We start from the raw sequence: 72,089 nt of genomic DNA, 5'->3' as shown, positions 1-72,089 counted from the left end.
CATTTAAGCTGAAAATGCTAAGACTATTTGACTACCATTTATTACATTTTATAGACGATGATCTTATTAAATAAATGTATAAAAAGAATCCAACCCAAGCCCACACCATGACTTACCTCAGACCATCAGAAAACATACTTAGTACCTAGAGCCCTCCTCACCTATGGATCCCCAGAAAGTACCCCCCAAATCTTATGCATATGAAGTTTGTTAGCCCCTATCAATGTTCTTACTTCTACTAATGAGAAGTCATTTGATAAAATAGAATAGTAATAAAAATGATCATAGGACACCTCTCAACAAACCTTGAGCTCAATTTCCCACAAATATACTGACACTCAGTGAGAAGAGTAAACATACACAAGTATCACACATGGGGCAGATAGCCAGGGGAAGAAGGATTAGGTACCTGCCTCCTATAACCAAAGAGCTGCCAAATTATCCTTATAATATTCTGTGGGACCTACTCCCTTCTAGGAATCATATCATTGTCCTTTAGACCTAATGTCCACTCTGCTCTCTCCTAGGCATCACATTTCAGCTCCAAATCATCTTTAATTATCCAGTTCTTTTCAATTTGACTTAATACTGACCATCATCCACTAATGATGCTGTGGTTAGTAAGCCTCTCCCCAACAGGAGAGACCTGCGACTCTTCCAGCAAGTATTTTCAAGTCTTCTTTTAACCAATTACTCTGGAGCTCTTCTCTTCAACCAGACTGCCTAATCTAAGATCACATCTGCTCTTTGAATTTCTCTCTCTTCTGTCTTCTCTGAGTCCTTCAGTTCCGCTCTCATTTTGTTTGGAGTTAGAAACTGATTTTATTCATTAGTTCGTATCACACCACCCAGTTTGAGACAATTTTTCCCATTGTTCCATTTCCTCCAAAATCAAGGGAGATGAGTAAAAGCATGGTAAGGAAAGATTCCGCACCCCACCTCCACTATGTTCCTTTCTTCTATGCAAATGACAAGAGCTGGGATAGCTGGAGAAGACTGAAAAGACCAGTGACCTTTGTCTGATGTCCCTCCGGCTACAAATCCAAGCCTGATCCCTCTCCAGTCTCTCTACTCTTAAAAAGGGGTTGAAGCTCTTCTCATCATAGCTTTTCCTTTCTACATACTTTCATCCAGGGCTTCAGTTATCTGTTACTTTGTATTTTCTCCTGTACTCATTCCCATTAAAACCTACTTTTCAGAAAAGACCCATCCTGGTCCTAACTCCTTCATACATTCAGTTGACTATTGGAAAGATTTTTCAATCTTAAGCAAATAGCTATGGAATATACTTTTAGTTTTTCTATACTATTCTCTTCTTTCATATAATTTCATTGAAGAGATTGCTGGTTTTCTTGTTTCCAGTTTCATTGATAAATATGCAATTTTATAAGGTAAATTGATAAAGATTTTAATAAAAATTTAAGCTAGATGGTTCTCCCAAATCATTAAAGTTTTGCAAAGGGTACCCGTTATCCAGTTAGTTTTCACATATTGGAATATTTTGTATATTTTTTCATGCTTGAGCACAAATCAGTTTTACACCCTTAAGATCCTACTCTGATGTTTCATCATGATATCATGGCTCTGACCCTTAAAAATCCTAAGACACTAGAAATACCTGATATACAGTGAAGGAATGTATTTTCCCCGGGACCAGGTTAAGTTCAGAGCAATTCAACACCAAGTTGGCCATAGGTGGATGAATGAACACTTAGGACCCAGAAATTCTTGAAGATCAATTACTAAATTCTATAAAGAAATTTCAGTCTGGATCAAGAGAAAGAGTACCCATCCTAACAAAATTATAAATCCTTCAATGACTAAAATATAAATAAGTCTCAGTCAATGAATCATCTTGCCCAATAGTAGCTGAAGCTTAAGCCTTTGGGAAAATAAAAAGGCTATTTCTCCTTTTAAAGATATTTCAACAATGTCACAAGACTCATGGTGGAAAATTCTCTCCACATTCAGAAAAAGAACTATGGAGTCTGAATACAGATTGAAGCACACTATTTTTACTTTTGTTGTTGCTTTTTTGTTGTTGTTTATTCTTGTGTTTTTTTCCATTTGTTCTGATTCTTGTCTTACAACATGACTAATGTGGAAATATGTTTAACATTAATTATAATGTATAACCTATATCAGGTTGTTTGCTGGCTTCAGGAGGGGGTGGGAAGGGAGAGTGGGAGAAAAATTCAGAACTCAAAAATATCTTTACATGTAATTGGAAAAAAATTTTAATAAAAAAATTTTTAAAGATATTTCAAGCATCAGCTAGAACATTGGAAGAGTAATTGTTGGATAGTAGGCCTACCTCTCCAAAACATTCCACAGGCTTTTTAAGGAAAGAAATTTAGGCACGTGGTTTCCATACACATAATAAGAAAGCAATAATTCAAGTAAACAGAATTGCATGGAGGCAGAAGTAGCCATGATCCCTATCACAATATCCCCACTGTGAACAGAAGAAGTCAATAAACCAATAGGGGGAAACTGCAGGTCAGCAGTCTAGGATCAATTGCCTTCAGTTATAACTTCAGAAAAATGACCAAAGCCAATACATAAAATACAATACCAGAATTTCATCAGTTCTGGCCACTGATTAAACTGTCCAGCTTGTTCCTAAAGATAGAGAACATTGTAGCATCATTATAGTGTATTCAAGAAATGGCATATTGGAGCTAAGTAAAGGACTCATCGTAGCTTCCCCATGTATGGTGGTATTTGGTTTTATTTATTTATTCTTCCATTTCCTCCCATATTAGTTTGTATGGCTTTCAGTAGGTTCTGTAAGATTTGAACTACAGTGGATTGATTCTGTCTGTTAGTGGAGGACTAGACTTTCTAGAGAGTTTTCATTGGCCTCTTTCTGTGTATGTGCAGGTGTGAGATGGAAATATGACCTAAGCTAGTTGAGTCTTTTTGTGGGGCAATGAGGGTTAAGCGACTTGCCCAGAGTAACACAGCTAGTAAGTGTCAAGTGTCTGAGGTCAGATTTGAACTCAGGTCGTCCTGAATCCAGGGCTGGTCCTTTATCCACTGCACCATCTAGCTGCCCCCCTAACTATTCTTTTTTTTTCAGGGCAATGATGGTTAAGTGACTTGTCCAGGGTCACACAGCTAGTAAAGCTAGTTAAGTCTTGATGGGAAACTGCCTGGGATGATAACTGTTTCTCCGTTTTTCTGGCAAGTGCTTGCTTGGGCATGTCTATTTGGGGCATGCTGTCTCCTTAAAGCTAGAACAAAGGAGCAAAAATCAGTATTTGACATATACTTAAATATACTCTAAGTATATAGAATCAGATGCTGGAGATGATATTAGGAGTCACTGCTCTTTTTTTGTACAGTATCAGCTCTCAGAAGTCAAAGTACAGAGAGCTTTTTTCTATGATCTAGGGCTAGTACATTCCACACAAATATGATCCTGATTTTTCTACCATTCACACAGTGATATGATAGGGAAAGAAGCAAGAGATGGGGAGCAGGGAAGGAGTCAACACTGATCATTCTGCTTGTAATTTGGCATGGTCAGCATCCAATTTCTTTCAAGTCAACAAATATTCATAAGTACACATTATATACAAAGCCCTTTGCTAGCCACTGGAGGTGGCAATAGGGGTGGGGATGGAGATTCAAAGACAAAAATGATAATATTCTTGTGCTCTAAGAAGATGGTCCACTGGGTCAAGAATGACCCAGAATAGTGCTGGCTCCTGAGGGAAGCTCAGGAATATGCCGCCTTTCAAGCCACTATATCTTTAGTATGAGCTTTCCACCTCCACCACCTGGGCACTCGACAAATTTAGTTTCAATTTCCATTCCTAACTGGAATTTAAAATCAGTGGGCATTCAACAAATTGGATTCCAATTTCAATTCTGAATTGAAATTTAGAATTGGTTGGTGCAGTTGAGGACAAACGGAAGTCATGGGATTTAGCATTTTAAAAATTAGGTTGAAAAGAACCTTTTCTAAGGTTCTATCATTTTCTATCATTTATCCCAACCAGGGATTTAGATGGGCAAAGCCAAGACTTCCTCTGGCACTACCTAATTCAGATGGGGAGATTGAATCTCAAGAAGGCCGAAGTCCAGGCTCAAAGAGTAAATCCATGGCAGAACCAGTACTTGAACAGAAGTCTCATGACTCCCAAGACCCTTTATGCTCCATCATGCTGCTTCTTGAATTATTTTATACTTTTATTCTAAATCACCCAACAAAGCAGGCACAAGAATAAAGACCATGGTCCAGAGTTGTTGTCAATATTGTCATCATTGCTTTTTCCAGGCATTCCAGTGTGGAATTTTGAGTAACAAGTTCCAGATAAACAATACCATACGGAGATCTTTCATTCAAGAAGGAAGTAGATGGACATATGCCATCCTGTTAAATGTGTATACCCTGACAAAGAACATGAAAGACCAAGAGAAAAGCTGGTGTCTTATCTTTAAATCAATTTTTGATAATGAGTGTCATATATTTAAGTGTTTGCACATAATCATCACATTAGCATTAACTATACCATCAAAGCTTGTCTGATTATATAATAGGCTTCTTCATGTATCACCACAATGAACTTGTTAATACTTGTAATTATGAAGAGAAAAATATATTCATTTTAAATCCCACTGCAGCCATTTGAAATCCATGTCTGGATTTCCTGCTGTTTCCCATTAATTTTAGGAGAATGCAGCAGGGAGGTGGTCACCAAGTCTCATAATGCCAAGGGCATACGGTCCTCAGTCTCCACCATATGTATATAATATGACAAGCTTGGCTTAACATGGTTTCTTTATTGGGCACAGCATCATAAAAGTAAAAATAAAATTCTGAGCTGTGATAGACTGTAGGAATTTTCTGCTCTGGAAGTGTCCAAAACATGGCTGGTAGACTGTATACAGCCCACAATACTCCTGTGGGCTCAAACCAATCAATCAACATTTATTAAGCACCTACTCTGTATTAGTCACTGTGCTAAGTACTTAGGGAGATAAAAAGAGGCAAAAGACAGTCCCTGTCCTCAAGAAGCTTTCAATCTAATATAATTGGAAAATAATAAAATAAATAAAAATACAGAATATAAGTAATATTCACATATGGTTTTCTAAGTCAATATGTAGCTGAAATGATCCTTATATATGATTTAATGGCCTCCATTTCTATTTGAAATATACATATATATATACCACTGCATCTAGTCTAATTCTTTTTTTAACAGATGTAGAAACAAGTTCAGAGGAGCAGAGGCTTGCTTAAAGTTAAATGACCAGTTAGCAGCAGAATCAGATCTACAACCTTGCCTTTAGAATTTAGACCCTCAGTTCAATGCTTTACCCAACCTTCCATACCCTTCTCTATGGGAAGACAAATATGTCCATGTCAATAATAAGAGATAGCAGTTATATAGTACCTTTTATGGGCCAGCACCACTAAGTGCTTTACAAATATTATCTCATTTGATCCTTATAACAACCTGGAAAGTTAGGTGTTATTATTATTCCCACTTTATAGGTGAAAAAAGTGAAGCAAATAGATATTAAGCAACTTGACCAAGTTCACAAATCTATTAAGTGTCTGAGGTTGGATTTGAACTAGTCTCCTTGACTCTAAGCCCAGCACTCTGTCTACTGTGCCACTCTAACTACCTCAAACTAAATAGTATGCCATTCAAACAAGATCCTGAATAGCAAGCCTTATAACTCTAGAGGTAACTATAGGTTCCAGGGTTTTTGTGTTTCTCAGTGAATGGAAATGCTAGAGAAGAGCCTGATTTTCCCCATCCAAGGGAAATCAAGGGACTATCTTGAATACTGAAGGAAGGAACCCAACATCATTTTAATAACCCCATCTAGTTGGCCCCAGAGGGACTTGGTGGGGCTCAAGGGTCTACTGGGAGGACATGGTATATCTTCTAAAACGTTTAGACCTATGCGAAGGGCTGATATGGTAGAAGAATGAAAATGAGAAACACACTGCCTGGGAGCAAGGTAAAGAGGAGATCAGACTAGGAAGTCATCTTGTACCAAACCAGTGTTAACAAAAGACCACAAGAGAGATGACAGGGGAAGATTTTTTCATGAGATCAAAGGTTTGAGGTCAATATAGCACCAGAGAGGAACTTCAGAGTGGCAGCAACCTGGTCTGACACTGCATTTGAGCTTTACGGGGGGAGAGCTGAGTCTCCTTCCACACAACTCTGACAATGATCTCAGTATTACAGAAATGGGATCCAGGGAGCAGAGAGGCCTTTCCCCTTGGAAAATGCCACTTAGTGGGCACTGCTGAGAACTGCAGGCTGAGCAATCCAGGAAACAGAGGGTACCTGCACAATGGCCTTGTAAATAGCCATTAGCCATTAGCCAACAAAGCACTATTTATGGCAGTAAAGTTAAATATTAGATTTAATTTATGGTTTTATCTGTTTTTCTCCTAGAATTTTGATTTTTTTAATGAAAAGAAATTGTAGCCTATTAGATTTTCTACATTTTTTAAAATAATTTTTTTTGGGAGGGAGGCAGAGCAATGAGGGTTAAGTGACTTGCCCAAGGTCACACAGCTAGTAAGTGTCAAATGTTTGAGGCTGGATTTGAACTCAGGTCCTCCTGAATCCAGGGCTGGTGCTTTATCCATTGTGTCAAATTGCTCTCTATTACAATAACCTTTGCTAAGAATAGGTGGGAATGGGAACAAAACCAATTTGTCAACACAGCTCTGGGCAGGGACACCACAGGTCTGTAGGTCTCACTCATGAGGGAAATGAAGGGCTCCCCAACCAACCACCATCCAATAAAAAATATGCTCCTAGTTACAATGGGAAGGTCATCAAAAATAAGTGAATATATAGACCAAAATATAGGTCAACAAAATTCATTTCAATATTCAAAATATCTTCAGTGGTTCTTCTATGCCTACCAAATAAAGACCAGATTCCTTGTCCTGAAATGCAATACTCTCCCTAGACATTTTTTTGTCCAGGTGAAATATGATTAAACTGTTCATTAAGGGTTGTCAGACATGGAGGACACAGAAATATGGACCCCAGCCTCCTCCACCCTTCAGTGTGCTCAACACAGCATCCAAACAGGACAATTCACCATTCTCCAAACATATCCAAGGCTTTCTTACATACAAGTCTTTGCTCACCCTGTACCTTTAGCTTGACATGACTCCCAACTTCCATGCGTTGACAACTTAACATTCCTTCAAGGTCAGGTCAAAGTCACTTCTTCCATGAAGCCATCCCCAATCTCACCAGCTGGAACCAATTTCAATACAAAAAGCACCTAATTAAGTTGTTATGATGTGACAGGCACTGGTCTGCTCACAGGAGATACAAAGACAAAGATGATTCTGCTCTGACCCTCAAGGAGTTTACATTCTCATAGCATTTTGCACTCCTTTTGTGTCATTATCATACTCAAATGTATATTGTGTTCATCTTTGTGTAGAGCATCTCCTGAGGTGAATATGTTTTAAATTCTCTCTCTTCCTAGATTGTAACTTCCTTGGTAGCAGGGGCCATGTTTTACTTAATGTTTAGATTGCTCCCTCTTTGTTTCTTCCCCACTGCCAGCTAATGCATGGGATAGTGTTCTGAAATGTGGCAGATGCTTAATAAATTGTTATAGAGTGAATACATGTATGCATGAGGGAATGAAGCCAGGATAGGAAAACATGATACCTACATGATGAAAACAGAAAGAGAGTATTCAAAGTCAGACCAGGAGGTCAAAATCAAGGCACACAGATGCAAAAGGGAGACTAGTGATGGGGTCATCGGTGGTCCCAGCTCTCAGGTTCACAAAAGGGCATTCCTGATGGAAACCCAGCATCCCCAGTCCATACTACAGTAGTTTTTAAACTACTCCTTGATGAAAACTGTCTGCAGTCTATTTAGGGCAGCATTTGGGCTGTGACTGCCCAGACTCTCTCTCCCCTGGCCCTTACTTGCGGCTGCATATGCACCCAAGGTGTTCCATTAGTCGGTGAGCACAAGTCACTGCTGCTCATGGCCAGTCGAGCAGTCACCATGTGTTTTCGATACAGGGCCAGGAGAAGACATTTGAGCAGCTTTCTGGTTTGAAGGCTTCTTGGAAATGCAGCGTTTTCACTTTATCCTTTCCAAGTGGGAAATCGAAACCGAGTAATGTGAGTTTGATTTTAATTTCAACAATGAAGAAAGCAACGGAAACTCCCCAGTGAGCTAGTGCCATTACTAACCAATCCATCATTGTGATATGGAATGTATCCCTGCAAATACCTTTCAAGGCCACAGACCACTCTTTAATCTCAGTGTGACTAACCCTCCTCACCAAGCCCATGAGAGCCACGTTCCATAGCCAGGTTTCATTTACACGTGTTTGTCACACATGCATGGGTCCAGCTGGGCTCTGCTGTTTCTTTCAACTGAAGAGAATAGTGGAGGAAGGGAGGGGGCATCCTCTCCTGTTTCAATTAGGATTTTGCTCATTCCTCTCATCCTTTGTCATGGAGTGTCCCAAGTGCCACAGCAATGGAGAATCACAGAAAAAGCTATCGATTGGGATTCGGAAAAGCTGGATTTGGATCCTGACACTGCCACTTATGATGACCCAACAGAAGACATTTTTCCTCTCTGTTCCTCTGTTTCCTCAGCTCTCAAAGAGGGATAAAGCTACTTTTACTCTCTGTCTCACGGAATCATGGTAAGGAAAGTGTGCTGTAAACCTTAGAGTTCCATATAAATGAGAGCAATTGTTATTACTTATGCAGGTAAATGAACACATTGGGAAAATTTCCAACAACATATTGCAACAAACACAAAAAAGTTTTCTAGTCAATCCTGAGTTACGAGCTATCCAGTTCTAGTAGGCTCTGAATTCATTGTGTTATAAGAAAGCCCCTTGGCTTTTTGCTATCTCCTTGGGGTTTTTTCTTATGTGAATCTTTCTTTGAGTAAAGGTCTTTACTTGTTTATAGACTTCAAGTTTCAGCGTGTATGCTTAGGATGGATAATTTTGACTCACCCCAAGAAGGTGTCTAGAGGATGCATGCTCCAGATGAAACCAGATTATAGACAGATTGCTTTACAGAGTACCAGGGAAACAACTTCTTGAAGCTACAGCTGCTAAAAGATTGGTATTTACAGACCTAAAAAGATGGTTCATTTCTTTCTGTTTTTTTTTTGTGAGGCAATTGGGGTTAAGTGACTTGCCCAGGGTCACACAGCTAGTAAGTGTTAAGTGTCTGAGGCCAGATTTGAACTCAGGTACTCCTGACTCCAGGGCTGGTGCTCTATCCACTGCACCACCTAGCTGCCCCTTCTTTCTGCTTTTAAAGGGAAGCTAATCACAAGAGAATTTTTGATTGTCCATTGATATGGTACATAATCAGAAAAGGACTGACTTTGCCATCAGAGCACCTGGGTTCAAATCTCTGCCCTATTTCTTCCAACCTGGGTGAAACAGGACAAGTCACCTTACCTGCCTCAGTCCCAGAATCCTCTGTCAAATGGGACAAAAAAAAGCTGTGGTCCTTGTTTTGTTAACATCAATTCTCCCCTGTCCTGAGCAGACACAGCATGCTGCTTTGTGTTGAATCCACTGTTCTTTCTAACTTTTCTCTTCCTAGATTATGGCATTTTATAGGATTATAAGATTTACTATTGGAATTAAGCTTGGAAATCATCTTGTCAAGTCCTTTAATTTTACAGATGAAGAAACTGAGGCCCAAAGAGATCCAACTTCACAAAGGTAGTAAATAGAGCTGAGACTCAAAAGCAGGCCCTGTGACTCAAAACTGGGTGTTCTCTGTACTACACCATGTTCTCTGCGGTTTGAAAAGAACCTTAGAAATCATGTCATCCAACCCTTACTTTCCTCCTTTCACTTTCCCTCCTCTTTTTCCCCTCTTTTCCCCCCTCAGTACCTTCTCATTACTTTTCTCCAAAGCCTCAAATGTTGACTGGGCTTGGAGGAGAAGAAATGAGCACTTTAGTCAGGTTGAGGCGTGTGGCCAGTGTTACCTCCCGGGATATTAATCTTAGAAAAGTCATAGTATGGGGGCAGCTAGGTGGCGAAGTGGATAAAGCACCGGCCCTGGATTCAGGAGGACCTGAGTTCAAATCTGACCTCAGACACTTGACACTTACTAGCTATGTGACCCTGGGCAAGTCACTTAGCCCTCATTGCCCTGCCAAAAAAAAAGAAAAAGAAAAGAAAAGAAAAGTCATAGTGTATGGGCTGTCCAGACGGTGTTCCAGAGAGAATGAGGTGAACTTTGGAAAGAAAAGCTGAGAGGAGAACTTTAGAACTAGGGCATGTTCTTCAGAGTATGAAGTTCTTCAAGTAGAAACACATCTAAATGTTCAAAAATCTTTAACTTTTGCTTAATGACTAATCATTTTCCTGAACCTGCTTGCAGTTATTTTGATCCTCTTTCCCCTCAAAACAAACCATCTACCCAAGTCAGATTCACCTTGCCACTATTTCCTGCATGTCCTATTTATTCCTGCCAATGGGCCGTTGTCAATCCTGGAATGCTCCCTCTCCTTCTTGCCTCCAATCTCAAGCCTAGCTATCCTTTGAGGGCCAGCTCATATTCCTCCTGTATACAATTCAGGTATCCCTCATATCTGCAGCCCATATTGTCTGTTTGCCAGAGTGGCCACAGGGGTCAGATCTTAGGCAAAACTGTAAAGTCTACAAAATGTGTCATCCATCCAAGACCATCTACCCTTCTCATTCTCCTCAGATATCTATTATTCTCATGTTCACATCTTCCTTCTCCCCACTCACTAAATAGTACTTCTGGATAAGGATTGGAAATTCCCTTATAATAAGGATAATATAATGATAATAATATATGCATATAATAAGGCTAGCTTAAAGAATCTCTCTTACACACACACACACACATACAATAAATAGGAGGAAGATTTATAAGTTTTTAGGGAATACAGCCTTATATTAATTGAGTAAAACTCTAACAATAGAATATTAAGTATGAAGGAAGGTAGAGAAGTCAGATTTGGGGCGGGGGATGGAGAGAAGATAGAAGCAACAGTTTACCGTAAGTAATCACCAAGATACAAATAACAATAAGGAAGGAAAAAGGATAGCAATGGAGTAAAAAGGAAACAGGTCCAATTGATTAGGTTGCGCACTCCTTGAAGGCAGGGACTATCTTCGGCTCCTTTTTTATTCCCAGCACTTAGCACAATGCCTGGCACATAATAGGTGTTTGATCTGTGTTTATAAACTGACTGTAATAAATCTCTGAACAGGGGGAAACAAGAAGACAAAGACTAAGATCAGGGATTCAGTGCCTTGAAACTTGAAGCTAGGGCTAGAGATCCATGAAATCTTAGCAAGGAGAAAGCACTGGACTATAGACAAGATGCACTGGATGGGTTCCAAGCAGGAGTTAGAATACCTGGGAAACTCATCTTCTGAAGTCCGGGCTCTGAACACAATACTGCTCTACTACAAACTTCAATGGCTCCCTATTGCTTCTGAATAAGATGTAATATCCCCAGCCTGGCATTTAAAGCTTTCACTAATCTACCTTCAGCCTGCCTTTCCAGACCTACACCTGCCCTTCACACATGATGTGGTCCAGCCAAACTGATCTCACAGATGTTCCTTGAAGTCACCGTTCTGTCTCCTGCACCCATAACTTAGAACAGACTTATCCACCCTGCATGGAATATACCTTTCCTCCTTCCCAGTCCCCTACACTCTACATCATAGGAGCCTCCATTTCCTTAACTTAGGTCACACCTCCCAGGGGAAGCTTTTTCTGCTATTCTTCCTTTCTTCAAATAGCTTGACTTGACTTATCTGTGCTCATCATATATTCCTACAGTAGAATACAGGCTCTCTTAGGAAAAGGGCTATTTTTTTCTTTTGTCTTTATATCCCTGTAGTACATGTACTGAATTGAATTGGATTGATCCAGAGGCCTATTGCTTAGAGTCAAATCCTTTCACCAAAGTACAAATAGTATGATTATTGGATTGAAAACAGGGAGATCTAGGTTCTAGTCCCAGCTCTGCCACTAACTAATGATGTGACCTTGGGCAAGTCATTTCCCCTCCAGAAGCCACTATTTCTTCAACTGGAATATTAGGGTCACATTAAATTATCTCTAAGGCCTAGCTCTAACTTGCTATGATCCTATGAGTCTCAAATATTAAAAAATGTTAGACCTACTGAGCCAAAAAGGTAAAAGAAGGTGGACTGTTATATTTGTATGCAATTAAAATTAATCTCTTACCTGGTGATCATCACATGAAATCACCTCTCACTATCTCCCTTGGGAATAAGAAGTGGGGTACATTGGAATAGCTTCCAAATCCTTAGAGACTCTTAGTGTCTCAGCTCAGCAATGGGCCTGGTTTTCAACACATCTACTTTTCTGGATGTATAAATGTACAAACTGAAGGGAGATCAGGGAAAGCTTTGCCAATGTGTGGTGGTGATCCTGTTAACAAAACATTATGGAGGGGCAGCTAGGTGGCACAGTAGATAAAGCACCAGCTCTGGATTCAGGAGGACCTGAGTTCAAATCTAGCCTCAGACACTTGACACTTACTAGCTGTGTGACCCTGGGCAAATCACTTACCCCTCATTGCCCAGCAAAAAACCCCAACAACAACATTATGGCAAATGTCTTATTCCCAGAGTGAAAAAAAACATGTCTTCTTTGAACTGAAACGTAAATGGTGAAGAAGGGCTGGAGAAATGTCTTTGTAAAACCCTTCTTAGTTTTTCACACACCCATTCACTTTGGGCAAAGTATCCCCCAGGTCCAACTCTGGCTCTTCCCAAAACTAGACATGAGAATTTGTGAGGTGAGGTTGATGCTGTGCCCATTCATGTCTATCATGAATTAACTCACTTGACCACAGATTGTTAGAACTAGAAGGTGCCTTACACATCATCTCATTCAACCCTCTATTTTTATAGATGAGGAAAATGAGACCCAGAGGAAGGAAGTGACTTCCTCAGAGTTATAGAGCAAAGCAGATACAGAGCACCAGAGCTGGATCTCCTGGGTCCCCAGGCCAAGGCTTCATTTCCCTAGGGGTCCTTCAAATACATTTGAACATTCATAAAGGCCAAGTTCTCCATGATTTGCTTTAATGGTAAAAAGTAGTCAGAGATAGACCAAAACAAAGGAGAATTCCAAACAGTCTTTCTCTTTGGAAGCAATCCATCTATACCCATTTATTGAGTACTAACTATACATTCAACATCATGATCCATACTGTGAAGAAGGTAGTAGATATAGTTCTTCACCACAAGGAGTCCATGGTCTACTTGGGAAGGCAAAAATACTCAGAGCAACAATAAACAGTACACACACATAAATATAAATATATCCTCTTCTGCCATATAAAAACACATACATATTACTATGTATTTTTCTGTCTGAACTTGTGAGTACTTCTAGGGCGATAAATCCCTCCATCTGTACAAATCACAACTCCTCTGTATCATCAAAATGTTTAAAGTAAAGTTTAAATGCGCTACCCATAGTCACACAGCCAGTATGTGCCAGACTCAACCCTTACCCTTTTTTCCATTATGCATTTAAATTATGAACTTTTGTTCATTACATTCACAAGGGCTGGAGTCATCAGGGAAGGCATCACGGAAGAAGTTTGATTTCATTTGGGCCTTGAAAGATGTCGGGATAAAGCTAATGATTACAAGTTATGGCAGAATAACATTGAAGCAATCATAGGAGGCAGACCAATCTCACTTAAAATACATCAGGATTACTAAAAGTCTTGACAACCAGATAGGGGATTCAGATTTTATGGCATCGCAATGTAGGGTCCTAGATTTCAAGCTTGAAAGTACAGCAGAAGTCAAGTCCACCTCCCCTCATTGGGAGAAACTGAGGTCCAAAGAGGTTTAGGTGACTTGCCCAGGATGACACAGCCTTACATGTCTGAGTTAAGATTTGAAGCTGTCTTCCTGCCCTCCAAGGCCAGTAATTGATCTTTTAACAGTTTTCATATTAAAGTATGTGCATGAATGACAGGATGAGAATGTTGCTTTTAGAATATTGGAATACATTAATGTAGAGGAAATCCAGAATTGGGAAATATAGCTGACATTCAGTGAGTAGAAATACCACTGTACTGGGAGTTAGCACACCTGTTTTCTAGTCCCAACTCTTTCACTAACTAGCTATATAACCTAAGGAAATTTCATCCACTACATGTGTCTCAATTTCTCCACTTCTTAAATGAGAAGTTAAAACTTAATCCCCAAGGCCCTTCCATATGTGTATGATCCTGAATAGTTTTCTCTCACTAATGTCTCTTAGGTTCCTGGCACAATGCAATAAGCCTAAAATGGAAAACCAAAAAAAGGTATGAATTTTCCCTTCCCTGGAAGCCTTTTAAAAAATGCTACTACTTTTTAAAAATTAAATTAAAAAATAATAATACTTTATATTTATGGAGTGCTTTCTAGTTACAAACCATGAATACATCTATCATCTTGCTTGAGGCCAACCCAAAGAGGTGAGTAATGCAAGTATCACCTTATCCCCATTTTGCAGACAAGGAAGTGGCAAGTGATGGGAATGGCATTTCAACTGAGCTTTCATCTCTAAAATCATGGGTTTAGAACAGAAACATGGTTCAGTGGAAAAGTCCCTGAGATTGAATGCAGAGAATGAAGAATCTGAGTGCTACCATTTACATATCCCTGTAACTCTGAGCAAATGACCACTCTGGGCCTCTGTTTCCACATAGATGACCCCTGAGGTCCATCCTGGTTCTGAATCTGTGATCATATGAATCCATATGATGTGATCATATGAACCCATGACACCAAGTCTGCTTTTTGTTTTGTTTTGGTTTGGTTTGGTTTTTGCAAGGCTAGGGAACTGTTCTTCTATTTTGATGGATTAAATAAGTAGGGCTCTGTCAAAGGTAAAGGGATGGGTGGATGAGATGTTATTTTAAATTCCTTCCAATTCTTATTCTAGACCTTCATAAGAAAAGTAGGAGCAATAAAACTAAGGAAACAAAGTCAGCCTCTCCCCGCCCACACTCCCCTTTCTTAAAAGAAAGGGGTGGGGGGGAACTGGACTCCAGAACAGTTCCCTGAAGGCAGGGGCAGCTTGCTGGCATTACATTCACATCCCCTTCCCTGCTGCAGGCCATTAGCTCCTGGATTCCCACAGTCAGGAACCCTGCCTCATTACCCCTGGCCCTTTCCCTCTGTGCTGGAGAAAGCTGCAGGAGCCTGGTGCTGGCAGGAGTTAATCCCTGGCCTGCCCACTCTCCCTAGGATTTGGAAACCGGAGGATTAGCATTCCCCAGCTGCATATTTCTACCGGGGAGGTGCCCAAGCCCCCAGCAGCGGCTATCCGAGACTATCGATCTACAGCTTTGGACTGACACCTTGTGGAGAGAGCCCAGCTTCCATCAGACACACACACTCGCATGCACACACATATTCATGCCTATATACATACACACAATCCTTCTCCTAAGAATTGAAGGACACTCTCCCCCGAAAAGCAACTTCCCAAAGCCTTGATCCACAAATGAGTCACTTTTCTTTGGAGCTCAAGTCAAGGTCTCCTTTTGGTGAGAAGGCTTTCAAGAATCTCTGCATTCTCAGGGGTAGGGAGTGAGCCTTGTGTCTCTGTCTGAGAAGCATGCTGGAACATAGAACGAGATTCTATTATTGTTGTTCTGTTTCGTTTTGTTTTGAAGTATCTTGTACCCTGAAACAGAGATAAGGAAAGGTATTTCCCTCCATTCCTTGGAGAAATAAGGGACAACAGGTGTGTAATGCTGCATACCCTGTCAGATATGGTAGCTATGTTGATTAGTTTTCCTTAGTTGTATTTCTTGTTATTATAAGGGAAAGGTCACTAGGTTTGGGGATGGGATGTATAACCTGAGACGACTGTACTGCAAAAATGAGTAAATGAATGAATAAGTAAAGAAAGAAATAAATGAATGACCATAACAAGGACAAAACAAAAGGCATTAATAATAAAACAAACTTTTAAAGTGGCCAAATTTTGCTGCAGGTTTAAAAGAATGCAGTCATATGAGGGAAGGTGCAAGAACAATTTGTTATGCACAAGTGAAAATGCTTTGTGGGTCTAACCTTTTGTGTTTCTATAGCTGTACTTGAGAGGCAACATGAAAGGAACACTACTAGTCTTAGAGCCAGAAGCCCAAGGGTTGAGTGCCTGTGATTTGGGGCAGGTAAACATTTAACTGTGTGAGGTTCCATTTCTCCATTTTTAAAATGAGGATAAACACTACCTCTCTTCTAGGGTTGTGGTGAAATGATGCAGGTAATATCAGATTCCCTGCCGCCTTCAGGAGCGGGGAAGGAAGAAAAAGAGGGATAAAAATTTGGAACTGAAAATCTTTCCAAAAATGAAGGTGGAAAATAGTCTTCACATGTAATTGGAAAAAATAAAATACTATTAATTTTTTTAATGATGCAGTTAAGAAAGAACAAGATGATACACGTAAAATACTTCGTAATGGTAAATTGTGACACAAACATGAGTTTGTCTTCAGTCATCATACAACAAAGCACTTTTTATGTTAGGTGTTCACTGGGTGCCTGGCATGTACACTGGCTACTGCTAAGTCTCCCTAGAACTAGAAGGGCCCTTTAAAAAAGCATTTGGTCTAGCCTCTTTGGTTGAAAGATAAGGAAACAAGCCCAGAGAGATAAAGAGATTTGTCCAAGGTCACAGAGCCAATAAGAAGACAGAACTAGAACTAGACCTCAGGTTTCCTGAATTCCAGCCCATGATTGTTTTTTCCCACTAAAGCATGTGGTCTCCATGTTTATAAATTAAAAACAAAACAAAACCAAGATTGATCCCAGCAATGTTCACATATTTAGAAGGGGGTTATTCTGGGCAATCATTCGATGGTTCTGACTTTCCATGTGACTGCCTATTTGTTTTGACGACAGCCCAATTCTTTCCTGCCACATGCCCCACAAATTACCTGCCAGTCAAATGGGCAAAGTTTTCCCTGAAGAAGAAAACAGAAAACTTGGGGGAAGGAAAAGAAAGGGAAGATAAGAGGTGGACAGGACAGAAAGGCAGCCAGCCTTACACCAGAGTTAGATAAGGTCAAATGTCAGGGCGCTCTCTTCATTTGAGACAGAAGTTGAGTCAGTCATAGAAACCTGGGAAGGATTTTAGCTATCATCTGATCTTCCTCCTCCATAGTTTAAATAAAGTAATTAAGGGCCAAGGAGCTAAAATAAGTTGCTCAAGGTTGAACAACTAATGACAAATCCAAATCCCAAACCCTCTCTCTCAGTTAAGAAGGGGAAAGATTCAAGGATGGATGAGATTAGGTTCCATGCTTGTGATGGTCAGATCAGAAAATTAAAGCTGGAAGGGTCCTTAAGAAGTCTCTTCATTTTACAGTAGAGGAAACTGAGGCTCAAGGGATTTAAGTGCCTCCAGATCCAGATCCTCTGTCTCCAGACAGAACTCTTTCCACTGTGCCACAGAGCCATCACAAATGGGAGCATTTTCCTTCTTTAATCTAATGTCTTGCCCATGGGAGTCTGTGTTATGATAATGACAGTTTTACTAACTGGACTAAATGACTTGAAATGGAAACGGAATTTGATCATTAGCATCTAATGTAGATACCACAGATCTTTCCTCTTCTCTCTTTGGGGAGCCATTAAATTGATGGCATGAATGAATGATAAATTTCCAGGAAAAACATTCTGATTCTAGGGCAAAAAAAAACCACCTTGTTACTCTGATTAGAGATGCCCATATTCTGCCCTTTATTGTTTTTCCTCTGTTATGAAAGCTGGTCCTTCAGATCTCTTCTGGTTGATGAGTCCCTAGTGCAGACCACCATTTGATTAGGGGGCCCAGGCATGCTCACTTCACTCCCAACTCCACTCCTCACTCTTTCATCTTTTCCACCTTGTCAGCAGCCTTGCCCCAGCAGATACCTTCTCTCTTCCCTTTCCAATTTCCCTCAATACATTGTTTTCCCCATTAAATAAACTCCTTGAAGATAGAGACTATCTTGAGGGTTCGGGGGTTGTATTAAATCCCCAGAATTTAGGCTGGTGTCTGGCACATAGTAAGTACTTAATACCTACTCTATCTGCCTGTCTCTCTCTACCTATTGATCTACCTATCACTATATTTTATCTATTTATCTATGTCTTTGTATCTCTCCATCTGTCTATCTATTGATCTATCAATCTACCTGTCTCTGCATATTATTATCTATTTGTCTGTCTGTCTATCTATCTATCTATCTATCTGATCCTATATAAATCACCAAGTCTTTACTGAGACTGTATAGTAGAGTCCATGAAAAGAAAGCATGACTGTACTAGATAACTTCTGATGTCTCTTCTGACTCTTCAAATCATAAAATTTCAGGATCTAAGTAAAAGTGTTCAGGTCTAGAGAATTAATGAGAGGCAGCCCTGCCATACCAAAGTCCTTATTTAGAGGGAAAGGAAAGGAAAAGCCAAGAACTATGAAAAAGATCACATCCCCTGTCCTGCTTCCTAACTGGGAAAGTGGGTTTTTGCCTTTCTTTGTATCCCCAGCTCTCAGCATGGTACCTGACTTGGCTGAATAAATGTTTGTTGACTTGACTTGGTGATACATTCAACTAACAGCATCTATAAACTAAAGTAGTGGGGCTTGACAATCTCTAAGGTCCTTTTGTGTTCTCAGAGGCTGTGTTTCTATGAGCACAGCTCTGTACCTGGTAGCAGTACACCTCTTAGCTTTCCTTTTTCTAAGCAGTAACAAAGCAGTTGCACTACATATGCATGTGTGTGTGTATGTACACACACATACATACACATGTATGCATAAATGCAGTAAATACATACACGATACAGCATTCATACACATGTGTGTGCATATATACACACATGTATGAGCATATTTACACATATACGACATCCACAAGCTATTATGATGAGGTCAAACTAAATAAGTGCCAGAAGAAGAAATTAGTGAAGAAACTCCTTGGCTGGCCTGTCCTAGCTGGTGAATGGGGTTGGGAATTGGAATAGGCAACTTTAAATTACTTGATGAGTTAGTATATGGGTAACTGGGTGCTTCTCCCTTTGTCCTTTGATGCCAATGTATATATGTATACATAACTATACACATATGTGACATATACATATATGTATGGGAGCATTGTATATTGGCTATGTGTATATAAATATGTGTGCACATGTATGCATGTACATTGTGTATATCTATATACTATAAGCATACATTGCATGTTTTATGTGTGTGTATGGATAGATAGATAGATAGATAGATAGATAGATAGATAGATAGATAGATAGAAAATTCATTCTCATAACAACCCTATGAGGAAAGTAGTAGAAACTTTATTTCTCTTTTGCTGATGAAGAAACAGAGGTTTGGAGAATTCCCCAAAGTCATATTTAATGGGCCTCAACAAATTTAACAAATTGAAATTTAATAGGTACTTGGTGCATGGATCTAAATACTGCTGTGGGAGTGAGGTGGTAAAAAAAATGAAATTAAAACCAAGTCTTTCCTCTCATGACGTTACAAGCCAGTTGAAGGAATATAAGCTCAGATATCCAGGACTCAATGCCAAGTCTAGCATTTTTTCCATTGCCCTTGCACTCTTTCCTTCCCCTGGGATCTGCTGAAAGGTCAGTGATGACCACAAAGCTAAATCCCACTGTTGTTGTTGGGGCTTTTTTCTCTTTGAGATGTTAGGTAATTTAACTAAGTATATGTGTGCTATTTGTTCTCTCAACCTGTGTAACTACAGATAGAGAGATGACTCACTAGGGATGACTTCAGTGCTGAAAATACAATTGTGGGGGAAATGAAATCCTACGTCAATCTGTCTGCTCTTTGATTTATAGCACTGTGCACAGTGGTGTGTGTTAGACCTTTGATTTATGTGGAAGGGCTTATCGCAGAATCCTGGACAAGATGACAAATTAGAAGTCAATGAAGAGATGCTGAAGAAAAAGAAGGAAAAAAGGTTTAGAGTGAGAGTCCTACAGGCCTTCTGGACCTGAATTATAATCCCGATTTTGCTGCTTGTTACCTATGTGGCATTGGTCAAATCGAGTCATGGATTATCTCTGTTCTTCAGTTTCCTCATCTGGAAAATGGGACAGATGGACTAAATTAGCTCTAGGGTCCTTTCTAATTCTAAATCTATGCCCGTGTACAAAATATCTTTTTTAATATGGCGACACTTCAAGGGATTCTTGGTTCCATCATGCTGGTTACTCTCTCCTCTGATTCAGACTGCACCCATCTATGCTTCCACAAAAAATTTGAATGTTGAGGGAGAGAGGAGGGAATCACAGCTAGGTACGCCAACCGAGGATAGGAGATAAAAGATATACATTGGAAGTTGAACATAGATTGTTCAACAAACATGTCCTTCTTGGCACAGAATAAAAGAGGTTATACAATTACCTTTAGTGAAAGGACCGCTATATATGTAGCGTTGCCTTGCTGCTGCTACACAGGTCCCCTTCCTTTCTTCTTTTCCAGTAAGGATGCTAATGGTTTCGAGAAAATATTTGTAATAGTCACAAGGTGGCGCTCAATGCTCATGTAGTATTGGATTGAAGCCCAAGTGTTTTAAAATCTAAGAATGTAAAGGCATTTATTAGACACCATGTGCCGGACAGTGTGTTAAATGATGGAGATACAAATAAACAATTAGACAGTCCCTGCCATCAACAAGAAGATTATATTCTAATAGAATGTTAGAATTATAAGGGATTTTACAGATAATCCTGTCCAATCCCTTTATGAAATGAATATTTTTATTTCTTAGTGAGACAATAATTACTATCAACCCTGCTCCCTTACACCCAACCAGCACTCAGACACAGAATTTAGTCTGTAATGGTAATACCTGTGCCCATTTGATTTATGGGGAAGGTTTTATTGCAAAATCTTGGACAAGATGGCAAATTATAAACCAATGAAGAGACACTGAAGAAAAATGGAAAAAAATTGTTTAGAGTGAGAGTTCTAGGGGACTATTGCACTTGAATTATAATCCCTACTTTGCTGCTTGCTACCTACATGGTCTTGGTCAAGTCAAGTCATTAATTGTTAGGACTTTTCTAAGAGAATCTGGTTCTTTTAACCAAGATTTCAATCTTGGTTATTTTATTTGAGAGTACTACAAAATTGGGGGCAATCACAGAATCACAGAATGTATAGAATTGGAATGGATCTCAGTGTCCACTCTCCAATTTGTATACCAAACTAAATATGACATACCTAGAAAGTAGTCAGCCAGCCTTCACTTGAAGACCTATAGTTGGGGAAGGACCCACTATCTTCTGAACCTATTTTACTTTTGGACAGATTTAATTTTTAGGAAACTTTTCTTGAAATCAAATCCAAAGTTGCCACAATCTAATTCCTACCCATTTCTACTGGGATCTAAACAGAACAAGTCCAGTTTACACATAGCACATAGCAGTCTTTGAAATACTTGAAGATAGCTATCATAGTCCCTCGAGTCTTCTCTTCTCTGGGATAAAGACCTATTTCCTTCAAACTATATCCATATGGCATGGGTTCAAGGACCTTCACCATCCTGATTGTCCTACTCTGGACACCTTTCAGATTATCAATATTCTTGGAAATCAAAGGAATGTCCATAAATTGGGGAATGGCTAAACAAGCTGAATATTAGAATATTATTGTGGCATAAGAAATGACAAGCAAGATGATTTCAGAAAGGCCTGGAAAGACTTGTATGAATTGATGTACAGTGAAGAGAGCAGATTATCAATATTCTACTTAACCTGTGGTGCCCAATATTGAGCACCAGATTTTAAACATCATGTGACCACGGAAGAAAATAAATGGACAATGACTAGAAACTATCCCTCTCTCAATGTTGTCCAAAAATGCATTAGTGTTGTAACTTCTTGTTGTTGTTGTTATTGTTGTTTGTCTTTTCTTCTCAGAGGACCATGACATTGGGGAGGTGATGTCATGACTCCAAGAGAATTGGATTTAAGTGAGGCAAGGCTATGCAAAATCACCAGTCTCCCTGTCTCCTCTGGAGCCATCTGGGTCCACTGACAAGATATAGATCAGGATGACTGTAGCTACTACATTACACTTCTAACTAACTCTAAGTTTAAAGTCTTCTAAAACACCCAGATCCTCTTTAGACAAATTGTGTCTAACCACACTTCTCCTATATCATACTCTTATAAGTTGTTTTTTCAAAACTAAGTATGACTTTACATTTTTGAGCTTCATTTTATTAGATTAATCCACCACTCTAGTCTGGGGTTCTCTGTTATTCATGGTGTTATTTATTCTCAGCTTTGTATTTCTATACAATAAATGCTGAAAATTACAGGTTTTAATCAACTTCTACCTTGATAATCATTAGTGTGTATCTAAGCCAGAGATGAGATAGATGTAAGTCTTAATAATACTAATTATTATTGTTCTTGCCTCTGTTAAAATTACATTGAGGATAAAATTATTTGTTCTTAGTTCAGAGTTGTAACTCTTCCAATACCTATGTTGCTGGTATGGGAGCTGCTTTGAATAATTTTCAATAAACAGCTTCGAATAATTTGCATATCCCAATCCAAGTTACCCAAAGGAAGATGAGACAAAATGACAAATTTCATATCCAGAAATTCAGTAGCAGGTGTTAATGCAGCTATGTCCCAATTAGTGGAAATAATGAATTCCTCCTTGAGTGGTCAAATGTATTTGCACCATTTAGAATTATAATTATGTAAAACAAGGCAATTGGTTCCAGCCCAATGGAAATATGGGGTATACATTGGTGGACATATGAACTAATTCAACTATTCTAGAAAGCAACTTGGAACTATGCCCCAAAAGCTATTAAACTGGGCATATTTCTGGGTGACCTAGAAATACTACTACTAAGTTTATACTCCAAAGATATCAAAGAAAAAGGAAAGAGACATATATGTACAAAATATTTATAGCATTTTTTTGTCATGGCAAAGAACTTAAAACTGAGGGGTACAGGGCAGCTAAGTGGTGCAGTGGATAGAGCACCAGTCCTGGATTCAGGAGGACCTGAGTTCAAATCCGGCCTCAGACCCTTGACACTTCCTAGCTGTGTGACCTTGGGCAAGTCACTTAACCCCAATTTCCTCACTAAAAAATTTTTTAAAACTGAGGGGTGCACATCAATTGGGTAATGGCTGAATGTAATGGATGGTATTGTGATATAAGCAATGATAAAATGTATGGTTTCAGAAAAACCTGGGGAAAACTTGTATGAAATGATAGAGTAAAGTAAGCGGAACCAGAAGAACAATTTATGCAATAACAACAATTGCAAAGATAATAAAATTTGAAAGACTTAGTGACTCTCATCAACATAGTAGCCAACTACAACTCCAAAGAACTCATGAAGAAACATTATCCACTTCAAGATAGTGAGTTGATGGATTCGGATATACATTTTATTTTCTTTCTGTCTTTAAGTTCTGGACATGATTAATGCAGGAATTTGTTTTGCATGACTATAAAATTTTAATTTAATTTTAAAAGGAAATATACAGAGGCAGCTGGGTGGCACAGTAGATAGAGCACAGGCCCTGGAGTCAGCAGGAACTAAGTTCAAATCCACACTCAGACACTTACTAGTTGTGTGACCCTGGGCAAGTCACTTAACTCCAATTGCCCCCCTAAATAAATAAAGAAATAAGCAGACATATAAATAAATAAATAGGTGAAAGAGTAAGTAAATAAATAAATAGATAGATGAATGACTAAATAAATAAATGAACAAATAAATAAATAGATGGACAAGTAAATAAATGAATAAATAGATGGATAAACAAATAAATGAATGAATAGATAGATAAATTTAATAAATGGATGAATGGATGGATAAATGAATGAATGAATAGATGGATTGGTAAATAAATAAGCAAGTAAATAAATGGCTGAATATGCAGTGCAAATTCAAATAATGCAACTTCAACAGGATTCATTATTCTTATTTATGGGAATATGGTCTAACTATATGTTCTTAAGGAACACTGTCCAAGTGCTGAAGGAAGAAGAAAGCAAACAAAGCAGATTCTATTAGCCAACCCAGAGTACAAAAAAAAAGACTCATATGGGGGGGGGGCCAAGAAAGAACACTTTCCACAACTATCCAAAGAGATATTTTTATGTGAATGGTGAGACTATAGGACCTAGGTCTTTTTTTTTTTCTTCCAAAAGGCCAAAGGCAATCAGGCTTAGAGATTTCTAAAGATCTGTAACTGTGTCAGGCTCTCTCCACAGGCTGGCTATTTGAAAGCTAGTTCCCTAGAGAGAAGCAAAAAACAACATCAATGGAGAGAAACCTGAACTCTGGAGAACATTGGAGCTGAGTGACAGCATGAGTTGGGAGGATGGATGACACCCCTCTGGAGAGGTCAGTGACAGTGGTGGGGCAGGAAGGGAGGGGAGGAGAATTCTAGAGAAAGACTAACACAGCACAGACAAAGGAGCCTTCAGAGGAAAGCACTGACCATTCTGGAATGCAATTTGTAACTATGCCCCCCCCAAAACTATTAAACTGCATACCCTTTAACCCAGCAACAGGTCTATACCTGAAAGATATCAAAGAAAAAGGGAAAGGACCTATGTGCACAAGGGGCAAACAGTTTGTCTTCCATCTTGGGGCCTCAGTAATGAGAGAAGGGAATAAAAATGTATTATGTGCATACTATGTGTCAGGTACTCTACTAAGTGCTTTATGAATATTCTCTTTCAATCATCACAACCCTAGGAGGTAGGTGTTATTTTTATCCCCATTTTACAGATGAGAAAACTGAGGCAGACAGAGGTTAAATGACTTGCTCCAAATTACACAACTACTAAGTGTCTATGATGTATCTACCTATTTCATCTTTAACTTATATTTAAACTTGGTTCTTCCTGACTCAACTGTGCCACCTATCTGCTACGAAGTAATAATGCAAGGCAAAAGACTACTGATGGGGGAAGAGTTACTCTACAGGCACAGGTAGGAGTGCTTTCTCTATTCTTTACTGTGTAACTAAAACTGTTTTATGGTTTGAAGGCTTGTGATTTGAAGCACTTATAAGGTGAATTGATGGCTGTCTTTGAAAGTGCCAGATATGGAAGTTCCAAGATTCTACCTTAAAAAGGGGAAATAATCCAGAAAAGTAGGAATTTTTTTGAGCCAGAAGGCATCTTCAATGCAATAATTGCATGATGATCATAGACTGTGTTAATATAGAACCTTAAGATTTACAAATCATTTTTTATGACGGGGTAAAAAATTCTGAGAAGAGAATTCCCACCCTTAACCATGATGAGCCTGCTTTAGATAATCAAAGGTTTGCTAAGCCCTTATTTTACATGAGAAACAGCTGTAGCATAATGATTAAACAAGCAACTTCAGAATCAGAAAAGCCTGGGTTTCAGTCCTGCCTCTCATACCTGCTCTATGACCCTGGGTAAGTCATTTAATCTCTAAGAGTTTCACAAAGATCTATAAGTTGCAGAGCTAGTGCCAATATACATTAGTGGAGGTTGTTTTTTCATGGGGAATTCCCTATAAACCTGAAATAACAGATCTGGTTTAAAAGTTCATATGCTATCTAGAAATCCCTAAACTCCCATGAATTTCCATTAAGAGCTGCAGATCTTCCTGGAATAATTTTCAGCTATTATAGTTTTTGTTAAACCCTACTATCCCTATCTTCCCTAATAACCCATTTTATATCTCCCCAAACTGATTTAAACTCTCTTTGACTTTTTCCATCTGTATACCACATCTTTCTTTTCTGACTATAGAAAATCAGGAGACTCAGCAGAGAAAAATACAGCTATAAAGGCAACAAGATGCCCTCTATACAAAATAAGCTCTTAGAAGGGTCCTTGATAGATGTAAGCCTACAGATAACTTTGCTTGACAGTACTCTGATCATTGATATCAAGGAAAGCATAAAGTGAGGAGACAAATGCCTGCCAAAAGTGGAGTATCAGTGGGAGTGGGTTTCTCCATAGATTATGTAGTCCTTCAATATATTTTTGTTTTTGGACTATGCTATGCTGATTACATTAAGCCCCAGAAATTATAAGACCTCTTTAATTAGTTTGAAGCCATTTAAAAGAAAAAAATAAGGAAATGAAGAATATATCTTGCCAGGATTATGATATGCAACTGAATAGAAAGTCTATTGAGTTAATCTGTCTATCATCTATCTACCTATCTAATCCATACCTTGGATAGATACTACAGATGGAAAATGAGCTGGACCCCCGGTTAAAAGAGGAAGATAGCCGATTTCATTGCATTTGGGAATTTTCAGTGCAGCCAGTCATCACAAACTGTTTCCTGACACGAAAGACTTCTTTTTAATACCAATGTTCTCCTAGTAATATTTCAAGCTTATGAGTCATGGAACACAACAATTTCTACAAAAAAAGAAAAGAAAAGAAAGAAAAAACTGTAGTTGACCTAAAAAGAAATGAAAAGGTACAAGGTGGGTGTAAATAGGCTTCAGCATATCACTGGTAATGATTTTCATGAAAAAAGCGGCACAAAAGACATCAAGGCCAAGAAGGATTAGAAAGGATGGTGAGCTATTCATGAAGCAGCAGCAAAAGATCAGCACAGGACAACACATGCCGCTTTGGTTCCCAGAAAATGTTAAAGGAACACCTCCAGTGAAGTAGGAGAACCTTTTAGAGAGGATGGAGGTGGGGGAGGAGGGGAGATATGGACAAGAATCTCAGAATTAAAAGGAATGAATGAGTTGCCATCTGTGCCAGTGGAGCCAATATTCATATCAATGAAATCATTGATCCACTAAATTATCAAAGTAACTGATCGTAAGTCATCTTAAGGTGCTGAATTCCCACAAACATTCTCTACTGTTTCAAGTTGCTTTGCTTGGCACCCCGCCAACCCTTTAATTCTTGTATTCTGGATTCTGGTGAACAAGTCCATGTTCACTCATCTGTTCTATTGAACAATTTTATGCATGATTTGGATGACAGCTTAGCAAATTTGCAGACAGCATGAAATTGGGAAGAACATCGAATACATTGGATGACAGACTCAAAATCCAAAAAGATCTTAACAAGCTTGGAGGATGAGCAAAATCTAATCAGGTATTAGTTATCATGGCCAAAAAATTTGTCACTTAGTGGCTAGTGACAAACCTCCTCATGTCTAAGTAGGCTTGTCATCAGATAACATATAATCTGTTATCAAGACCACCCTCAAAGCCCTTGTAGTCTATTTTAAAATATTAATTTGCACCCTGTTTGAAGTCAACAAAGCCCAGTCACCTCCATAATAGAGTGGCTTAGGACTTTTGTAGAGGAACAGATAAACATAAAATGACATGACTTGTTGACACCATGATATACATAGGGTGCTAGACCTGGAGTCAAGAAGACCTGAGTTCAAGTGCATTCTCACACAATGGCAGTGTAACCCTGAGCAATTCACTTAACCTCTATCAGCCTCAGTTTCTTCATTCTGTAAAAAGGGAATAATAAGAGAACCTAGCTTGCAAGGTTATTATTATCTCATTTGATTGCATTTTGTAAGAAGCACTTGGCCCAGTGCCTGGAATGATGCTATATATAGGTGCTGTATAAATGCTAGCTCTTGATCACTGTTGATCAGAGAAATTCAAATTAAAACAACTCTGAGGTATCACCTCACACCTGTCAGAGAGGCAAATATACCGGAAAAAAAAAAGAAAGAAAATGCTGGATGTTGGAGGGGATGTGGGAAAACTGGGACACTAATCCATTGTTGGTAGAGTTGTGAATGGATCCAACCATTCTGGAGAGCAATTTGTAACTATGCCCAAAGGACTATAAAACTGTGCAGACCCTTTGATTCAGCAATACCACTGCTAGGTTTATATCCCAAAGACATCCCCAAAAAGAGAAAAAGACCTATTTGTACAAAAATATCTATAGCAGTTCTTTTTTGTAGTGGCTAAGAATTGGAAATCAAAGGAATACCCATCAACTGGGGAATGGCTAAACAAGCTGTGACATATGATGGTAAAGGAATATTATTGTGCTGTAAGAAAAGACAATCAGGACCAAGATAGATACATAATTGCACATGTATAACCTATGTCTGATTGCCCACCACCTCAGGGATGGGGGAGGGTGGGGAGGGAGGGTATGAGAAAGGGATAGAATTTGGAATTCAAAACTTTAACTAAAAAGACAAGCAGGATGATTTCAGAAAGACCTGGACAGACTTGTATGAACTGATATATAGGGAAATGAGCAGAACCAAGAGAACATTGTACACAGAGACAGCAATATTGTTTGATGAAGAACTGTGAATGACTTGAGTATTCTCAGCAATACAGTCATCCAAGATAATCCCAAAGGACTGATGATGAAGCATACTATCCACCTCCAAAGAATGAACTGATTTTGATTGAAAACAGTCTGAAACATGCTATTTTTCACTTTCATTTTTTTCCTTTTATTCAAGTTCTCTTATACAAAATGACTAATATGTAATGTTTTATATAATTGCACATGTAAAACCTATATCTGATTGCTTACTGCCTCAGGGAGAGGAGGGATAAAATTTGGAACTCAAAAGTTTAAATTGAAATGTTCATTATTTAAAATATATATAAATACTAGCTAATAAGCTATTATTAGATCCTCACTTGAGAGGGTGAGGGCAGGCTTTCTATGAGAATTTTAAGGAGTGACAAGAAGCTTTGAAACAGCCACTGTGTTAAATGGGCCAGAGAAATGATTAGGGAGTAGAAGAATTTCCTTGCTATAGTGAGGACCAAGTTGAAAGCATACGCTATGGTGCATTTGTAAATAATAGTCACCAGCATCTGAATTGGGTGATAATTTTGAACAGCATTGGCCTGAAAGGAGAAGAGGAAGCTATGGGGGGGGGGGGTCTAGAAGAACAATTGAAAAGAAAGATGTAGTCTGAGTCCTCACCTATAAGTAGGGAATCAGAGTATGGAAGACAAAATGAAGACAAGCACTGGAAAGGGTGGCCAAGGAAGTCAAGACCAGGCATTCCCCAACACTCCCACATTTGGCCCCATCCCAATGCTGTGCAAGCCCCCTGCTTCTCCCTTTTGAGGGGATGTAGCCCCTCAGGACAGTTAGGCCCCAGTCCTCCCTCTGACGCCCACAGGAGTCGTGGCAAAGATGCCATTGGAAAAATTCATCCTGCCCCAGCATACCCACCGATGTCCACCAAAGACAGAACTATCTGAGAGGAAATGGAAAAGAGGGCAAGCACTAGAAAAAGAAGCAGAAAATTAAATTTCAGAGTGGAGAACTTGCTGGATGCAGGAGCCTGCCAGGTGTAATTTCATACACTATTTTCAAGGAAATAATTTGCTCAAGGAAAAGCATTGAAGATTTTTAGAGCTGACCCATTCAGGACATCCAGGTCCCCCTAATCCTCACGCACAAATATTTTATGAAATCAGTTCCCTCAAAACCCAAAGGTACCCTAGAGATAGATACCTTATTCAACCTGCATTGGGACAGGCTCCTTATTTCTATCAGCTCACATCTAAATTCCTTGTACTTACTTTTTTGAGGCTCTCCAGAATTTGACCCTATCCTACTTAAGCAAACGTATTTTTCCCTTTGTTCTATTTGGTTCAATCTCTTTACTTCTACCACCACCACCATCATGATAATAATATCTAGAGAGGCAACATCACTTAGTGTGTAAAGTTGGCCTGGAAGCCAAGAAGACCTGGGTTTAAATCAAAACAATCTGTCTGAATAACCTTGAGCAAGTTACTTCACCACTGAGTGTTCTGGGCAACTCTCTAAGACTATATTTTACAAAGAAAGTATAGACTTACATTTGTTTTGTAAATTGTATTTTCTCATGGGGAGTTCCCTTTAAGAACACAACCACAATCATTATCCCTAATAATAGCTAACACTAAAATTTACAAACCTCTTTACATATATTATTTCCTCCAAACCTCATACTTCTGTGAGGTAGGGAGGAAAGTAGTAGTAATGGTGATGGTAGTGGTGGCGATGACAGTGGTAGCAGTAGCAGTAGTAGTACTGGTGGTGGTGGTAATGACAGTAGTAATAGTAGTGCCAGCAGTAGTAGCAGTAGTGGTGATGATGGTGGTACTGATGAAAGGAGTAGCAGTAGTAGTAGTGGTGATGGTGGTGGTAATGATGGCAGTAGTAGTGATATTGGTGGTAGTGGTGGTAGCAATAGCAATGACAAAAGCATTCTCATTTTACAAATGAATGAAGCTCATTCTGTTCATTATCATCTCCATGCTTTTACTTGCTTTATCTGTAATACTCTCTAGCTCTAAACTATCCTTTAAATAGTGGAATGAATCTGGTGGTCAAGAAGAGAAGTGATGGGAAAAGACCAAGTGTTTAATTAAGCAAAAGGCTGCTGGGTGGAGCCCTCTCTCCTTTCCTACTCTCTCTATAAAAGGCTATCTCAATAAGGAAAACAGAGAATTCCAGTTCTTACCCAGACAGTAGATATTTACATAAGATCTGGACGGGGCTGTTTCCAGCCTTGATATAGCAATTAGTGGCTTCTTCTCCTGACTTCTGTGACAAGGGGAGAAGAAGATGAAGGGAATACTGTATTAGATTAAATAATGAGAAGATGTTATGCCAACAAAATTAACTTGCCCCATCCTGTTCCTTAGCAACTGGATTATTGCAAGATTCCTGCAAGGGCCTCTAGTTAGCTTGCCCTGCTCCTTTTTATTAAAATGCTAGGCACAGTTATGAGAAACTTTAATGAAAAGAACAGAAAGCAAGGAATGAGAAAGAAGAAAGTTATAAAAGCCCTCTAAATTGCATCAAGTTTACTGTGGGCTTATAAGAACAAACAGCCAGCTTGTAAATCTCTGCAATTATTCATTTCCCCCCTTACCACCCCATTCCACATACATGGCATTTTGTATTTTCAAAGTACTTAGCAATGAAAACTTTCCTTTTATGAAAATGCGGTACATTTACACAAAGTCATCTGGTGCCACGTTGACATCCATTTTGGAGCCGTCAGGGTATTGAATGCCAGAATTTCGAACACAATGTACTTTTAGCAAAAATTGCTTTTGTGCTGGCAACAGACAAAGCTTGGGGATAAGAATGTGGGTGCTATGGGGGAGCTGCCTGCCTTTCCTCCTTACCTCTTCCCAATGAGTACCAGGCCCCAGCCTTTAAAAGATACTTCTTCTGTGTAATTGTAAAATGCACTGGGACTTTGGCAAGGTTTCCCATCTGCCTAATAGAATATCCATAGATTTAGCACTTCCATCATCCCTAAGGCACGGAGACCATGCAAGAAACTCCAGGGACTTTTACTTAATCTTGTTGCTTAATGGGGTATGTGCCTGGTTGTACCACTAATCAATTTATTCATCCACCAGCATGGGTTTTCTGAGGGTAAAGTGATTAGGTTGTTCCCTCTCTGCCAGAGTTCTCTGTCTTCACCTTTCTTGCCCTTAGCTTAAAATGCCAAGGATGCTACTTACTTCAACATTACAAAGATCCATTATCACCCAACTGAAGGTTCCACCCTTATGATTCTGAGCTCTGATTGTTGGGTATCCACCAAGTTGTAGCCCCAACATGCCCCTTTACAATCATCATCATTCCTAGTCCTGTGTGCGTACTCCCATTCATTCACTTTCCAAGTCCAGCTCTGAGAACAGTAATTAAATCAAGTTCTGGTTCCTGGTAAGAGCCTGTCAATCAATTGTTCTATGCCTCTAATCACCATTCTCTAAAACTTCCCTTTTCAAAAGGACTCTTGGCTGACCACCCCCCCCCCATAAGTGTTGTCTTCTACTATAATGTAAGTTCTTTGAGAGCAGGAACTGGGTTTTGTTGATTTTATTTATATTCACAAAACTTAGCTCAATGCTGGACACACAGTAAGCTGGTAATGTGCTCTTTCATTTATTCGTTCTACAGATGTGCAACCAGAGGCAAAGAGAAAAGTGATTTATTTACCCAAGCTCACACAGCAACTTAGTGCCTCTGCTTGATTTCCATTCTATCAACATCATGCTTCTCCCCCCTCCTGATGTATAAATTTATCACCTGAAATCTCATCATCTTGAAGACTGATTGAACCTTGATAACTCAGCATCCTCAGTTTTTTTTCCTCTGTGACTAGAGGACTGGAAGGACAGTGACCAATAAACTCCTCTCCAAACCTCCCTTTATAGAGGGCACAGAATTTTCCAGCTGACTACATTTTTGGCAGCCATTCTGCTTATTAATGTTTGTTAGCTATTATTGACTAATGGCAGAGCTGGGACTAGGTTGCAAACTCTTCCTTTAAATTTTATGTTCTCTGTGGATAGAAACTGTTTTATTTAATTGTTGTGTCACTACAATACCACAAGCCCAGAACAGTGCCTTGTACAAGAGAAGCACTTAATAAATGTTATCTTTTTACAAACTGTGTCTCCTGACCCTAAGTCCAAGACAGTTCAATCAAACAATGCTGCTCGGCAAACTCTGATATGTGCCAAAGATAACTGCATTGCTTACTAATTCAGAATTTTCAGCCAGATTTGTTCCCATTGATCTATGATATGGTGAAGAAGGTATTAGGAAACAAAATTACTGACCTGTGACTTTTCATTCAATTACTTGCCAGTGGTTCTTTTTCTATTGGCAGTTTAACAACAAACGTCTTGGGGCAGCTAGGTGGTACAGTGGATGGAGCACTGGCCCTGGAGCCCAGAGGACCTGAGTTCAAACTTGGACTCAGACACTTAACACTTACTAGCTGTGTGACCCTGGGCAAGTCACTTAACCCCATTGCCTCACAAAAAAAAAAAAACCAAAACAACAAATGTCTTCCATTTTTAATAGTGTCTGAAATGAGACTGGGGTGTTAAAAAAGTAAAATAAGATAGCTTGACCTCTGGAGAGGAGGAAGAGAGGAGGGAGGAGGAAGAGGAGGAAGGGAAAGGAGGTAGGGAGAGAGAAAGGAGAAAAGGGAGAGAGGAGAGACAGACAGGAAAGAGACACAGAGAGGAGAGACACAGACAGTGGTGGTGGGAGAGAGATGCACTTAATTCACACCAGTTGTCTACTAAACCCTAGCTTCTTAAACTGGGTCTTGAGGGGTTTCTGTAATAATGTGGGAGTCACAAAGAATAAAAGGTTATGCATAATCTATTTTATATACCTATATACCAAGGGTCACACAAAAATTTCTTGGGCAAAAAGGGGTCATGAATGGAAAATGTTTAAGAAGTCCTGTACTAAACTACCTATGTGACCTCAGACAAGTCATTTTTCCCTGGACCTCAGTCTCCTTACTTCTAAAACAAAAGGGTTGGACTAGATGGGCATTCAGTTCTATTAGAGTAATAATGTTTTATGAAGTTTTAGTGGAATAGTGCCAGATTTGGAGTCTACAGATCTTAGTTGGAATTCCAGCCTTCTTACTTACTTAGGACATATTTTAAAATAAGTCATTTAACTTCCCTAGCTTCCACTTTTTTAATCTGTAGAAGGACAAAGGTTGGACTAGACAGTCTATTAGTTCCGTCATCGTTTTAAATGGTAGAATCTTTGATCCAAAATACCTTAATGGGCAGATTCCCAGAAACAGACACTTTTTCTTTATGAATTTTTAAAATTTCAAATTGCTTTCTTTTACCAACATAAAAAGCCCCTTTACAAAGCATCTATTAATGGATACGGAACACTGTGCTGGAAGAGATACAAAGATAAAAAAAGGCACCAATTCTTCCCTTTGGAAATTCACAAACTAGAACAGGATAAATGGCATGATGTACATGTGGTACCTAGGACAACCCTCTCTCACTCATGGATCCCCTAGAAGTTTTCCCAGGTTCAATGTACTCCAGGTTCTGCATCTGTTAAAACAACAATGACCAAAACCACCGAGCTTTTGAGTCCCCACAATAGGGAAGGACCTTTCCAGCTAGGTGGTCCTTATCTGTGGTCCAAATGAAGCCCTTCTGACCACCATGACGAGCATCCCAATTAGTATTCTATTGTTAAATTGCTCACACATCTATGGTTTCTAAAAGCTCTCCATTCAAGAAACTGAAGCATCTGTCACCTTCCCAGTGGCATACAGTCATATATATTCTGGGGAGGGTCTGTACAAGATAGGTGTGGGCCAGACATACCATTTCCTGGTGAAGATGACTTTTTTGTGGCTGACTAGCTCAATGAGATCAATGCTACAGGTCTAATTTCCTAGAAAGGAAATTTGTTCACAGGTTTCATAGATGTTCCACTATACCCCCCCCATTTCCCCCTTCCCCCCACCAATACTGGCCAGCTTTTCTACCTATGAAGCCTTAGAATCACAGACTGTTAGTCAGCTGGTGAATGCATGCATTGGTCAAAAGGAAAAAAGATCCAGAGAGTGAGGATAGTTCAGCACAACTCATTACAAGGATAGTTCAGCACAACTCATTACAATGTCTGGAAAAAATAACTCAAACTCCATGCATTGTCAGTCCAGTAGTGTGTTCTCTCTCTCTCTCTCTCTCTCTCTCTCTCTCTCTCTCTCTCTCTCTCTCTGTCTCTCTCTCTCTCTCTTTTAATTTGTCATTTATTTGTTTGGGTTTTGTTTGTTTGTTTGTTTTGTGGGGCAATGAGGGTTAAGTGATTTGCCCAGGGTCACACAGCTAGTCAAGCATCTGAGGTCAGATTTGAACTCAGGTCCTTCTGAATCCTGGGCCAGTGCTTTCTCCACTGCACCACCTAGCTGCCCCCTAGTGTTATCTCTTTATACCCAAGACAGTAGTACTAGATGTGGAGTCTTATGTAAGGTGGTTCCAAACTACCATTAACCATAGAAAGAGAGGGCTAGAGACTAGGGCATGAGTATACCAGGGGCTGGTGGTATTCTGTTCACAAGGCATTCTTGAGTTATTCCATTCCTATTGAAGTTCTTAAAGCCTGATGGTGGAGAAGAGTGGCATTTTGAAGATCCTGTGACAGTGCCTTACATTTATTTGTATGGTTATTTCCAGTTGAACAGACAATTTCATAACCATTGTCTTGTTGGAGCCTCACAATAACTCTGGGATGAGATAATTGCCATCATTCCCACTTTTACGAATACAAAAACAGAGATTCAGGAAAGTTAAGTCACTAGACTGTCAGAACATCCACTTGAGAGGCTGCTACTCTTTCCACCTTACCACCCTGCTTCTCCTATATTTTGAGGTAGCCACGTGGCACAGTGGATAGACTGCTGGGCCTGGAGTAAAGACCTGGATTTAAATCCAGCCTTAGAAACTAAATAGCTATGTGAATCTGGGAAAGTCATGTAACCCCTGTCTGGCTTAGTTTTCTCATCTATAAATTGGAGATGATAATAGCACCTATCTCCCAGGATTGTTGTGAGGATAAAAATAATCTCTGCAAACCTTTGAAGCACTACATAAGTGCTAGATAATATATATTAGAAGTCCAAATACATTAATAGCTAGCATTTATATAGACTCAAAGGTTTGGGAAACACTTTGCAAATATTATCTCATCTAAACTTCACAATAACCCTAGGAAGTAGGTGATATTATTGTCTCCATTTTATGGATAAGGAAGTTGAGGCTAAGAAAGGTTATGTCACTTAACCAGGGAAACATAGCTAGTAAATGAGGCAGGATTTGAACTAAGTCTTCTTGATTCCAAGCCTAGAATGCTATCCTTTGCACTATCCAATGAGGGATTGCCAAATTCCTATAAATGGGTATGATATCTCACAAGTTCAAAAGACTTAAGGTAGTCCAGTCTAATTCCTTCATTTTATAGATGAGGAAACTGATACCCAGAAAAGTAAAAAATATTTGTATTTTTTTTAAATGAAATCACATTTGTTAAGTTCTTACTTTGGGCTAAGATGTTCTAAATATTGGAGATACAAATTCAAAAAGAAAAACAGTTCCTGTCTTTGAGTAGCTTACATTCTATTTTTTAAATTATTTTTTTTCCAATTAACAAATGTTCATTTGTTTCTTTCCTGTCTCCCTGACCCCCACTAGAAAGGAAAAAATGGAGAGAAATAAACTCTTGCAACAGTCAGGCATAGTCAAGCAAAATGAATTTCCACATTTAACATGTTCAAAAATGTTTGTCTCATTCTACACATTAGTCTATCTCTGTCAGGATGTGGGTAGCAGCCTTCATCATTGGCCCTCTGGGCTCATGGTCAGTCATTGCATTGATCAGAGTTCTTAAGTCTTTCAGAGCTGTTGATTTTTGCAAAGTTGTTGTTATGTATAAGTTTTCTCCTGGTTCTGCATTCTTCACTCTACATCTGTTCATGAAAGTTTTTCCAGTTTCTTTAAAACCATTATTTCTTTTTTCAAAAATATTATTTTGGGAGCAGTTAAGTGGTGAAGTGGATAAAGCACTGGCCCTGGAATCAGGAGGACCTGAGTTCAAATTTGGCCTCAGACACTTGACGCTTACTAGCTATATGACCCTGGGAAAATCACTTAACCCTCATTGACCCAAATAATAATAATAATGAATTATTTGTTCTTCCCCAATTACATGTAAAAACAATTTTTTTTAACAATTGTTGTTGCTTTTAAGTTTTGAGTTCCAAATTCTATCCCTCCCCTCTCTTTCCCCCTCCCTGAAATGGCAAGCAAACTGGTATAGGTTTAGTCATTACTTAAATATTAGTCATTACTTAAAACACAATAATACTCCATGAGATTATTATACCATGCTTGGTTCAACTATTTCCCAACTGATAGTTACCCCCTTGGTTTCCAGGTCTTTAGCACCACAAAAAGAGGAGCTCTAAATACTTTTGTACCCATGGATCCTGATAACGTGAATTATACAAAGCCAAGCTTGCAACCTAGATCCTCTGACTCCTAATTCAAAACTGTTTCTACTATTCCATTTTTTCCAGGTTTAGAAATGAATATTCCAATACAATATATAAGCAGAACTCATTCGCATATGAAAGTTGACCATGAAGGTCCCTTCCAGCTCTAAATACTTCCTTTCCCTTGAATACCTCCCTCCTTTCCCCTCCCCTCCAAGTGAGTCCTTCTGAGAGTTTTGGCTGAAACTGTTAGCTCAACAGTTGAATGCTGCATTCTGAACCAGCTTGTTCTTTCATCCAAACCCCATAGGATCTGGCTGTCTATCCCAACATACTTCCTGTTTAGTATCATTTTGTTCCAACCTATAGTTGGAAGCATTCTACTCCTTTCCAACTTGGCTAACTTGAGTATTCACCCTTAATCTTTTGAACCATTAAACTTTATTTTAAACATCTATTCTCATTCCTCCATATTCATTCTCCACCTCCTGCTCAGGCAATATACTTATAGGTTACCAAAAAAAAATCCATTCTAGCTTTTCTAAAGAAGCTAATGGGGTTCACCTGGCATATCAGAGGTTTATTTAGTGCCACTGATGATTCCAAACACCATTTAGTAGTGATAACCATAGATTTCCAGAAAAAGTCATCGGTGAGAGTGTATTGTTAACTACACAATTAAGCTGCTGGGAGCTTCAGTGCCGACTAAGTGGCAAAGTCAATGGAGTGCAGGAGTCAGGAAGACCTGAGTTCAAATCCAACCTTAGACACTTACTAGCTATGTGACCTTAGGCAAGTCACTTAACCACTGCCTGCCTCTTTCTTACCTCAATGGTAAAATGAAGATGATAATAGCACCTACTTTACATATACCTTACAGTCTAGTCATGAAAATTAAATGAGATAATCTTTGTAAAGCATTGAGTACAATGCCTGGCACATAACAGGGACTTAATAAATGCTTGTTTCACTCTTCCTTTCCTCCCTCCCTCTCTCCTTTCTTTCTTCTTTTCTCTTTCCCTCTCTCCTGCTCCTTCCATCTCTTCCTCCCTTTTTCCATCCTTCCTTTCTTCCTTCTTCCTTTCCTTCCTTCCAAAATTCCTCAAGCTGTTATTTGTGGCTTTTTACTATACTCAAATGATTAGTTTGCCTATTCTTTTCTTTTCCCTTGGATCTGGAAGAACATTCAGACAAAGAGCAGTGCAGGACTTTGTGATCTTGGCTTTAATTTGTGGGGAAATTATAAAACAGATTATTAAAGAGGTTTTTAGTAAAGATCTAGAAAAAGAACCAGTGATTGTGAAGGGGCAGCATAGCTTCATTAAGGATAAATAAAGTCTAACATTATATCTTTTTTTTACATTTACCAAATTAGTGCTGTAGATAAGGGAAATGCTATGACATAGTTTGCCTAGTTTTAGCAAAGCAATTAATAATAAAGCAACTCATACTATTCTTGTGGAAAATATAAAGGGGTCTCTAGGCAATAAAGCAATTAGATGTCTCCAGGATTGTTTGAATGGCAGACTCAAAGAATTCAGTTTCCACTTGGAAACAATGGTACTCCAATGGATGCTATATAAGATTTTATCAATAACTTGGGAAAAAAACATTAAAATCATGCTCATCAGAACTGATGATGAGGCAAAGTTAGAAGGGGTAGCTAATTAACTGGATGACAGAGTCAAAATCTAAACAGATCCTGAAAAGCAAAGTACTGGGCTGAATCTTATGAGATGAAATTCAATAGAGATAAATGTAAAGTTTACACCTGGGTTCAAAGAATGATCTTCATAAGAACAGGAAAAAGGAGGCATGATTGCTCAGCAGTTTGTCTGAAAAATAATAAGTATTTTAGTAGAACATCAATATAGGGGCAGCTAGGTGGTACAGTGGATAAAGCACTGGCCCTGGATTCAGGAGGACCTAAGTTCAGATCTAGCCTCAGATACTTGATACCAAATAACTGTGTGACCCTGGGCAAGTCACCTAACCCTCATTGCTCCCCCTCCAAAAAAAAGAATATCAATATAAATCAGCATTGTGTTAGAACAGCTAAAAATAAATAATGAAATCTTGGGCTGTATTAAAAGAAGTGTGGGGGCAGCTAGTTGGTGCAGTGAATAGAGCACTGACCCTGGAGGCAGGAGGACTTGAGTTCAAATCCAGCCTCAGACGCTTGACACTTACTAACTGTATGACCCTGGGCAAGTCACTTAACCCCAATTGCCTCATCAAAAAAATAATTAATTAATTTTTTTAAATTAAATAAAAGAAGTGTGGCTTCTACTCTTCCCTGGTCAGGTCACAGCTGGAATGCCACTTAGTTCTGGGTACCATGAGAAGTTGGAGACTGTACATTGGAGGGCAAGATCTGGAATGCACAACCTAGTAATACAGGTGGAAAGAACTGAGTGTATTTCACCTGAAGAAGAAAACACTATGTGAGCTATCTTCAAGTCTCTGAAGAGATGACATATGGAGGAAGGACTCAATTTCTTCTGTTTTGCCTCCAAGGACAAATGCAGGATGAATAGTTGAAGAGGAAAATTTGAACTTGACACTGAAGCAGAGTATGGTTTTGGGGAAGGTGGAGGTGGGGGGAATCCTAACAGTTAGAGCTGTTAAAAAATGGAATGGGCTGCTTTGGATGATGTTGGGTTCCCCTTCACTAGAATCTTGCTGCAGAGCCTGGATGACTATATGCCATATGTTATAGTAAAATCCTTTGGGGTATGGATTAGGTTTATCAGTTACTAATAAGGAATTCTCTGGATTACCTTCTTTTTCTAAGGAACATGCTTCTTGTTGTTGTTTGGTCATTTCAGTTATGTCCAACTCTCTGTGACCCAATTAGGGTTTTCTTGGTAAAGATGCTTCTCCAGCTCATTTTACAGATGAGGAACTGAGGCAAAAAGGATCAAGTGACTTGCCCAGGGTCAAACAGCTCATAAGTATCTGAGGCCAGATTTGAACTCAAGATGAGTCTTACTGACTCCAAGCTTAGCACTGTATCCACTGTGCTAACTAACTTCCCAAGGAACATGCTACTGTTTCTCTTCCCCATCTCTAAAAAGTCCCATCCCCAAACTCTAGAATTGGGAATTACCCTGGAGAATCTGCCTGGTAAACTTCCCCCTCTCTAAATAGGAGGCTAACTTTGAATTCCCTGAAAACTAGTGGATTCAAAGTCTACCTCCTCCACCCAAAAGTAGATGCTCACAGACATTAGCCATCAAATGATGGATTGCACCACAATGGGAACACACACATCTGCTTTTGTTCAGGGCTTCTGCAGGAAGTGTAACAGTGTCCTATCTTCTATCATCTGTTGAGCTAGGATCACCAGTTGATGACACAGGACTAAATAAAGTCCAACAAAGAGATTGGAGCTGGAGATATATATCTGACAGTTACCTGACAAAAGAATATAACAGAAAATTTGTGATCACCAGGTAAGAAGATGCAGAAAAAGAAGAGAAGATGGCCTAGGACAGACCCTCAGTATATACTTCTGAACAGACATGGACATCTAAAGGACAACTCATGACAGATGATACAGCAAAGTAGCTTAAAAGGAAGTAGCTGGGCATGTAGGAGGAGAATCAGAATATAACAGGATCTAGAAGGTAGAGGGCAGAGAGAATCCACAGGAGGAAGGGACAGTCAATCCAATTTAATCAAATGTCAAAAGGTGTACGGAAGAAAAAGGACTTAGAAAAAGTCATCCTATCTTGCAATTAAGAGTTCATTGGCAGCCTTAGAGAGAATCATTTCACTTGCAAGGTCAAAGCCAGATTGCACAAGATTAAAATGTGATTGGGAGGAGAGGACGGGGAAATGAAGCATTTATGTGGTTTTTTTCTAGAAATGTGTCTATTAAAAGGGGGAGAGAGAGAAGATTGTGGCTTCTTCTTACGTTTGCTAAATAGGCCCTAGTTAAGGCCAATCCAGAGGGTTCCAGGATATTAGAAGCAAGGGGTTAGGAGTAAAGAGCTGTTTCTCTTTCCTCAGTCACAACCAGTCCTGTCCATGGGTACAACATTGGACTTCCCCCCCTCACTTCTAATGGGTAAAGCCCAGGCATAATGAACAAGTACTTATTAAATATTTACTACACACTAGGCTTGGTGCTAAGCACTGGGAACACAAAGACAAAAATGAAACAGTTCATGCTCTCAATGAAGTTATATTCTATCAGAAGAGTTTGATGGTGATGATGATAGCTAGCATTTATATAGTGCCTACTATGTGCCAGGTACTATGCTAAGCACTTACAATTATTATTTCATTTGATCTTCATAGCAAGCCTGGGAAGTAGGTGCTATTATTATCCCCATTTTGCAGTTGAAGAATCTGAGTCTAAAAGAGGTTGTGACTTGCCCAGGGTGACACATCTAGTAAGTGTCTGAGGCTAAATTTGAACTCTGGTTTTCCAGACCCAATGCCCTATTCATTGTGCCATTTAGCTGTCCCAACATGGAGTGGGAGGGACAAAGGGAGAGAGAGAGGAAGAGAGAGAGAGAGAGAGAGAGAGAGAGAGAGAGAGAGAGAGAATCAGAAAGCAGAAACTACCTCAAGTTAATGGGTTTTTGAGAACATTCAGAGGTCTCCTATCACACAATCCTAGTCTATTAGGAACCCTATTGCCTCCTTTTTCTGTTTTGCAATCTTGTGGGTTGGCATGAATCCTTTATTTCAGCATTCTCTTTTAGTTATACACAAAATCTAACCCATAATACATATATATGCATACATGTATACACATATATAATATATAACATGAATAAATGCATGCATATCATATGCAAAATAAAACCAAAGCTGGTAGTTTGGGGGAAGGGTACTTGCAGTTAGGAGGATCAGAAAGAGTTTCATGAAATATGTGATGCCTGAGCTGAACTTTAAAAAAAATGGATTCTAAGAAACAAGGATGGGTAGCACAGAGTGGCATTCCAGGCATGGATGGTGGCCAGTGCAAAGCCATGGAAATTGGATTGTCCTATTTGAGAAACAGCAAGAAAACCTGATAGGCTGGACCAGGTAGTATGTGAAGAGGAGCAAGATATAGTGGCACTGGAAAGGCAGGTTGGATCCAGGTCAAGTGTTTTAAATGTCAAACAGATGAATATAAATTTGATCCTAGCAGCCACTGAAGTTTATTAAATAGAAAAGTGGCATGGTTAGGCGTGAGTGTCAGGAAAATCATTTTGGCAGCTATGGAGGAATGGATTAGGGTAGGAAAGGACTTGGGGCAGGTAGAATAATTAACAGTATTGCAATAGTCCAGGCAAGAGTACACAAGGGCCTGAACTAAGGCCATGGCTGGGGGAGAGAGGCAGAAGTAGAAATATCTGGCAACTGACTGGATACATGAAAAAAAGAGATAGTGAGGAGTAAAGGATAACAATAAGGCTGTGAACTTGAGAGGGGGCAGCAAAAGAGGAATCCGGAAATGTCAGTGCAGAACAAGAAATACCTCTGACTTGCCACCAAAAAACAACATGACAGAGAAATGAAAGAAGGTATGGCCATGGCTGGAAAAGATGGTCAAAGAAGCCAGTTCTCTGAAAGTGCCTGAAGATAGAAGAAGTATGAGAGGAAAGGGTCTGAAACAAAAGGAAATGTTTCAGTTATGGAACCAGAATTCCAGAGGGCACAGTGAAAGGGCTGTGCAGAACTGGAGAGAAAGAAGAGAGGGAGTAGAGTTAAAGAGAACTAGGAAAAGAATAAGGGAAGCAACGGTTAGAAGGTGGACTATTTTGCATTTAGGCATCTGATAATTTAATATCACAGGGATTGAGAGAATAATAGATGGGGTGAGAGTTGTTAATCATTGACTTTGGTCACACCTATCTACTTGCTGCTGAATGGAATTGGAGGAAATTAGGAAACTGTCCTGAGTCCACTACAAATGTATTTTATCTCATCTCAACTGGTCCCTCAGTGCAGAAAAGCCATCCTTTTATATTTTCCTAACTGATTTCCTCTCCCACTTATGGCAACAACCATTCCAAACCTTTCCATCCCTCCTCAAGCCTCTCACTGCACACCCTCACCTCACCTTCTCTGCTGAAAACCTCAGCTTATAAAAATGTGTGCCAACATGTCCCCTCCTCTTAATTTCACATCAGCCAAATCTCTTCCCTTTTATATCCTCTGTCATCTCTGTCTCACAAGAAAAGGTGGCTCTTTTTCTTGCCAAGGCAAACCCTTCTACATCAATGCTTGATTCCATCCCTGTCCCTATCACATATTGTCTAGCATATTTCCCATCTCTATTACCTCCTCTCTCTCTCTCTTCTTTCCTTCCCCTCCTTCTCCCCCTAACTACTGGATCATCTCCCAATACTTACAAACACATCCATGTCTCTTCTCTAGCCTTAAAAAATTTTAACTTAATCCAATTATCCCTGCTAACTATTATCCTATATCTCTCCCTCTTTTAAGATAAACTCTTTTAAAAAGCCACAACTGGGTATTTGCTTCTACTCCTGCTATTTTCACTTTCTTCTAAACCTTCTACAATCTACAATCTGTCTTCTAACCTTACCACTTCACTGAAATTGCTCTCTCCAAAGTTACTAAAGATCTCTTAATTGCCAAATCTAATGGCCTTTTCTCAGTCTTCATCTTTTGTTTTTGGAGGCAATCAGGGTCACACAATTAGTAAGTATCTGTGGCCTATTTGAACTCAGGTCCTCCTGACTCCAGGGCTGATGCTTTATCCACTGTGCCACCTAGCTGCCCCCAATCTTCATCTTTCTTAATCTCTCTACCTCTTTTAACAGTTAATCACCTCCTGAATACTATCTTCTTTTTAAGATGTTTGGGACACTGCTCACTCCTAGTTCTCCTATCTGTCTGAAAAGCTTCTTCTCATTTTCCTTCAATGCATCTTCATCCATGTCATGCCCATTAACCATGTGCATCCCAAAGTTCTATCCTGTGCACTTTTCTCTTATACCTCAATACTATCTCACATAGCTCTTATCAGCTTTCACGGGTTTAATTATAATCTACATACAGATGATTTTCAAAGCTTTATATCCATCTCTGTCTTCCTTCTGAGCTCTATTCCCACAACAACTATTTTTTAGACATCTTGAATATGGAGATCCTTTAGACAAACTCATCATTTCCAGATGAGAATTCATTCTCTTTCCCCTCAAATCCTCTACTTTTCTAGACTTCCCTATTTATGGAACTGTTGAGGGCACCACCATCCTCCCAGTTACACAGGCTTAAATACCTGGTTTTATCCTCCATTCCTCATTCTCATCCCACATATCCATACTATTATAAAGATTTGTCATTTTTACCTTCTCTACTTTTCTTATATATCCCTTTCTCTCAATTTACATAGCTATCAGTCCTGTGTAGTACCTCATCCCCTCATGCTTGGACTATTGTAATAACCCTCTGGTTATTCTCCATACCCCAGATCTCTCCCCACTTCAATCTATCATCCAGTCAGCTGCATCAATGGAGGTTCAACTTGAGCCTTCACTACCCAGATCCATCAAGTCTCAGGAATAGCTTTCTAGATTTTCAGGCAAAGAACTAATCTAGCCCACGTGGTAGGGAAGGAGGAACTCTGGTAGATAGTGATCCTATCACAACTGATCATCCCCAACCCTAGCCCCAACAGCTTTAGGGTTCCCTCCCACCATGAAGGCCTCCAGAGGCTGGGGCCATGCCAAACAGGCTGGAATCTGTCCTTCAGAAATTTTAACTTATTGTCCTTAGTTCTGTCTTCCAGAAGCTAATTCTAGTCTCTCTGCTATGATAGCCTAACTATCATGTTCTATTCTACCCCCTCTATCCCTCACTTTGGTTTTTTTCTCCAGGCTAAATTTTCCCAAAATTTATAAAGTTCCTTTCATTGGTCTTTGTATGACATAGTTTCAAGGCATCTTGAAATCTTGGTCCCTCTCAATGATTCTTGCCTAAATCTTCCACTTTGTTCTGTCTCCTTTGTTTTGCTGTACAAGTTCAATTGCCTTCCTATACCCTTCTTTTCTAAACCACCAAAGAAACCCTGTCCTTCTCCTCTGAGAATCAGGGACCATTGCATCACCTTCCACCTTAACTTGTGTATTATTTCCCTTGCCCAGATTAGACTATACTAGAAAGGACTTTCATGAGTTAATAGAGAGCAGTCATAGTCAGTCAACAAATATTTATTCTGATTGCCTTCTATGCTCAGTCAATAGGCATTGTATTGGTGGAGGTTGGAAAAGAGTATTCAGTCCCTTCCCCCAACAAGCTTTATCTGGCAGGGGGATATGACATGGTGCAAGTTTGACTGTGATTACAACATAAGAGAAGCATAAATAATTGGTAAAACAAATTGAAAGAAGGTGGGAATGTACTTCTAATTAGGATGATCAAGAGTAGCTTCATTGAGGAGATGACATTTGAAGAATGGGTAGGATTTCTGTAGATATTGTGGAGATTAGGGGAGAAGATATGCCATGAACTGAACACCATGAACTGTAGTGGGGCAAAGCAGAGGATCATAGTTTCAGAGGATGAAGCAATATTAGAGGTTATCTAGTCCACTTTCCCTGCTTCAAAAATGAATAAAGTGAATATCTGAATAGTAAAGTGCCCAAGATGGTACCACAAGGCAGGTATGATAATTTGGGGAGATGGGAGTGGAGAGGAGAGATTTGAAACATCTGCCAGACTGGAAGGGTCTTGATTTTATGTGAATGGACCTTTTTTAAACCCTTAAGAAACCAGAAAGCTATGCCAGGAAGCTTACATCAATCGAGGCTCAACTTAAGCTTTAGTCCCCAGTACCTATCAAGTCCTAGGGATGGTTTCAGGGCCTTTCAAACAAAGAACTAACCTAAGCCATGTGGGAGGCAGAGGGGAAACCCCAGTAGCTAGCAATCCTCTCACAATCTGGCATCTCCCACCCTGTCACAGGATTTGAATCCAGATCCTGAGGCTCCAATCATATTACTCTTTCTACTGTGCCATGCTGCCTTCCATGTTTGGGGAAGGGTGAGTTGTCCAAGTTGTCTGGAACATGCATTACATGTGGGGAAGCTGTAGGAGATGTCAGGAACAGTAATTCGGGGCTAGATTATAGAAGACCTTGAATGCCAGGCTAAGGAGTGTCAACTTTATTCAATATTCAATCAACAAACATTTATTAGGTACCTAATACATGCCAAGTACTGGTTTTAAGTGCTAGGAACACAAAGATGATTATTAAATAGACCCCAGCCTAAAAGAGTTTACATTCTATTGAAAAAAACACACACCTGTATATTCAAGATATATACAAGGTAATTTGGGTGGGGAGGCATCAGAAAAAAAGATCAGAAAAGGTTTCATGTAGAAGATGATGATTGAGCTGAGCTTTGAAGTAGCAATTCCCAAAAGGTAGAGAGGAAGAAGGACATTCTAAACATTGGAGAGAGCCTGAAAAAGCATAAGGACCAGAAACAATGTGAAGTCAATTAGGCGTTTCACTTTATTTGCCACATCAATACAGCTAGGACCTGATTAGTATGAATAAAGTTATAATTATGTAAATTATGGTCATGGGTTTCAGCCCAATGGAAATATGCAGTGTGAATGCAAACTCTGCAATCACTTCATCTATTATTTGTGCTAATCAAGACCTAGCTGCAATCCCAAGCCATTCTTGGGACCTGAGAGAAACATTTGTTGCTTTCGTTATAAAATCAAGCACAAATTCCCATTGGATTTCCTGGTGACAGCAGGAAGATTTCTCAGCACTTTGTTTTTCAGTCAGCTTCCCTGATGTTTCCTTGAGGTTTTGCACATCAGTTCCCATAGACAGCCCTCCAGTAATCACCTAGCAATTGAACTGTTCAGTGAGAAACAGCTTTCTGTATCACTTTCCTCCAGACTATTGTCTCTCTACAACATAATCCTGAGATGGAATCAGGTACTTCAAAAATAGTTGTCACCTCACTTGCCAAGCCAGACTTATGGTCAGACAGTAAAAGTCCTGCATTTTTATGTGTGATATTTGCAATCAAATTCAACAAACATTTATTAAGCACTTGCTTCTAAAAAGCCTTCTGCTAGGCACAAGAGAGATACAAGGTTTAGATAAATTCTATTGAGGTTCATGGTTGGGGAAATGTGATAAATGCACAAATAATTACACTTCCTTCAACACATATCAGGCATCCATAATTTCCTCAGTGCAGGCAATCCCTCCACCAGTGCAGGTTGGAACAATCCCTCCCCACCTCACCCTGCTCCCATAGATCTTAGTAAATGGTCTTCCTAAATTGTTATGACCAAAAAGCTTATGATTATTAATAAAAACCAGACTATTAATCTGGCTATATTTCGGTCGGTGGACAGGCACTAAGGGAACCCAGGGGCGCAAGCCTCTAAACAGGAGCTACAGAACCTATAAAAAGATAGAGCAGAACAACAGTTTCCAATAGTATCAGGCATTCATCTAATTTTCCTATGTTTACACCAGTATTTGACTTATGGATTTCACACTCTTACAGAGGAAGTGTACCTTTCTTTATGATGTTTGACTTTTTAGATTTTTTAAATTACAAACTACAAGGTGCACAGAACCTGGAACTACAGAAAGTAGGTTCTAGTTTTTAAAATCCAAGGTCAGCCCATAATCAGTTGTATGATCTGATATACAGGCTACCCAAATAACTTCACCTCTCTACAGTTTCCTTTCCTTATTTGCAAAATAAACAGGTTGGATTAAATAATCCCCAAGGTCCCTTCCATCCTCATTTTTCTGGGATATTGTTTCTGGGAAGTATTTTCTCAACATTTTGTTAAAGCCAGCAACAAAAGGAAAAGTGAGCCCTTATAACTCAGTTTGGAAATGATGGAATAAATTGAGGTCCAGAGAGGATACTTAACTTGCTTGGAATGACACAGTGCTAGAGGTTAGAATACCTTACGTTATCCAAGAACTCGGATACCAATCCCTACCTCCTTGCCTTGCCTTTACGAAGTAAAACGGGGAGGCTCCCAGCTAGGTGGGACATATTACCGAAGCTTTAGCTTGAAGACTTCCAGCAGGGACTAGAGGGTAATTATCGTTTCCCTCCTTACAAAAACTAACAAGTCGTTTCTAAAACAATCAATGGAAGCTTTAATGAACTAAACCATAGGAGCCAGAGCAGTGTGAGGTGGGTAGCAAATTTAATGTTTGTTTGTTTGGTTGGTTTTTTTAATCAGCATGGTCTGTGCCTGAGACAGAAAAAAAAAATGTAACCATGTAAGCAAGTACTTTTGTGCAGAGAAGAGCCGCCTGCTATCTGTCATTTTCACTCTGTCTCAGCCCTTCTGGGGGAAGACGTAGATTCCCACTTCTGACTTGACCTGGCCGCAGTTGGACAAGACGCATCTTCCCAGGAAAACAAGAATTCCGAGTCATGGTACTTCCAGCTTGGCAACTCTTTGAAAAATCCCTATCCCTCATTCCTCTGCCCCCTACCCCCAAATAAAATCTCACTCAGGAGCAAAAGTTTCAAGGTGGTAACTGAAGGAGAACAGTAGTACTGACTAGCTGGTTCTCAGAGCTTTTGTCCTCAAAGTTTTCAGCAATGACCAAAGAGGCAAGGGAAGAGATGAAGGAAGGTACAGCCCTGAGACTGTTCATTTGGAAATAAAGCAGAGTTCACCGATGGTAGTGGCAATGCACACCTAGATGTGGTCTATGCAGTTCTGCAATTTCTGTGCAGTACAGAGGGGGTGGAAAGCAAGGTCTGGGTTAAGAGTCTACTTGAGCGGAGGGGGAAAAGGCAAACCGCAGAGTAGCTGTCCAGCCTTGTTCTGCCTTGAAGCTTATGAGCCTTCCCTTACCCTCTCTTTACACTTCACCTTCTCTGACCCAAAGCGTCTCATTGGCTGGACCCGAGAATCCTGGGCTCCCCGTAGCTGACGGTGTGAGAGAACCCATGGTGTCTCCGTGCAGGGAGCAAAGGAGGAATCATTGTGGCGAGAACAAAGTGAAGGCAGATCTATATGCGTTGGCTGGGGGGGGCGGGGCGGGGAATTGGAAGCAAGGGTTAAGAGTTTGTGTATAGAGGAGGAAATGGAATGTCTTCCCTCAAAATGAGTTGTTTGGGTTTTGTTGTGTGTGTGTTGTTGGGTTTCTTTGGGGGGGGGGTGTTGGTTTTGGGGGGGTTACCTCTATTTCGGTCGGTGGACAGGCACTAAGGGAACCCAAGGGCGCAAAAGTTGAGTTTGAGGGACGGATGCAGCAAATGCTTTAAGTATGCTGGAGTAGCATTCTTGGGCAGGTCCAACCAGACCGTCTCCTCAGCGCTGAGTCGGAGAAATCAACTTTTCGTGCGCCCCCACCTCTTCCGCCGCCTCACAGGACCACAGTCGCGAGTGGGCACGCTGGAGGCCCGTCCACAGGTTGGACGCGCTTCGTCCTGCGGCGCCGCCGCCACCAGCGTTTCCAACAGAACATCTTCTTGAGTTCGCAGCGGAAGCTGTCGTGGAGCCAGGCGTAGAGGAAGGCGTTGGTGCAGGCAGATGTCATGGCGAGCCAGTGGCACAGCAGCTGCAGCAGGTTGAAGTAGCGCTTGTCGATGAGGCTGATGTCCAGGTCTTTGACCAGGTTAAAGATGTGCAGGGGGAGCCAGCACGCCCCAAAGGCGGCCACCACAAGCACGAGCAGGCGAAAGGTTTTGCGCCTCCGGGCGCGGTCCCACTCAGCCTGCTGCTGAGACGTGGCGTTGCCCGGGAGCACGCGGTTGCGGAGGCGCACGGAGATGCGCAGGTAGGACACGGAGATGACCCCCAGGGGCAGCACGTAGGTGAGCAGCAGGGTGCTGTAGGCGTAGGCCAGCCGGTCCCGCTCGCGGTGAAACCAAAACTCCTCGCAGATGGCGAAGTGCAGCTCGGGGAAGTCAGCGTGGTAGGTGTGGAGGAGCGCGGGAGCGGCCAGGGCGCAGCTCAGCAGCCAGATGGCCGCCAACACGCCGGCGCAGGCAGGGACACTGAGGCGGCGGCGACGCAGCGGGTGGGCAGTGGCGTGGTAGCGGTCCACCGCGATGACCGTCAGGGTGAACACAGACACCGATACGGTCACAGGCTGCATGAGGAACACGAAGTAGCACAGGAAGCGGCCGTACACCCAGCCCCGCGGCTCGAAGGTGTACGCCAGGGTCAGGGGCACGCAGGTGGCGCACATTAGGATGTCCGAGAAGGCCAGGTTGCCCACGAGAAAGTTGGTCACATTGTGCATACGCCTGGTCCGGCAGATGACATAGATAAGAAGGTAGTTGCCCACGACCCCAACAGACACCACGAGTGAGTAGCCAGGGATGATGAGAGGTTTGAAAGACTGCACGAACTGCAGCCCCGCGAACGGCGGGCTGGCATTGCGCGGGTGCAGGGCGGACAGTAGACTCTGCGAAGTCAGATTATCCAGGGTCATCTTGTCCACCACCTGCGCTCCGCACCCTCTACGCGCCCACGTCTAAACTCCAGGCAGCGCAGCGCGGGAAAGCTACTTACTCCCTGCCAAAAGACTTGGACCTACGAACCCGCTGACAGTCCTGATCCTCCGGCATCTCCTCGGAAGTCGGCAGCCAGAGAACCCAAGCGTCCGCCGAGGATGCGGGGACCACCCCGAATAACCGACTCACGCTAGAGGTGACCGAATGTGAGAGTGAGGAAAGCGTCGGCTCTCCAGTGACTGACTCCGCATTTGGATAGGGAGGGAGGCGTGGGGACGGAACTTGAAGTTAGCTAGTCCCCAGTTGGCTGCCCAGTACTTAACGTATCTCCTTACGTAGCTGTGATTTTAAGCGATTAAGTTATTCCTCGCACGGTTCATTGCCTCACCCTCACCCTCAGGAGCCCTGCTTTTTCTGTTTATATAGGAAGAGGGAGGACCTAAGCGCACAGTCCAAGCACTAAGTTTGGGGGGGAGTCCTGCCCAATGGGAGCGAAAGAACCAAGAAGACCACGTGACCAGCTGTCCCTGCTCCTTACCTCCGCAGAAATCCAATGAGAACATAGCTTTCAGCCACTAGAGGGGACTCGCTCTCTTGGTGCTGTGGTGATCGGATGGATTTGGACGGTATTAGGGTTAAAGCCGGTTTGGTCGGGGGACTGGGGGGGGGGGGCAGTTGTAATACCATGTTGCTAGACTGTCGTTCACATGAATAAAGAGAAAGGGAGAGAGAAAGAGAGTGCCGGAGAGGAAGAGAGAGGGGGCATAATCTGGGCTCCCAGGCAGCTGGCAATCTGGATGTTTAAATATTCTGAGAACTCTAATATATCATCAAATGAACATCGGCTTTGGGGTGGGGAGGTACAAGCATGTGCTCAGAATGATTGGGAAAATAGAGCCTGGAAACAGAAAATAGACTAAAGAAACAGTTGGTGCTACAAGCCAGTCTCTTAACTGGTGTCATTACCCAGTCACAGTTCCTGTGGCTTTTTCCTATAATCAGTGGGTCAGTTCAACTGAAACTTTTATTTTTCCAAAGAAACACATTTTCCCCCAGTCTTGGCACATCCATCGGAGGTCAACATATAGCTGAGTTAAGTGAGACCTAGGAGTCAGAAATGTCAGGGGAAATTAGACAAACTTGCTCATTTAAAAGAGTCTCCTTCTGTGCCATCTTCTTTGAAGTATCCGACCTCCCTCTATAACAAGAAAGAAGGTGAGTGAGTGGCATGTGTGGGGATTCCTAAGGGTTCCTTCATAGCACAGCCCCAAAACATTAATCCATGTTTATCTTACTAATTCAAGTGAATTTTTCTTTGCGTGGCACAGTGGATAAAGCACCCACCCTGGATTCAGGAGGTCTTGAGTTCAAATTCGGACTCAGACACTTGACACTAGTTGTGTGACCCTGGGCAAGTCACTTAACCCAATTGCCTCGCCAAAAAAAAATTAAAAATAAACAAAAATAACAAGGTAAAAAAGCCTTTTATTGCTATTACATCTGCCATTCTCAAGGTACGAAATGATTAAGATTCTTGGATTGAGGGTCCAAAGATCTTATTGAGATCCTATCTCTGATACTTAACTAGCTCTGTGACTTTAGGTAAGCTACTTTTCCCATCTCCGAATCTTTGCTTCCTTCCTGCAAAATGAAGCAATTAGATCAGATGAGTTTGAAGGTGCCTTTCACCTCTGATTCTGTGAGCCTATGATTTTTGGACTCTGAACTTTAGGCAAGGTCTGGGAAAGTAGGGTCTGAAGGGTTTTGATATTTGTTGTTGTTTTAAGCTGCATTTCCTCCTGCAGTCCTCCTCTCTTGTGCTTCTGGCTCTAGCTGCTTTATCCTAACTGTCAAAATGACACTTTCTTTTTTATCTTTGGACCTGTCTTTCAAGTTCAATATGAAGCTTGGGGTTATGCAAGCCCCAGCTCATCTGGGTTCAAAGAAGTAATAATAGTATTTTGCCAAACTGCTATTAGGTATTCTGCTCTGCAGGCTTTCTGTGAATCTGACAGCCTCAGAAATATCAATAGGCAGCCAGAAATTGCCTAAAAATGCTTTCATTCTATCTGCATCTTATTGGAGTCTGCTCTCCAAAATAGTGACAGCAAGGAAGATCGTTTAACTAGAACTCACTACAACTATAAGCTTAGTGCCCAGTGTGGGAGAATAGTCTGACTGTACTCTTCCCTGGTCCAACTGCCTCTTGGAATCCCTAGATTCCTTCAAAACTCAGTTCAAGTTCACCTTCATATGTCTTTCCTTATCTCTGCCCAGCTACCTCTGTGTGCACTCTTTCCCCAAACTACCTTGGATCCACATTGTATTAATTCTATCTGTACTTATTTATGTACATGATATTTCCATCATGAGAATATAAGCTTCTTGAGGGCAGGCACTGTTTCACTTGTCATTTAGCATCTGCAGCATTAGCACAGTGCCTACCACATGGTAGGCACTTAGTCCATGTTGGTTGACTGAAGATCAAAGAGAGAAGCCAGCAGGTTCCCTGAGCTCTCCTAAATTTCCCTCAGAAACAACATTAAATCAAACCTCTAAACAGATTCTGGAGCTACAGAACCTACAAAAAGATGGAGTGAACAATGTTCTAGCTTAAGATAACCTAGAAGAACTTGAGGAAAGGTCTGTCTCACTTAGGTAAAAGGAGAGTGCAGCCTAGCACAGAGGGTGTCTGGACAAACCAGAGGAAGGCTCTTAGCCACAGCACAAATAAGCAGTTGAGGCTCCTCGGTCTTGGCTCAGCTGGCTAGTGTCACAGAAGGACGATTGTGAGGCCCCCAGCTTCAATGCAGAAGGCAGACTGCCAGCTGCAGTATCACCTACACAACAGGTGCAACTAGGCCTGGCCAACCCCATTGCAGTGAGCAAGCCTCGGGCCACTGAGGCCTCAGAGCAGAAAGGCAGTGATAAGTCCCCTACCCCCCATCAAAAGAAGCTTGGAACAGTGCCCCCTGTGCCTCAGGAGCAGAGCCCAACTTTTAAAGGCACAGAATAGGCTAAAATAAAGGTAAGAAACAGAAAAGAACCCTCACTGTTGAAAACTACTATGGCAACAGGGAAGACCAAAATACAAACTCAGAAGAGGACAATAAAATCAAAATATCTACATGCAAAACCTCAAAGGGGAAGATGAATTGGTCTCAAGACCAAAAAGCCCTGTTGGAAGAGCTCAAAAAGGAGTTTATAAATCAGAGAAATAGAAGAAAAATTGGGGAAAGAACTAAGTTATACAAGAGAGAGTCAGTAGCTTGAAAAAAGGATAAAAATTGGTTAAGGAAAACAATTCCTTAAAAAATACAATTGGCCAAATGGAAAATGAGGTTCAAAAACTGACTGGGGAAAATAATTCCTTAAGAATAGAATTGGAGGGGCAGCTAGGTTGCGCAGTGGATAAAGCACTGGCCCTGGATTCAGGAGGACCTGAATTCAAATCTGACCTCAGACACTTGACACTTACTAGCTGTGTGATCTTGGGCAAGTCACTTAACCCTCACTGCCCAGCAAAAAAAGAAAGAAAAAGAAAAGAAGAGTAGAAGAATAGAATTGGAGGGGCAGCTAGGTGGAGCAGTGGATAAAGCACCGGCCCTGGAGTCGGGAGGACCTGAGTTCAAATGTGACCTCAGACACTTGACACTTACTAGCTGTGTGACCCTGGACAAGTCACTTAACCCCAGTTGCCTCACCCAAAAAAAAAAAAGAATAGAATTGGGCAGATGGAAGCTAATGACTCAAAGAGACATCAGAAGCCATAAAGCAGAATCAAAAGAAAGTTAAAATTTTTTTAATGTAAAATACCTCCTTAGGAAAACAAAAGACCTGAAAAATAGATCCAGGCAGGAGAGTTGAAGAATTATTGGACTCACTGAGACCCATAATCAAAAAGAGACTCTACAGCCTATTTCAGGAAATTATCAAAGAGAACTGTCCCAATGTCTTAGAACCAGAGGAAAAAATTGCCATTGAAAAAAATCCACTGATCACTTCCTGAAAGAGACCCCAAAAGGAAAACCCTAAGGAATATTATAGCCAGATCCCAGAATTAGGTGAAAAAGAAAATACTGCAAGCAGCCAGAAAGAAACAATTTAAATATCAAGGAGCCACAATCAGAAGTACATAGGACCTGGAAACTTTAACCTAAAAAAGATCTGAAGGTTTGTAATATGATATTCCAGAGGCGAAAGACACTTGGATTGCAACTAAAAACCCATTACCCTGTAAAATCAAGCATGATCTTTCAGGGGAAAAGATGGACCTTCAATGAAATAGGGGACTTTAAAATTTTTCCTGATGAAAAGTCCAGAACTGAACAGAAAATTCAGTCTTCAAATACAAGACTCAAAGGAAGCATAAAAGGGTAAAATGGGGGAAAAAACATGTAATTCAATAAGGTAAAATGTTCACATCCCTGAAGATACTTGTAACTCTTAAGAACTGTATCAGTATTAAGGCAGATAGAAGGAGTATGCATAGACAGAGTGTATGGGTGCAAATTGATTTTGATGTGATGATATAAAAAAATTTAAGGGGTGACAAAAAGGATTATACTAGGGGAAGAGGAAAGAGGAGGCAGAATGAAGAGGGAAAAAAGGAGGGGTGAGCATTGTTTTAACCATGTTTGTTGACTGATGCAGCTCTTGGTGTGTCATTTTTATTAAGAAAAATTGCTGATAACAATAGTTGATGTTACTGTAGCTTAGAAGCTTTGCAAAGCTCTTTACATACATTATCTTATTTGATCCTCACCACAAGCCCATGAGGTGAGCACAATTATCTCTAGGGCTCAAAGAGATTACATAATTGCTCAGGGTAAAGCAGCTAGAGAGAATCTGAGGTGGGATGCAAATGTAGGTCTTCAGGCGTGCAAGTTCATCATTCTATTATTCTCTGTCTCTTTGTCTTTCTGTCTCTATCTCTCCCTCTTTCTCTTTCCTCTGCTTCTCCTCATCCAGAAAATAGGATTTCAGGACATCTCTTCAAATATATGAATAACTGAAGGGGTCTCATATGGGATAATTTAGGTTTGTAATGTTTAGAGCAACAGGGGACTTAATTATTTTTTTGGATTTTTTTTTAAATCTTTCAATTTCTTGGAAATTCAGAGTTAAAGGATGAGCACACACACACACACACAAATACACACAATCACACTAGCATTTACTCAGGAGAAAGCCAAAAGCCTCACACACCTTTACTAGATTTTCTCCCCTCTTTAATTCTAGTAACTTCAGTTTTCTGTTTTAGCACCCACTGTATCTTTTAATTAGCAAAATAGTCAGCATCCCCAAAATCTGAATGGAGTTGTACCTATTAAAGCTAAAACTTCAATAAGACTTTTGGGATATCCTGTAACATGGAAGATGCCCTCTTCACTCTCATCCCAGATTAATGGAATTGATAGCCAGTGTTAGCTTCAACTGAAAATTTCTAAAGAGAAATATCCTAGCAAAATTATCTGTACATAATGCCCTAGTACAGTTAGCCACATAAAAAAGGCTTTGCTATAATAATACAGACACATAGACTCTGGGCTAGGTGGCCTGGGAATTGAAGGTCTGTATGCTGGCATACCCTGTCATTGGGTATGTGCTGAGTGGGGTTAGGTCCAGTTCCCTGCTGTGTGCACAGGGAACGTAACTTGTTTTGGAAAATTCTGCTGGTTGTCACATCTATAAGACATCGTCCTCACTCTTTTTTTTTTGGTGAGGCAATTGGGGTTAAGTTACTTGCCCAGGGTCACACAGCTAGTCTGAGTCAAGTGTCTGAGGCTGGATTTGAACACAGGTCCTCCTGAATCCAGGGCTGGTGCTCTATCTACTGTGCCACCTAGCTTCCTGTCCTCACTATTTAGACCTGTCTATTGGTCACCCAACTAAGGTACTGTTTAGCCCCAACAGGGCAGAACTAGGATGAATAGGAGGAAGTTAAAGAGAGAAAAGTTAAAGAGAGAAAAATTGGGGTTCAATATAAGGAAGAATTTTTAAGGAATTAGATTTAAGAAGCTGGGTTGCTTTCAGAAGAAGTGAGCTTCTAGGCACCAGAGGTATTCAATCAGAGATTGGATTACCATCTATTGGGAATGTTACAAAGGGATTTCTGCTTCAGATTGGTATCAGATTGGAAGTCCCTTGGACTAAGGTCCCTTACAACTCTCAGGTTCTAGCATTCACTTGATTACAGAATACTATGAAACCAGTGACTATCTCTCTTCCTAGTCCCCTGGAGATAGCCAGGATGGTTTATGTGAGGGGTTACTTGAACCCAGGTTTTCATTATTCCAAGAATGGTCCTCTGTGCATCTCTCTTGTAGGATAGGAGTACAGTAATCCCTCCCTTACCTCCCTCTCAATGTTGTAAGGAAAGGGTTTTGTCGACTCAGAAGTGTCATTGTTGCCACTGAAACTATAATTCTGAAGCTTTGTATGCTGAAACTATAATTTTGGTATATCTCAAATAAGATCATGCATATAAAGTTCTCTGCAAATGTGAGCTGTTATTACTATTATCCTTATTATTTCTGCAGGGAAGTAATAGGGAATGAAAGTTAATAGTCAATTCAGGATTGAAATTATTGATATGCAGCTTATTTAGGCATTTTCTGAGATGATTCATCCTTGTTTTTAACAAGGAACAAGAGATATGTGATCATAGTGTGTGGGCCTGATGAAGCCTATGAATCCTCACACTTTTAGTCTGAGCTATTATTTAAGTATTTATTTGATCACCCACAGTGTGCTAGGCACCAAATAAAAATCTACAATATACAATACACACACTACACAACACAGTTTTCTAGAGGCATAACACCCTAAGACATTACCCATGCAATACATCAAATTAGGTATGGCAAAGCAAAGAGTGCCAGCCTTGGAATGCGAAGATAAGGCTGTAGAACCATTACAGATAGGGGAATTATTCTTTCAGTAAAGCTGAGGATTGAACTGAACAATACTCATTCCAGAGAATTACAAGACTGATCACAAAATGGAATCAGATGGTGCAGTGAAAAGACTTGGTCAGAAAATCTGGAGTCAAGTCTAAATTTCATCACCTACCTAGCAGGTAAGCTTGGAAAAAGTTCTCCAACCTTTTGGGGCCTCAGCTACTCCATCCATGAACTAAGGAAAGGGGCCAAGGTGGCGATAATACATTCACTATCTGATTTACAAGGTTTTCCAGTGAGGAAAATGTTTTGTAGACTGACAGACACTATACAAACCTGACAACATTATTGCAGGAATAATAATAATATATACTGAGGAGGCTTTCCATGAGCCTACATCCTAATATTTTTATTCAACTACCAAGAAACAACTAGGTTATTCACCAGTGAAATAGTCTGCAGGAAAATAAAAATGAAAAACAATAGCAACATGTCAATTTATCCAAAATCCTTTCTAGCTGAATTCCAAAGGACAAAATAAGAAGGGCTAATGATAATGATGATATAAATGCTGAAACTAATTGGCATTTTGGGAGATTGAACGTGGGAACTTGGTTACATTAGCAGAAAAAACCCTAAAAAATTCAGAAATGTGATGGCAAATTAACCTGAGCATTTCTGATAGCTGTATTTTCAATAAACCATTGTCAATATATAATAGTAGCAGCATGATAGCTATGATCTATAGATTAGCTCCTAATTGGGATAAGTGATTTCATTGGTATAAGGACTTCCCTCATGAGGAAACTCTTCTAATGCAACTTATTTGTCCTAGAGAGGTGCCTTGGGCACTGAGAGGGGAAGTTACTTGGCCAGGGTCACACGGGAAGGCTTTGAACTCACAAATCATTGTTTTAATGCCAGCTTTGTAGCCACTATGCCTCTGGTGCTAATTAAAACATTGATAAGGAAGACTACAAATCTCAAGTCAATTTAGCTAGTGGTTGGTGCAATGTCTAAGGTGGGGCTGACTATTCTCAAGTTTCTTCTGGTTCTAAAATTCTATAATTGCAAAGCCGAATTCCTTTTATTGCCATAGTCTTTCTGGCAGGAGGGAAACAAGGTTTTTTGGGGGGGTTTTGGTACTGTTTTACTTGGAATTTCTAATATTAACAAGGCTTATTTGTTCATGTTCTCTGTTGTCACTAGACTTCCCTGATGACCTTTCTATGTATTTCTGTGGTATCATACCATTAAACCTCTGTTTGAGGAAATGATCTTAAAGCCATCTATGGCAAATAATCCCAGTTTTTGTTTTGGCTGAATTACTAATGTTCAAATATTATAAATGTAAATAATGCAAATAACCATAAAATGACATATATATGTACATACACATATACTCATATACATTCCTTACAAAATTGTACTTAGAAAAATGTTCCATCTTAATAGTGTTTAAAGACATATTTTGCTAAATTGTTGCTCGATGTAGCTTGTTTAAAAAAATCCATAATGGTAAAGCATAGCTATTCATTGACTAAGCAGGAAAGAAAGGTATGCTTGTGGCAATCAGAAAATTTCAGGGTCTTTCAATTTATGTGAAAATGGATCTGTGGAAATATTTAAGCATTCTTAAGATACAAAGTTGGAGTTGAAATATGATATCATACCAATTCTAGTGTCAGCATAATATAATACTCTATTGCCTACTGAGTGTCTATGATATCCCTGTTCAGTTCCAAAACATTTCAACCTTATCTCAGGTGTAGATGTGATAAGAAGCAATATGGAATATTAAAGTAAGAATACATGGATTTTAGTATCACCCTCATGTGAATTTCAATTCTGCTTACCATGGAATACTTTTTTACATTCTGATCTGAATTTGTACCAGTATCTGAATTAAGAACACATTTCATGCAATTGTGTAACAGAAATGTTTTAGATTTGAATAAATTTGTTTCTAAATACCCTTTTCAGATTGTCTATCATGCCTACAATCTAAAATATTCCAGTTTAATACAAGGACTTTGTTTCTGTATGTACTTATTTGTACATATTCCCTCAAGTGCTGTTGATGGGCCATCTGTTTCAGCACTATGGAAACATCCATCAAGCATGACAAGTTAATTCATGCTATCAGGAGAAGTCAGTACAGAATCCAACCCCTAATTACCTAAACCCTAGTTTGTCTGGTTTCACTCTAGTTTCAAGACAGGTGTTCCTGAGAACCATTAGGGAAAGTATTTTTAAATGCTTTTCATCTGTTAAGCCAACCAGTAAAGGAGACAAGATTAACTAGAAGTAGCTACCTCCCCTCAACACCTTCCCCTCCCCTCCCCCCCAAAAATCCATGCATATATGCAAGGAGGAAACGGTCTGGCTTTGAGGCATCCAAAACATTTAAGTTGCTAACTGAACTGCTGAAACCATAAGAAACTTGCACTCATTTGGGGTGGGCAGTACAACTTCATGCTATTATTGTTGGGTTTTAGTATACACTCCTTTCATATTCATATCCAGAAGGAACTCAGAGGTGCAGCTGATTATTAGGTCTACCATTATTATTGTAAAATAATCTGATCTCCTATATCTAGAATCATCCAAAAAGTATCTTTCCTAACCCCCTTTCATCTATTTACTTTCCTTCCTTTCCCAAGCCTCTGGAGAAAACACTAGAGAATAAAGATAAGTGCCTGGTGCCAGCCAAATCCTGAATACTGATCTCTGGTTTCAACTACCAGACAAGCCCTGAATACTGACCTCTACTGTCCCCTGCTGTTATCATTACTATTTCTGATCTTGAAAGTCCCCTTTTTTCTTCCACAGAGTAGCATTTGATGATGAGAGGCAGGAGAGTTAATATTCTACCATCTGCTGACAGTTTTGTAATCTGCTAAATGGCTTCAAAATAATCTAATTAGTCTTGTATTTTTTAGCTCCATTCAGGAGCTGATGTGACAGGTCGTATCTTATACTCTATATTAATCCACAAATCTCTTACCCCCAAAGCACTTTCACAGCTAGTCTATCAAATTTGAGTATATGTTTGAAAGCTAGTATTTTTAGGCTAGTTGGTTTTCCAGGTCTACAATCAGTCTACTCTACAAGTTAGGATAAGTTTTATTTAGGCTATATCACTGTTCAGTATTTTTAGCTTGTTTATTTGGCCTTCAGGGGAATTGAGTATTTGATCTCCACAGTCTGTGTGTGGCAGTGGATTTTTCTGTTTTGATCTTGAGTAAATGTCTTGTATTAGTTCATGTTGTAGAGCTAAAACACAGAAGTTCACTATATTCCAAATTTGTCTGGACAGAGTCAATACCGAATGTCAGACAGCAGACTTTGACCTATTGCAGTGATGTAGAGAGAATATTATTGTACACATCATATACTTTGTGTGTATATATCAAATCAATTGACATGTATCTAGTTCTCATTATGTGTAAGGCACCATATGTCTACATATGATAGGCCTTTATTTGTCTGTATAAAGTGTTTTGCTCCACATAAGTAATCGACACCTTTTCTTCCTCTCTCATTACTGACTAATTTTGGTTCTTCCCAATACTTCTTTGGAATGGGAGGGAGTTAGTAAAGAGAATGAGACTTTTTATCTCTCTGGTTTCATTGTAATTTCTTTTTATTTTGTTTTTTTTTTCGGGGCAGTGAGGGTTAAGTGACTTGCCCAAGGTCACACAGCTAATAAGTGTCAAGTGTCTGAAGTTGGATTTGAACTCAGGTCCTCCTGAATCCAGAGCTGGTGCTTTATCCACTGTGCCACCTAGCTGCCCCCTTTTATTGTAATTTTTAAAGTAGAATGCTAAGTGATTTAAAAGCAAAAACCTCTTTAGTATACAAAAGACTGATTCTCCGAAGCTGTATGCTTTAAAAAATTCTGATTTTCTAGGAATCACTGAAAATACATAAGTTCACAATGACTAATTGATTTGCAATTATTTCTCAGCAGGGTGCTATTGCAAATCACCTCCCATTCAGCCCTTAGGAAGATATCAAGAAACCTTACCATCAATAAACTTCTATTTAAATACTATTTCCATCCGATGCCCCCTTTCTTTGAATTTCATTATTTGTCAGCCGCCATGGAAATGAACAGAAAAACTCAGATAATAAGTTACTTTTTCTGAAGTGGAGGAGTGGCATGTGCCTGTTCTTTTGGGGGGATCATGAAGAAAAGAAGAAACAAGCACTTTGCCTCTTCCATGATGTTTCAAAACAGTAGCACACAGACCCCAAAAAACCACACAACACTGAAAGTCAACGTTTAGACAGGACAGATATATGAACAATACAAGCAATCCTCTGTTTTTCTTTCCTTGGCATTAGCATTACTCTGGCCTTTCAAAGGGAAGGAAATTCTTCAAAGCAAATGTCTCCTAGACAACAATACTGACAGCCATGTTCTGTGCATAGGGTGAAATCTTCCAGGGCCAAGAGAATAGCACTCTCTGCAACATCTCATGGAAGCTGTAATGGAGCCAGCCATAGGTGAAAAGGTAGTAGCAGGCAGAGCAAACCAACTCAAATACATAGGGGTCAAAGGAATCAGAATTGAAATTCCACAGCAGGTTAAAAATATGCAGAGACAACCAGCAGACAGCAAATATTATAACCACAACCACTAACAAGCAGAAGGTACTATGGCACTATGCCCTGTCCCAATCAGCTTAGCTTTGGGTAACACAGCCTGACACAACCCATTTCTGAAGCTTGAATGAGATTCATATGTAGGACATCAGGATGACCAGCAAAGGGAGTAGGCAAATGACCAGTAGCATAAACCAGTAACAAAGACCCCAGTCATAGACTTGGTGCTGACATTCCTGGCAACCCCTCACAGAGCCTCATCCCATAAGACTTCAGCTCCACCCGGTATGCACTGTGGCAGACATGCAGATAATGCCCAGATAGCTAATATCACATGGGCACTAAGGCACAGGGGAAAAAATGTCAGTAAATTGGGTGCACCAGCATGAAGCAGGAGTCCCCAGTGATGGTAGTCAGGATAAATATATAAAAATATCTGCTGGTTACAGAAAGAAAATCAAATGGCACACCCAGCCAACTTTCTCATCACCTAGCATAAACTAAGGTCAAGGGCATGCATGCAACACACAAGTACATCAGAGAAAGCCAGATTACTGATGAGAAAGCTGGTCACATTGTGCATCTTGTACACCTGTGCAGTCACCTATATGAGGAAACAGTTGCCCACCAGTCCCACCAGCATCACCATAACATACAAAAACAGGATCATCCCATTTAGCTGTTATACCAGCTGTAGGCACTGGAATGAATGAGGGTTCCCACTCCTGGCCCGAACTTCTAGATGTCCCATTGCTAGAGGCTCCTGTTGTGCTCTGGTAGGCATTTCCTGACATCTGCAGCCAATGGTGTTGACCAGGGCCTGCAGGGCTTTAAGTGGATCCTGAGTCTGTGGATACTTGTCTGAAGAGAAAAAAGTGAGGTCAGACCTGTGTGTATATTAATGAATAGAGAAGATGCTTCCATACTTCCACACCCAAATCCCGAAATTTGTATATGCATCTGTACATTATATATACCTATTACATATATGTGTGTATATATATATATAATATATATATGTATGTATGTATGTATTCCATTCTACATGGATATGGCACAACATTGCATTTTAAAATATTTCTACCTCACCTTATCTTATAGTACTTCATATTCATTCATTACATTCAATACATTAAACATGTATTTTCATTTGTATTATATTTATGGATGTCTTATTTTCTACAAGGAAAGAAAACATGTCATGTTCTTTTTTCAACTCCTCAATTCCTAGGGCAGAGTGTTGCTCACAGTTGGCATTTAATAAATGTTGGTTGAATGAATTACACACTACATGCAAATATATGCAAGATGTACTTTAATTCCTATAAAAATTACCACCTGATGGGTGACCAAGTGGAACCAGATCCTGGAACATAACCTTACCTGGTGTATTTGGGCTGGTGCCCAGAGTTCTGGGTCATCAGTACTGGTAGACAGCAGAAGTACCTCCCCAGATTTCTTTACCATCACTACAGTGTCATAACTAGTCTCTCCTTGGATAATGAACTAGATCCAGTAGTTTACTAGAGGGCAATAGTTGTTTGAGAATGGATGAAGAGAGAGCCTCTCCCATGGTCACTCCACTTCCCTCTTCCCTTTATTTTGACTCTGCCATTTTTGCATTTGTATGCATCTGGTTAAGGAGCTACAAAATAAATTTGTATAATAATGAGGAAAGGGGACCACGAGAAATGGATTGTAGGTAAGAAGTTACAGAACTCAAGTAGTAAGGAAATACGAGATTTTTAAAACTTACTGCTGTAGGTGGTTCTGATTACTCTGCTTCTGCCTCTTTGGCAAAACCCTGGATATGAAAAGAAAGGAGGTTGGAAGTTGTAGATATATGAAGCACCTTTATTAATTATCAAGGAAAGGGTTCAAGTGCAAGGATCTAAACTCAGCATTTAGTCCTGCAAGCTCCATTTAGGATCTAAAAGGAACTTGGTGGGGATAATGGAAATGGTGGAAACAAAGTATGTGATGGTGAAACCGAATAATTTTGGACTCTACTGTGTTTTTTGACTTAGACTGCTTCTGTCATTCAATACGAGCATTTATGGTAGTCTGCCGTAATGATTTAATATTTAGAGGTTGCTGTGAGGAGTAACTACACAAACTTTCACCACATTTGGGGGCATTTTGGCTAGGTACATTCCTATATATTCCTTTATTCCAGTCCCACCCAGCCAACTCTCTGCCACCACTGCCCCCCTCCCCTCGCACCACTGCTATTTTTTCCCTTCTGTTTCCCTTCCAATGAGAGGGACTTAAGGGAGAGAGAGTTGCTACAGGAAGAGGTTCAGCACTGAGGACAGCTCCATGGGTTCTGTAAGGCTCTGAGTAAAACAGGGATAGGAGCCACAATGACTGCCCTTTTCCAACTTGGTTGTTCATTTTGTCCAGAGGAGCAAAGAAGACCTGTCCATGAAGAGAGAGGGAGAGAAAGGGTGTACCAGGTTCATCTGCAGCAATTTTTCCAGTCAACCCCATATGCTGCAGTTAACATCTTGCCAATGTTGTAAAATAAAATAAAAAGAAGAAATGTTACTGGAAGAAAAGACAGAACAATTGGCCAATTCCTTAGAGGGATGGATTTGCTGTTCTTATAGGTGAGACCATAAGAAATTAAGAGATGATGGTGGTGGTGGTGTTTTATAGCAGGAGAACCAGGGAGATTAGCTTTATTTGGTCTACTGAGCAATCTTAAATCAGTCTCTCTTCTCCCTCCCCCCACCGCTCTCTATCTCTCTCTCTCTCCCTCCATCCCCAAAACTGGAACCAATCCATCAAAAGCTATTTTAGACTAAATGTAAGAACGACCAAAACATATCAAATCTATGTCTCCCTAGTCCTTCACTCAAATGATCTCAGGGACTGAAGGGACTTCAAAGGAGATCCAATCCAAATTGTATCTGATCAAGAATCCCCTCCTCAGTATCCACAAATGGGTATTCATCTTTGCTTTAAATTTTTTGTGAGGTCTATTACTCCCTCATTGTGTTTTCAAAAGGATATATCTATTAATTAAGTCCTTGTTATCTTACAAGAAGCTGAAATCCATTACCCTGCAACTTCCATTTATCATTCTGAGTTCTTCCCTTTGGGGCAAAGTGGAACAACTCTAATCACTTCTATGCATGCCATTCCTTGAAAATCCTATCTCTTTTTCTCCCAGATCTTCCTCAGAAGGCTTGCATGATCTTGTAATCCTTCATCAATCTCCTCTGAATGATCGCCAGTTTATCAATGTCTTTCCTCAAATATAGCACCTAAAACTGAATCCATTACTCCAGATAAGGTCTGACTAGAGCAGCATATAATAGGACTATTTTTCATTTCCCTTGTCCAGGATATTATTCTTCTTTTTAAAAAACCTAATATAGGGGCAGGTAGGTGGCACAGTGGATAAAGCACCAACCCTGGATTCAGGAGGATGTGAGTTCAAATCCAGCCTTAGACACTTGACACTTGCTAGTTGTGTGACCCTGGGCAAGTCACTTAAACCTCATTGCCCTGCAAAATAAAGAAAAGGGAAAAAAGAAAACTTAACCGAGTGTTTTATGGCTGCCATATTGAGATTGCACTTCTCCACAACTCCCAGAACTCTTTTTTTTCAGAACTCTTTTTGGATAAACTACTATCTAATCCTGATTTCCTTGCTTTCAACATGTGAAAATGACTTTTAAATCTAAACATAAGACATCATATTTGTACCTTGGCTTAATAACTCAGCCTGTCAAGATGTTTTTTAAATCTTTCATCCACTATGCTAAGTATTTATATCATCTGAAAATATGATAATCATGCCCTCTGAGTTTTTTTACAAGTCACTGATTTTTTAAAAAGTTAAATAGCACAGGGGTAAGGACAGATTTCTGGAACACTGTCCAAGAATCCTCCTTCTAAACTGACATTGGCCCATCACTGATTGATCTGAATCCCCATAACTGTACAATAGTCCACTGCAAATCTCTCCAAATTCTCCACCAAGAGAGCATGAGAGACTTTAACAAAACCTAACCTCTTCTACCACTGCTTTTCCCTTAAACTTCCTTGAAGGAGTATTGGAGTTGAGATTACTGGTAGACCAAGCTATTTAAAGTATAACACAGGGGCAGCTAGGTGGCACAGTGGATAGAGCACCGGCCCTGGAGTCAGGAGTAATGGAGTTCAAATCCAGCCTCAGACACTTAACACTTACTAGCTGTGTGACCCTGGGCAAGTCACTTAACTCCAATTGCCTCACTAAAATAAATAAATAAAGTATAACACAGGGGGTAGCTAGGTGGTGCAGTAGATAAAGCACTGGCCCTGGATTCAGGAGGACCTGAATTCAAATCTGACCTCAGACACTTGACACTTACTAGCTGTGTGAGCCTGAGCAAGTCACTTAACCCTCATTGCCCTGCAAAAAAAGAAAGAAAGAAAAGTATAACACAAGGGGAAGTATAACTAGGGATGCAAATTTTAATGGAAAATCTTATAAACACAGAATTTAATGCAGAAAATTATAATTGCCATGGCATGGAGGCATGTCTTTAATGGTGCACTTTTATACTACTTTCTGTGAAGGATTAAAACCTCCCATAGAGAAGTAGCACATAAGAGCACAATTTTCAAAAGTTGCCTGGTGTGTGCATGTCCCTTAATGCTGTGGGTCAGGGCTGGAGCAGTCTGTTCCAGTTGGTTTTCCCCATATTAAAATCAGTCTATTAAGGACCACTTGACAAACTATAAAAAAGCTACAGTAAATAAAAGGCCACTAGAAAATATTTATAGCAGAGAAAATTGTGGGGCACTTTGGAAATGGGAGAGGAAGGGAGGAGGGAGATTTTTTGTTTGTTTTTCTGGCTTTGGTCTGAGGATCATGGATTTTATTCCAGTCAATGTAGTTTATAGTCAGTACTTAGCAAACTTAGAGTGTTTAGTCAACATAAAAGAATCAAACACCTGTATGAACAATTTAAGGTCATACAAATACTAGCATTTGGAAAGTTTACAACAGACACTGACATGTTCAGAGTTGATGATAATTTGCCAATGTTCACAGGAAGTCTGTGGTTTTAATCTTATCCATATTTGGCACTTAGAAAAGAAAGTAAGCAATTTAGAAAGACCTTACTCCAAAGGCAAGCTATTATTATCTTTGATGTATGATTTGTCCATACCTAGGAACCAAGAGTGTAACTACTCAACCCATATTTGTTTTCCAGAATTAACTGTACCAAGAATCTTCTAGAACATGGTGTTAAAGGCCTAAGGAAAGTGGAAATGGTGGAAGAAAATTCAAAAGATGTAGTAGACATGATCCTTCCTATTTTTGCTGTTGTTGTTTCAGTCATGTGTGGATCTTTGGACCCCATTTGGAGTTTTCCTAGCAAAGATACTAGAGTGGTTTGCCATTTCTTTTTCCAACTTATTTTATAGATGAGGAAACCGAGGCAAACAGGTTAAGTGATTTAGCCAGGGTCACATAACTAATAAATGTCTGTAGCCAGATTTGAACTCAGATGTTCCTGAGTCAAGATCAGGAGCTCTATTCACTGCACCAACTAGCTGCCTGGTTCTTCCTATAAGGGAGGTTAACAGATAATAAAGAAGCAGTGGGGGTGGGGGTGGGGCTGAGCCAAGATGCTGGAGAGTAGCCAGCAAATCGCCGAGCTCTCCTTCTGTTCCCCCCCCCAAAAAAGAAAACATTACATCAAGCCTCTAAATGGATTCTGAAACTACAGGACCTGCAAAGAGACAGAGAGACACAGTCTTCCAAGCAGAGATAATTTAGAAGACTTCAGGAAAGGTCGGTCTTACTGGGGCAAAAGGGAGGCACAGCAAACTGCGGCATCGCAGTGCCAAGGGGTCAGGGCAAGTTGGCAGAAAGCTATGGGCCACAGCCGAGCAACTGAGGCCCCTGGATCCTGTCTCAACAAGCTGGTGGAGCAGCAGGACAGTGGAGAAACCCACCTGCACCAGCTGGAAGGGCAGGTTGATAGATGAATGGCCACACATAGGACAATTGAGAATCATTGGACTGCCTTAAAGTCATGATCAGAAAAAGAGTCTAGACACCATATTCCAGAAAATTATTAAGGAGAACTGCCCTGATATTATAGAATCAGAGGATAAAATCATCATTGAAAGAATCCACCAATCACCTCCTGAAAGAGACCTCAAAAGGAAAACTCCAAGGAATATTATAGCCAAATTCCAGAATTATCAGGTGAAGGAGAAAATACTCCAAGTAGCCAGAAAGAAACAATTTAAATATCATGGAGCCACAGTCAGGATTGCTCAGGACCTGTCAGCTTCAATTAAAGGATCACATGGCTTGGAATATTATATTCCAGAAGGCAAAGGAGCTTGAATTGCAACCAAGAATCTATTACCCAGCAAAATTGATTATTCTCTTTCAGGGGAAAAGATGGGCATTGAATGAAATTGGGGACTTTCAAGGTTTCCTGATGAAAAGACCAGATCTCAATAGAAAATTTGATCTTAACATACAAGACTCAAGAGAAGTTTAAAAAGGTAAATGGGGCGGCGCCGGGGGGGGGGTTACTCAATAAGGCTAAACTGTTTACATCCCTACATGGGAAGATAATACTTTTAACTCTTGAGAATTGTATATGTATTTGGGCAGACAAGGATTATACATAGAGGGTATAAATATAAACTGTGTTTGATATGATGATATCAAGAAAATTAAGGGGTTAAAAATGGAGTTTATGAGGAGAAGAGGAAAGGGGATGTGGAATGGGGTGAATTACATCATACGAAGAGGTGAAAAAATCCTATTACAATAGAGGGAAATAAGGGAGGGGTGAACATTGTTTCAACCCTACTCTCACTAGCTTTGATTCAAAGAGGGAATAACATATACATTCTTTTGGATAAAGAAACCTAGCTTATTCTTTATGGAACTGTAAGGCAAAGGGGAAAGTAGGGGACTGATAGAAGGGAAGGCAAAAGCAAGGAAGAAAAGGGTAGAGAAAAGGGAGGGGGTGATAAAAAGGGAGGGAAGATTGGGGGAGGCAGGGGTAAGAAGCAAGACGCTGGTGAGGAGGAATAGGGTGAAAGAATAAGGAAACTAAATAATTTCATTCTAAAGAATGAGTGAGTCAAACAACAAATCATAGAAACAATCAATAACTTCATCCAAGAGAATGACAATAATGAGACAACATACCAAAATCAATGGGATGCAGCCAAAGCAGTGCTTAGGGAAAATTTTATAGCTCTAACTGCTTACATGAATAAAAACAAGAAAGAGGAGATCAATGAATTGGGCATGCAACTTAAAAAGCTAGAAAAAGAACAAATTAGAAATCCTGAAAATTAAAGGAGAAATTAATAAAATTGAAAGCAAGAAAACTATAGAATTAATCAATAAAACTAAGGCTGGTTTTATGAAAAAAAAAACAATAAAATAGATAAACCACTGGTTAATTTGATTTTAAAAAAGAAAGAAGAAAACCAAATTACCAGTATAAAAAATGAAAGGGGTGATCTTACCACCAATGAAGTGGAAATTAAATCAATAATTAGGAACTATTTTGCCCAACTATATGCCAATAAATTTAACAATATAAATGAAATGGATAAATATTTACAAAAATACAAACTGCCCAGGTTAACTGAAGAGGAAATAAAATCCTTAAATAAGCCCATATTAGAAAAAGAAATTGAACAAGCCATTAATGAACTCCCTAAGAAAAAAAACCCAGGGCCAGATGGATTTGCAGGTGAATTCTACCAAATATTTAAAGAACAATTAATTCCAATATTATACAAATTATTTGGAAAAATAGGTGAAGAAGTTCTACCAAATTCATTTTATGACACAAATATGGTGGTGATATCAAAACCAGGCAGAGCAAAAACAGAGAAAGAAAATCATAGACCAATTTCCCTAATGAATATTGATGCTAAAATCTTAAATAAGATATTAACAAGGAGATTACAGCAAGTGATCACCAGGATAATACACTATGACCAGGTAGGATTTATACCAGGAATGCAGGGCTGGTTCAACATTAGGAAAACTATTAACATAATCAATAACTTCAATAAGAAAAATAACCAAAATCATATGATTATCTCAACAGATGCAGAGAAAGCTTTTGAAAAAAATATAGCACCCATTCCGAATAAAAACACCAGAGACCTTAGGAATAGGTGGAGCTTTCCTTAAAATAATAAGCAGTATCTACCTAAAACCATCAGTAAGCATTATATGTAATGGAGATAAGTTAGAGGCCTTCCCAATAAGATCAGGGGTGAAATAGGGATGTTCATTATCACCCCTATTATTTAATATTGTACTAGAAATGTTAGCATTAGCAATCAGAGAAGAAAAAGAAATTAAAGTAATTAGAATAGGCAAGGGGGAAACAAAACTATCACTCTTTGCAGATGATATGGTGGTATACTTAGAGACTCCTAGAGAATCAACTCAAAAATTACTTGAAACAATTAACAACTTTAGCAAAGTAGCAGGATATAAAATAAATCCACATAAATCATCAGCATTTCTAAACATGACCAACAAAGTCCAGCAACAAGAGATAGAAAGAGAAATTGCATTTAAAGTAATGGTAGATAATATAAAATACTTGGGAGTCTACTTGCCAAGACAAACCCAGGAACTCTATGAACACAATTACCAAACACTTTTCACACAAATCAAATCAGATATAAAAAATCAATTGCTCATGGATAGGCATAGCTAATATAATAAAAATGACAATTCTACCTAAATTAATGTACTTATTCAGTGCCATACCAATCAGACTAGCTAAAAATTATTTTATAGAGCTAGGAAAAAGAATAACAAAATTCATCTGGATAAACAAAAAGTCAAGAATATCAAGGGAAATAATGCAAAAGTGCACAGGAAGGTGGGTTAGCTGTACCAAATCTGAAGCTCTACTATAAAGCAGCAGTCATCAAAACTATCTGGTACTGGCTAAGAAATATAGTGGAGGATCAATGGAATAGGCTAGGCACAGGAGACACAGGATTAAATGACATTAGTAATGTACTGTATGATAAACCCAAAGACTCCAGCTTCTGGGATAGGAATTCAGTATTTGACAAAAACTGCTGGGAAAACTAGAAGATAGTATGGCAGAAATTAGGCATAGACCAACAGCTTACACCTTATACTAAAATAAGGTCAAAATGGGTACATAATTTAGACATAAGAAGTGATACCATAGGTAAATTAGGAGAGGAAGGAGTAGTCTACCTTTCAGATCTTTAGAAAGAAGAACAGTTTATCACCAAACAAGAGAAAATATTATGAAATGCAAAATGGATGATTTTGATTACATTAAATTAAAAAGGTTTTGTACAAACAGAAGCAATGCATCCAAAATTAGAAGGGATGCAGAAAGCTGGGAAACAATTTTTATGGCCAGTACTTCTGATAAAGACCTTATTTCTTTTATTTATTTATTTATCTTTTTATTTTATTTTTTTTTTTAGTGAGGCAATTGGGTTTAAGTGACTTGCCCAGGGTCACATAGCTAGTAAGTGTTAAGTGTCTGAGGCCAGATTTGAACTCAGGTACTCCTGACTCCAGGGCTGGTGCTCTATCCACTGTGCCACCTAGCTGCCCCTAAAGGCCTTATTTCTAAAATATATCAGATACTAAATCAAATTTATAAGTATCCAAGTCATTCCCCAATTGAGAAATGGTCGGGGGCAGCTAGATGGCAAAGGGGATAAAGCACCGGTCCTGGATTCAGGAGTACCTGAGTTCAAATCCAGCCTCAGACACTTAACACTTACTAGCTGTGTGACCCCCGGCAAGTCACATAATCCCAATTGCCTCACCAAAAAAAAGAGAGAAGTGGTCAAAGGATATGAACAGGCAGTTTTCTGATGAAGAAATCAAAGCTATCTATTACCATATCAAAAAATACTCTAAATCACTATTGATTAGAGAGATGCAAATTAAAACAACTCTGAGGTACCTGACACCTATCAGATTGGCTAATATGACAAAAAAAAGGAAAATAATAAATGTTGGAGAAGCTGTGGAAAAATTGGAACACTAACGCATTGTTGGTGGAGCTGTGAACTGATCCAACCATTCTGGAGAGCAATTTGGAATTATGCCCAAAGGACTATAAAGCTGTGCATACCCTTTGACCCAGCAGTACCACTTTTGGGTCTTTTCCCCAAAGAGATCATAAAAAAGGGAAAAGGACTCACATGTACAAAAATATTTATAACTGCTCTTT

General features: G+C 39.8%; 1 protein-coding gene and 1 pseudogene across 1 annotated transcript; both read right to left on the bottom strand.

Moving 5' to 3' along the window:
• Positions 1-46,022: 46,022 nt before the first annotated feature.
• On the bottom strand, positions 46,023-50,667 carry LOC122742371 (prolactin-releasing peptide receptor-like). The gene has a single exon (XM_043986579.1). It carries the CDS (start codon positions 50,308-50,310, stop codon positions 49,237-49,239), a length of 1,074 nt encoding a protein of 357 aa, XP_043842514.1. The 5' UTR covers positions 50,311-50,667; the 3' UTR covers positions 46,023-49,236.
• A 10,967-nt stretch (positions 50,668-61,634) lies between these two features.
• On the bottom strand, positions 61,635-62,629 carry LOC122738338 (annotated as a pseudogene).
• Positions 62,630-72,089: the final 9,460 nt, after the last annotated feature.

Source organism: Dromiciops gliroides, chromosome 2 (assembly GCF_019393635.1).
Source record: "Dromiciops gliroides isolate mDroGli1 chromosome 2, mDroGli1.pri, whole genome shotgun sequence".
NCBI lineage: Eukaryota > Metazoa > Chordata > Mammalia > Microbiotheria > Microbiotheriidae > Dromiciops > Dromiciops gliroides.
The sequence above is the reverse complement of the archived record's forward strand: the minus strand, read 5'-3'. Positions and strand labels throughout refer to the sequence as shown.

Excerpts from the sequence above, each read along its gene's own strand:
- LOC122742371 (XM_043986579.1), bottom strand. The coding sequence starts at position 50,310 with ATGACCCTGGATAATCTGACTTCGCAGAGTCTACTGTCCGCCCTGCAC.